The sequence below is a fragment of the Callospermophilus lateralis genome, chromosome 11, assembly GCF_048772815.1.
Source record: "Callospermophilus lateralis isolate mCalLat2 chromosome 11, mCalLat2.hap1, whole genome shotgun sequence".
Taxonomy (NCBI): domain Eukaryota; kingdom Metazoa; phylum Chordata; class Mammalia; order Rodentia; family Sciuridae; genus Callospermophilus; species Callospermophilus lateralis.
The window spans coordinates 94,763,593-94,835,681 of NC_135315.1; the positions used below are offsets into that span (position 1 = coordinate 94,763,593).

Genomic DNA, 72,089 nt, shown 5'->3' on the forward strand with positions numbered 1-72,089 from the left:
AGGCTCAAATGTAACATCAAATTCTAATTTTAGTTTTCTGGTCTTTCCCAGTTTTTCTTCATATTTTTGTTTTTTCAACACAGTTTATTAACTTGTTGGTGTCAGTATTTAAAATGCTGGAACTGTGCAATAAGTTTAAGTATTTACTAAATTTTATCTTCACACATTATTTTCATTCATTTCAGAATGATTCTGCCTATCCTGAATTATTTTTCAATTCATTTTAGAATAAGTTTATTATATTCATAATGTTTTCCCAGTTGTATGTTTGTTTGTCCTTCTTCTTCTCCTCATCCTCCTCATCCTTCATTTTCTTCTTTTTTCTTTATGTATTTATTTGTTTTTGTGGTACTGGGGTTGAACCAGAGGACATACTACCACTGAGCTATATATCTCCAGCACTATTTATTTTTCACTGCAAGACTAAGTTGTCCAGGTGGAGCTCAAACTTGCGATCCTTCTGCCGCAAACTCTTGAATGTGCACTACCAAGCCTGGCTTCTTCTTTTACTGTTATTTCAGTGTTTTCTATTCAGTGTGATTCTGGTTTTGGAGACAAATGATAAAGAGATTGGGGAGATATTATCCCACATTTATAGTTTATTGACTTCTTATAGCAAATAAAAAGTAATAACATTATGATCATTTTGGGCATCTACAAGTGTAATTAGGTTTTTATTCATAATGACTGGAAAATATATGAATCTGGTATATTATGTTTATAAATCATGAGTTTTTCAATGTTTTGAATAGGTAATATTAGTGGTGTTAAGAAATTGGTGCAGAACCGAATCACTCGAACACATTGAAGCTAAGCAGAAGCAAGCTTATTGTCAGGAGAATCTAACAGACTGCCTCTACAGTGAGAACAGAAGCAGATGTCCTCTAAGACAAACAGTTAGAATCTAGGATATGCATTGGGGGTGGGCTTAGTCTTTGCTATTGCAAGTTGAGAGCAAGCTTTTAACCTTTTTGTAGAAAAGTAGTAAAATAATTATTTTTATTTTAAAATTAATTTTTTTTGAAGTTGTAGATGGACACAATAGCTTATTTATTTATTTATTTGTGGTGCTGAGGATAGAACACATTGCCTCACACATGCCAGGCAGGTGCTCTACCACTGAGCTATAACACCCCCTAGTAGAATCTTTTTGTGTTTTACAGTAGTAATGCTTAGATAGATTAAGCTCTCATCAACTTAAACAATACATTTAAATTTATCCCAGTGTAAAAGTAACATGAAATTTTGTAGATTTTATTGATGACAGGTTTAATTTAAGAACATTAAATGGCATAAATAAATTTCCAGTAAAATATTTTATCCTTATAATTTTAAAATTATTTTAAAATTATACATCAATTTTGTATAATGTTTTTTCCTAATCTTTTTCCCTAAAGATTTGTACATCTGGAATATATGAATACATTTAATGTATAAAGAAGAGCAATAGCATTACATTTACATTGATGTACTTATATTAATAAAGTTTAGCTTTTAAAGAAAAATTTAGATCCTGCGACAGTACAAAATTTTTAAATAATAGTCATCATTTGATCATAATCTTAGAAACCTCAAGACTAGTTGCTTTAAAGAATAAAACTTAAAAGCACAATGTTAAGAGTAAAATTAATGTTTTGAGAAATCTTGGTCATTTTACTAATTATATTAAATCCAAGGTCAAAAGGTTAATGTACTAATATAAATAAAGGACATTAATATCTTGACCCTAGGAAGAAACCTCAAATAGCTTTAATTGATTAAAATTATATATATATATATATATATATATATATATATATATATATATATATATATATTTTTTTTTTTTTTTTTTTCCAACTTTTTTTTTCCAACTTGCACATCACCTTGTTGAAATTTGCTCAAAGTGTAGTCCTAGGGGAAAAAAATATATATAGCCATTAATCATTTCAATTTTAATCATTTAAGTTTAGTAACATGAGAGAATCTCCAGTTAACTAATTTGGTTTAGCTATATTTAAGAATGATAAAGAGAGAAAGAGGGGGTGAGTGAGAGGGAGAGGGAGAGGGAGAGAGAATTTTGAAGTTACTATGTTCCCATGCACAGGGAAGTAATTAAATACTTCTGGGCCTGTTGGCGTCTTGTGTCTTTAAAATCTCTTTAGAAGAGGAATGTTTGTCTCATGTTTGGCAATTTATCATTTCTCTAATTTGGGGTCTTTGGGCGTATTAGGAGACATGGGAAACTGGCTGCACTGAGGGGAGGGGTATTTTTTTCAGGGGGCAACCAATCTGCTACTGTCTCCATTTTTTCACATTTGGGACAAGACTTGTTGAGGGTCTTGGGTTAGGGCAGGTTTTGCCCAGTGTCCAGTTCATCCATATTGGAAACAGGGCCCTGTGGGTATTTTGGAGGCTCTATAGCATTGGGTTGAGGCATAAGCCTTAGAAACTTTGTTTTGGTTTTGAATTTTTGAGGCTGGAGCTGAATTTGAATTTTATGATGTTTCACCTATTCATTTTTGGTTTCATCTGTCTGATTGTTAAAAATCTTGAAAGCTTTAGCTAAGAGTAGCTGCTGAGGAGACTCAGGACACATCTCTAACTGTCTGAGTTCTTTGTGGATGTCAGGTGTATACCCACAGACAAAATTAAAAGGTAGAAGGAGACTGCCATTAGGGTTGTTGACATCCAAATTTTTATAGTTGGTGATGTACTCAGTAATTCGGGTCAAAACTTGGTTGGGATTTTCATTAGGTAATTGGATAATTCCTTTTATCTTTTCCCAATTTACCTGATTAGCAATAGTTTTTACTTGATCATTTATTTTTTTGGGGGGCTCTAAAGGACAGATTAAGGGGGAATGTAGGATTTATTTGTATCATGAAAGATGGAGGAATCTGTGTTCCTCCAATAGAAAAACTAGAGGTGGAGCTGTATATAGAGGCCCAGATAATCAATCGCTAGTAATAGTTTTGGGGTAAATATCCAATTATGAGGAGCAGTGATGGCTAGTCCTCCAGCCAGTAGGAGGGTAATGGAAATTTTGAGACTCCAAATTGAGATTAGAAAAGCTAAAATCATGGGGGCTAATGGTTAGAAGAGTAAAGGAAAGAAATAAAGGAGAGTGAAATTATGTAACTTCCTCAGGGGAGAAATCAGAAAGAGTGCCTTGAAGAAAGAGGGACTGGATCCCAAGGAGGACTGACATAAGGGAGCAGGATTGGCATGGAGGGTAAGAAGAATAGAGGGAATGATTAGAGCAGAGAAAAAGGGAAACTTGTATGCATTGATTTCCTTCCATTTATCCAAGTGCTGATAAAAGTTATAAAGATCCCTCAAAATGTTGGGATCGAAGGTGCCATTAGGTGGCAATTTGGATCCATTGTCCAGATGATAAAAAGGCCCTGACTGAGTGGAAATTAGTGGTTGGGCCTTTATATCTGGAGTCAAACAGAGGAAGACTTAGTGGGTGAAGAGGCAATAGAAAATTAAATCAGATGGGATTTTTGGATTGGGAGTTCACTGTGATGAGTTTTCTTTAGCTGGAGTGGCTAGAGGTAGGTATCCCAGGCTCTAGACCAAACCAGGAGGAGGAGGCATTCAGTGAAAAGGGTAAGCTGTACCCAATTCACTGGCCCCTGAACCAAAGCCTTTTTGAGACCCAGAAGGTAGTCAGATCACCCCATTCCCAATCACACAAAGGGATATGAAGCCCAAGGATGGGGCACGGGAAGGCAGTGTCTTGGTGGCTAGGATCAGGCTTCCTCCCCTGAGTAGGCAGCCCAAAACCAGAGGAATAGAAGCTCAGCAATGTCAAGAGTCTTGGTGGTGAGCTGAGACCTAAGTTAATTTGGAGGGTCCTGGATGTCCTTTAATTCATTGTGTACTCTGGATAGGAGATTTGTTTAAGGTGGGTAAGGGGAAAGCAAAGGTAAGTTTGTATCTAGAGGAATTTACCCAGTAATGAACAGGACCTAAGTCAACTCTAAGGGTCCTCATGCTGAGCTGGAACCTTGGGAGGAGGAGAGGGAAAGGGAAGGTCACGCTCCCAAATGAGGCCAGTGTGTGGACATGGGAGAGTGCTAGGTAGACAGAAGGGGTGTGAGGTGATTGTCCTGGGCCCTTGGTTTCAGGATCCCAAAACAGGATCCCAAAACAGCTCAGATACTCTGGAGGGGAGAGCAAGGTCATTGAGAGACAAGTTCCTGGCCAGTGCACCAATGTTAGGAAACTGGCACAGGACTGAATCACTCCAACTCACCAAAGCTAAGTAGAAGCAAATTTATTGTCAGGAGAATCTGACAGACTGCCAGAGACAACAGTAGCAGATTTCCTCTAAGCCAAACTTTCATAAGTCAGAATCTAAGTTATGCATTGGAGGTGGGCTTAGCCCTTACTATTTGAATGTGGAGAGCAAGCTTCGAAACCTCAGGAACCAAAAAGGGGAGGGGGCAGGAGGAGGAGGCACAATTCCACTACTTCTTGGAATTGGCACCCCCTGTACATACTCAGAAAGCAGACTAATGTCTGTGAGCATTGTGGTTAGGGTGCAGGTGGGTGGGGGTGTCAGCTACTACCTGAGTGGAGTCTTGCAGGAAGGGGGAAGTAGGGGAGCAGGGTGAGGTGTCTGGGCAGAATAGGGTCAGCTTGACTTAAGAGTCTTACTGAGGTTGGAGCTCACATAGGGCCCAACCACACCTATTCAATCCAAGTGATATTAGGGTCCATTTGGAGCTGGTATAATAATTTTACTGTACACAATTTTGCCAGGAAAACCAATGTAACCCATGACTTATTTGATATTTGCTAATATTCCAAGATAGTCAACCAAATATTCCATAAAATATCTATATTTTATCGAATAGTTTTTCTAACATCATGTAATATCATTTTGCTTTTTATCAACCATAAATTATTCTTTAAGTGTCAGATAATCCTTATAAGTAATATAAATATTTGAGATGCTCTACAACTCTAATATTTACTTAATATATTTATATATTTCCCCTTTTCTCCATTTTCCTCCCTTATTAGATTAACTACTTGCCTTATCCTTTCTAAAAACAAATTATTTCCTACTTTTTTTGCTTCTTTTTTAACTCTTTAATTTTTTGCTTTTATATTAATTAGATGCTTCTTTCTAATTACCTGGAATAGAAAAAAATTACCTCTGTCTTTTTTTGTTGTTGTTGTTAATGAGCTTCTTAATTAACCTATGACATATATTACAAATTTTTTCAGGCTTTTTCTATGCACCTAATTAACAATAATTTGTAGGTTCAGAAATGCTATTATTTTATTATTTTATTATCTATCTATGTTATAATTTTAGCTCTGAATCCCTTTTTGACAGAAAGTTTAGTGTCAAAAGAACTTCTGTGTGTTGTTTGGTCTCATTTCCAAGTAGAAGAATGTTCCTGTAATTTGTAAAATTGTTATTATATTTAAATAAGGGAAAGTTTTCAATAACACATATACATTTAGAAAAATTTATTGAGGTTTTACTTTGGTCATTATATTTGGAAAATATTTAAGAATGAGTTTTTGTTATGTTAAAAGATTTATTCACTTTATTAGATTTATTCTATTGTATGTATTCAGACTTTTGTAGTATTATATTTTTTCTGTTTACTGAAAGATTATTCATCCTGCAAACAAAATAATATTTTAAAAAAAGCAACAACAATAGAATGTCTAGGTAAAATATAGCATGAATCAAATGTAAGATTTTGATGAATAATAAATATAAAATTAAATAATAAAATATAAATAAAGCTCAAGTATTATGTGGGATATACTCATGGTAAAATTAAAAATTAAAAGAATAATTTAAAAACAGTGATTGTTTGAAATTTGAAATTTACTAGGCATCCTAGTAAATTTATTTATTTATTTATTTTTTATTTATTTATTTTTAATTCAGCAAACCCTAATTTTAAGTTCAGAACATTTTATTCAATTATTTCAGCTCTTCAATATGTTGATTATTATCTTAAAGTTTTGTTAAGTATACTAAATGGATAACCCAGGATATTTTTCTGGTGAAGATAATGATTTTTTAAAGTGGTAAATTAATAAGGAAAAAGAGAAAAACACAGATAGAAAAAATTACTTTTAAATGGCAACTAAAGACAGCATGAATGACTGTGAAGTGACTGTACAAAGATGATTATAACTTATTCTCTCAGACATATTGTGTTGAATGTGTTTTGAAATTTCAAAGTAAAATTTTGTAAAAATTCCTGTCTTTACTCTTTTAAAACTTGAAAATGGGAATCCAGATTTCTACAAAAATTTAGGAATTCATTAGTTTACAGCATAATTAAAGAAATAACTTAAAGAATGACTTCTATTTATTCCAGTCTTAATTTTCTATATACATTTTATTTTAATATGATTTCCTTACTAATCTTTTAAAAATAGAGACAAATACATAAACATATACATGTACGCATATAGAATACATGTCTACCTTGTATTCAATCATCCATTTATTCTCTCTCTTTCTCTCTCTCTCTCTCTCTCTCTCTCTCTCTCTCTCTCTCTCACACACACACACACACACACACACACACACACCTATTATCATGTCTTTTGTCTCAGTCACTAATGGCATTCCAGGGAGGTTTGAAGATTGAGTGATTTCAATAATGCTTGAGTTATATACTAAACAACATGTTACTATAACTGCAGGTCTTGGGCAAGATTAATCTTAGTCAACATTACAACAGGATTATCTCAATAGTCTAACTACTGGTGTTTTTTTCTTATCTTACGTCAATCTAGTAGAAGCTACAATTATTTCAAGATATTTCCTGAGTTAACTTTCTGATAGGATTATTTTAATGATTTTAAATGATTTCTTTTAGAAATTCTGTTTCTTCCCTCATATGTGAGATTATTGTTTTGCTTGATTTCTGTTTTAAAGACAATGTAGGAGCAGGATAAGAAGTCATTTTAAACAGCTAAGTTTGGAATATGTTTCTCTAAATATTTTTCATGTTGTTAGCCATTATTTTGACACTGTTTATCACCTGTTTGTATTATAAACACTTTATACAATTTAATATATTCAAATATTTTATTTTATGTCTTTTTGATTTTCACTCTTGCATAGAAATATCTTATGCACCTGCACTTCACACAAGTGGTACTTATATTTTCTTGCAGTGTTGAGATACTTTTCCTCTATTGTCATTTTCAATAAAACTCAAATGTACCCATGTAAAAAATGTGTGATATCTATGTTGATATATCTCTGCCTAGAACATCCAATACCCCTGAAACATTTACTAAGTAATGCTGTTTCCCACTTAGTAACAATGTTATAGATAATATATGATATTTATCATGATATTATGTAATATAATAATAAATTATAATAATATAATAAGCTACTATATAGTATATATAATACTAAGTTCATTTATATTCTCAGAGATGATTTTGTTCTCTTTGCTTTTTACGAAGCTATTTGTCTATTTTCAAACAAAATATATATTTTCTAAATGTATTAACATTATAAACGCAAATATCTAGTGAGGCTAATCTTCTGACAAGATTATATATATATGCAAATATATATATATATATATATATATATATATGCAAAATATATGTAGAGACACACACCCATGTGCATATTTTTTGCCTGTTTAATTTCAGGTATGTAATAGCATCTTTTATTGATAATTTCACTTTGAGCCTAATAGTTATACGAGTGTTTTAAGGACATAATTTACCAGTTTTTAATTTCTATAATAGTTAAATTGTGAGTAAGTTGGCAGCAGTCTGATGAATTTTTGTTTTCAACATTTTTCTGTTTTGCATTCTTAAAAGGTGGGAACTTTCTCTCCTAACCTAATGACCATTGTTTTTTTCCTGCCTTGGGAATCAGTATCTCTGGGTATCACTGTAAGCTTGTAACTGACAAAGATACATATAGTTGCTTTTTTAACCAAGGCAAATAGACCTTGCCTAGGCACTGTGGAAATCCAGTACACACAATTTCCTGCAGTACTGGGGATTGAACATCCTCACACATGTGAATCAAGCACTCTGCCACTGAGTCACATCCCCAGTTCATACTTCCCTAAAAGTACATCATTATGTACTCTTACTTTTACTCTGAAGTTCTCCATGTTCTTATTAGTTTTAAGTTCCAGTTGCCTCTGGGAAATTATCGAGGAAGGAGTTATGCTGAAACAGAGAACTATCCCATTGAATAGCTCTGTTAAATTACACAATGACTCAATCCTCCTCACTTTCTGCTGGTTCTGCAGTCCCTGTTTACCATTTAATAAGTGCAAGTTCTCTGTTCAGAATCTGCAGTGGCAATACCATTGGATGTTATTCAGACAAAGTAAAAGCTACAGATAAGTGGGAGCAATGTGCTTTATGTATATCACAGGTGAGTTTCTCAGTTATTCTTTTTGTACATAATATGAAGGCTGAGAACCCCCAGAACCACAAGTTCAAGGTCAAACTCCAAATACAGATCTCCAAAAGGTAGCCCTGAACTCCCAGACCCTAGGACGCTGCACCACAGGTGTCCAGAGCAGCCTCGCTTGGCCCTCACCAACACAGGGACATATGAGTTAATTAACATGATGTCCCTAGTGGGTTATACACTGGGACAGAGAGAGGCCTAGGGGTCCAGGTACCTCTCAGGGGATGGTGCTTACTGCAGGGGGCAGACTCTTTGGGGCCACAGTGGCTCTGACGGGCTGGCTGGGGTGCGTGGTAGACACCAGCTTTGGGGGCCCTGGAGCCCTGCCCTTGGTTGGTCAACTGCTGCCTGCCTTCTGGAACAGGGAGTTGGAGAGCCCCATGGTGGTCTTGGGTGCTACCTGCCTGGGGAGGAAGAGAGGAAATAGCAGTCAGTGTCCCGACCAGGGCTCAGGTGTCCTGGCTGTGCCCCCAGCCTAGTTTTTCTGGGGTCCCTCTGCTCTGGCAGACCCCATGCAGGCTGCAATGCACATAGTCACAGCCATAAGACACAAAGAGACCAACTGCATGTCCCTGAAAGGGCAATCCGTGGGGCCCAGTCACATTGGAGAGATGCTCAGAGGTCCCAGGCAAATCTATCCTGCTGCAGCTGGCTTGGAGTCAAGGTACTGGCCCAGGGCACAGCAGGATACTAAAGGGGTGCTCATGGTCCTGGTTTGGAGGTGGGGGCCCCATCTCTGGACTTACCATACCCCACCTCTAGCCCAGACCACCCTTGTCTGAGCCGCTGAAAGGAAGGGCCCCAGCAGAGTTCTGAGGTGGGTGGGTCCCAGCCACCTCCTGGGCTCAAGCCCTGCTACAGACACGCGGGAGCCCAGTCCACAGGACCTCCAACCTGTGTGAGAAGTGGCTTCTTCCTCAAACAGTAGTGGAGGCCCTTTCCCAATAGCTCTAGGCCCGGAAGTATATGTTCCACACACATATCTGTCACAACCAGCGAGTTCTCACCTCCTGGGGACACGGCTCCAGACCTTGTGGTATATGATGACGCCTGCCAGGGTGGCCAACATGGCCATCAGGAGCACTAGGGGCACCAGCACGCTGACCAGGAGACTCCCAGGTGCTAGGGAACACAGGCGACAGCCTGGGTGGGAGGGCCCTCAGCCTCCCCAGCCGGCCATGGCCATGCCCTGGGCTCCAGGGCTCCCAGCTCCCAGCTCCCAGCAAAGGGTCAGAAGGCATGGCAGGTGGGGGGCAGGTTCTCAGTCCACAGTGCTATAGGTGCAGCCTAGCCAGGCCCTTGAGGTCGGGGTGCTGTGTACAGCTACACGCTCAGTGGCCACTGGGTAAGAAGATACTGTGGGGCTGACTGACCCTAGGTTCTCAGCCAGGCTGAAGAAGGGCCGGAGCACTGGGCAGAGGATGGCATATTTTACTCTGAGCTGGACACTACCTTCAATCATCTAGGAGGTGGGACATAGGCTCCCTTCTGGCTGCCATAGGACTGGCTGTTGATTGCAAACCATCCCCTAAATATCACATCGCAAGGACCAGGTGCAGGCTTGAATTCAGATCTGGTCCTAAAGGCGCTACCAGTCTGCATGTCTGTCAGTAACTCTGCATAGTGGGGCGGTGCCCAGCCCGCGTGGCAGTGACACTCCCTCTTGTGGTTGCACACCTGCAGGGACAGAGGGTCTTAGGGAATGTAGCCCATAGTGCAGCAGGCTATTCCTGCAGCATAAGGGCCCTGAGCCAGCTCTGCAAGCAGAGGCCCTCTGCACCCCTGCCCAGGTCAAAACCCTGGGCTTGTAGGGGGGCATGACCACAGACCTGATTCCAGGTCACCCCTTCCAGCCTCAGCCCCAAGAAGGGGGCTGCTGAGATCTCCCATTAATGGACACACTGGGCAAGGCTGAGATCCCATTCCTACATCCAATGCTGTCACCACCAGTGGCTCTGTCAGATGCAGGCAGTGGCAGCAGCTTCTGGGACACCAGGCAGGGGGCAGCTGTCCCTTGAGGCCACATGCACCCCATGGTTGTGGCACTGGGCGGAGCAGTTCTTGGATCTGTAGACCTGGAGGTCTTGGCAGCGCCCTTCCCAGCAAATCTGGAAGGCAGAGGGGGGCCTCCTAAGCAGCTTGTCTGGACCCCTGCCCTGGCCCTATTCTCAAAACCAAAGGGCTAGGTCAGCTGACCATCCCTGGAGGCCTCTGGAGGCCCAGAACCTCTGGAGTCCTGGGTTCTGGGCAATGCTATGGGTTCCAGAATATGAACTGGGAACAGGTGTCTCTGCCTCCCTCTCCCACCTCAATCTCACCTGAAAGTGTACAGAGAACCCCCCCCACACACACACTCTACCAACAGACCTCTGAGTGTGAAAACCCATCTGCAGAGGGGCCTGTGTGGGACTCGTGTCCGGGCTGCCCACATGCCTGCATGGGGCATCTGGGCTACTCAGCTCACCTTCCCCTTATCACACCTGGTGCCCTGGGGCATAGGCTCATAGGCAGAGACGTTGCTGTCCATGTGCAGAGCTTGGTAATTGCTGGAGTAGGAACTGAATGTACAGGAACTGTGCTCTGGGGGCTGCTGGCCCCCTGCACAGTACAGGACCCCACATCTGTCGGCCCTGTAGAGAGAGGGCAGGACATGGTCCCAGCTGCATTGTGCACCACACTCATGGCCCTGCACTCCAGGAAATAGGCAAAACCCTCCTTCCCTCCCTACCCTACTTCCTCCCTTCTACCACGATGCTGATGTCAAGCTGGGATCCTGGAAGGCAGGGTGAACACGTGGAGGGCCACCTTCCCTACAAAGCTAGACTCCTCTCTGGGGACATCCTGTATCCTGGGCCTGTGCAGTCCAGCTCACCTGCCCAAGATGGGGGTGATCCTGCCTCTGCAGCCTGGAGAGATGCTGAAGGAGAATCAGGTGTCTGCAGCAACCTGTGCACCTAGGAGCTAGAGCAGATTAGCCTGGCCAAGGACCACAGCCACCCCCAGAGACTGGCCTGTATCCTGTGCTCACAGGCCTTACCTGGACCCCACAGTTCCTGGCACCGCTGGGCCAGTGTGGGGCAGTGCCCATTAAAGCAGTAGCCCCCAGGACAGGGTGTGCCGTTCTCCTGGAAGACATCCTCTGGGCACACTGGACTCCGGCCATCGCAGAACTCCTCCAGGTCACACTGGTCCCTCTGGGGGTGGCATGGCTCACCAGCTGGCTTCACCTGGCCCGTAGAGAGGTTCAATGTGAAACAGGCCCAGGAGTTGCTGCTATTGGTGTGGCTGCCCTCCTACCCGCTGTCCTGGGCTCACCCTGCACTCGTGGCAGCAGGTTCCATGGGCACACTTGGCCCCCTCAGCCAGCTGGCATGTTGTGGCATTGCAGCAGCGGTTCTGACAGTCCTGGGAGACAGGGGCATGAGCAGCTGCACCCTGGGCAAGAGCCAACTTCAGGGTGGATGGACCCCACCAACCACCAGGGGCAACCAATGACCACTCTCCTTTGGACTCCCTTACAGATTGTTGGGGATCAAAGGAGAACAGAACTGACATGGGACACCCCAAAGCCATGTGTGTTGTGGTGCACAGGGCACCTGGCTTGGGTGGTCATCTCAGCACAACGACAGAGGCCACATCCCTGATGCTGAGGAGCAGAGGGTGGGGGTGGGGCAGGACATACCTGGGGAGTGCCACAGTCACACTGCTCCCCATGCTCCACAAACATGTTCCCACACACAGGGCCTCCCACCAGCCGATCAGGGTCAGGGGCATTGGCCAGGCAGCCCGTCTGGGGTTTCTCCAGGAACCTCTCTAGGTCAGTCCTGCTGCACCAGCTGAACGTCCTGGGGAACTTGTAGCTGAGAGCAGGGGGTATGGCTGTCAGGGGCCATTGTAACACTGCCCCTTCCCACCCACTGTGTCCCACAAGGCTTACCTCATGCTGGCAGCCATGATGCAGCCACCATCCTCCCACGGCAAGGGGAAGTAGCATCCCTGGACATTCTCATCATGGATCATGCCAAGGTTGTGGCCCAGTTCGTGGGCCATGGTGGATGCCACGCCAATGGGGTTCTGGCTGTGGTCCTGTGCAGAGGGCTGAGCTCACTGGGGCAGCGCCTTACCCATCCACCCAGAAGGTGAGGTGCTCCCTCACCTTCAGCACCTGGGGCTTGGTGCCACTTCCTGCTAACCACCCCTTAAGACATAAAAACAGGTGTTGAACCCGTCCCCACGGAGTTGACCTCTCAGGTGTGCTTCAGGGACCTGCGTGACTGCCTCCATGTGTCCAGCTCAGCCTCTGGGCTGGCTGCCAACCCACAGGCCAGTTCCAGTAAACCTGGACAGGGGTTCCCTTTACCTGATTCACAGCCCCGGAGGCCCGAGAGCACAGGGAAGACACCTGAGCCAGTCCCACAGTGGTCCCGGTAAAGTCGGCCACCCTAGAAACACACATGACATTGATGGCCTGAACGTGGCTCCCCTAGGCCCTCCCCATGCCTCATGGCTCTGCCTGGAGAGTTTGTCCTAGAGGCCTGGGCTAACCAGGGCCCTGCCATGGTGGGTTAGGGTGCAGGCCCTCTCACGTGATGAGCTGCACATTGTCATGTGGGTGTCTCCCCATCAGGTCCTGTGCCCACCAGGAAAGGAAGTTCTGCAGGGTGATGTGGGCATGGGGGCTGATGGGGACCTTGTCTCTGCTCCAGATCTCCAGGCCAACCAATACCACACGGAAATTGAGCTCCTGATAAAACTGCAGAAGACAGAAATCCTTGGGTCAGGCCTGGTTGGTGGAAGGTCAATGAGGTAGGAGGCAGGGGGTTCCCTCCCATCTGCTTCTGGGGGACAGGGCACAGATGCAGGCCAGGTCCCAAGCTCAACACACAGAGCCCTGAGTTAGACCTTCTCTTGGTTGTCTTTCCTGCTCCACCCACTGTGGCCACTCCCCCTTCCCCCAGCTACCTGGCTCCCCATGGACCTGTGTTGCTGAGGGGTCCTGAAAATCCTGCAGGAGCTGGAACCCTCACAGAGCCCTACAAAGACTGCAGTCCACCTTGTCCACATGGTTCACCACCTCCAGCACACGCCTGCGCACAGCCTCTCTGCTCCCCAGCTGCTGGAACTGGGACACAGAACCCTCAGGCTGGGCCAACACTATGTCCCAACCTGCCCAGCCCACTTGTCCCCATGCCCTCACCTCCTTGCTGTCTGTGACCACATACAGCTCCACATAGCGGGTATCTTGGGATAGGGGTCAGCTCTGGGGAGAATCATCAATCTTTCCAGCACAGTCTGCCCCAGAGACCACCACTGCCCAGTGTTGGGAGGACCATCAGGCAGCTCCAAGCAGAAAAGAGTCTGCTCCACAGCCACCTTCCAGGGCTTGGGGATGGCTCTGGGGCTTCAGACAGAAATATGCAGGTCCAAGCAAAGGGCCCAGGGCAGGACCAACCAGGTGGGGCAAGATGTTGCTTACCTGGGGCTGAGGCCTGAAGGCTGCTGAGACCCGAGGCCCCAGAAGGTTGTCCAGGCTGGCATCGCTGACCCCACAAGTCCCAGCCTTCTGCTGCAGGTGCCTGGCCTGGTACACTGCATGCTGCCCTTCCTCACCACCTCCATCTAGAGGCTCGATCACATGGATGGCAGAGCCCACCCGGAAGAAGCCCCTGAGAAGCGGAGCCAAGTGAAAAAGTGGGCATCTCCGGCCCATCCCCACCTGCCCATCTGGGAAGACCAGGGGCTCTGATCTGCACCCCAACCAGTAACACAAACTCCCCATGTGTGACACCTGGGCCCAGTAAGCAGGAGAGCAAGCTGGGTGGGCCTACCCCACAGGCTTGTCAGGGCTGGAAACTCCTCACAGAAGTCCAACAAGTGCCTTTGCACGTCTCAAACACGTGCAAGAAGGAAGCGTTTCTCTAAGTCTAATCCCAAGCCCCTTCTTTCTTGGCCTTAGTTTACCTGTCTGTAGAGTGGGACATCCTGCCAGGGTCTGAGTACACACCTGAGGCCATCACATGTACTGAGGCTAGCAGCAGAGCTCTAGTGACCCTCCACGTGACGCTGGTAGAGGCAGTGGTCCTGTAGAAGTGTGAGAAGTCACAGGTCTGACTCCCATGGCCCTGCTGGCCCCAGGAAGTCAGCCCCATGCCTACCTGCCCATGCCCCTGCTCTGTCACCTCAGAGCCATTGGCAGCTGAATAAGTCTCTGTGTAGCCCATGCCCAGCAGGTCCCTGGAAAAGAACCGCAGGAGTTCCCTGAGCTCTAGCATGGGGGATGCAGGTGCTGAAGCCTGCACTGTTGCTGGCCAGGGCACCAACCTGAGGGCCAGCCCCCTGCTTACCTTTTAACCGCAGGTGCAGGGTGAAGGTGTGTCCTCCAGCCCCAAAAACATAGCTCACACTCTCAGGGTACAGGCCCTGAATGGGGGTCAGGATTGAGTAGCCTGCAGCCTTGGGCCTGCACTCCAGGCAGCCCAAGAGCCCCTAGGTGACTCTTGGGCCCATCAGGCTCAGACAGACCAGAAGGTGGAAGGGAAGGGGGAGCCAAAAAAGACATAAGGCTCTTCACGCCTCCTGGCCTGTTTCTCCACCAGCCCCCAGATGGTAAGGACAATGCCACCTTTCCCTGGAGGAAGCAGCGGGATGGGATGGATATCCTGCTGGGCAGCCCTTACTGCCAGGACAGCAGACAAAGTGGGAGAAGGGGTAGGGTGCATAGGCCCCTCCAGTGCCACCCCAGCCAGCCTCCTCCCAGCACCCTGTGACCTTGCTCCCTACACACCCCAGCCCCACACTTAACACGCTAAGCCTGCGACCCTCTGGACAATGTACATCTGCCTCTGGGCAGGTGGGAGCCCAGGGCAGCAGACAGGTCCACGGGTCCATGGCAGGTCCCTGGGGCACAGAGGCAAGGTCAGGGTAGGACAGGCCCCTCACTAGAAACACATCCACACACTCAAGCACAAACCTCACGGATACCCAGAGTCCATAGGTGGGTCCGCACACCCACTGGGCTTCAGGAATCCTCCTGGCAGGCCAGGAGCCCTTCTCAGTTCCCAGCCCGGGGAAATCCCGGCCCAGCCCAGAGCTCCGGAAGGTGTGTCAGACACACGCAAAACCCTGCGGTGAGCCATCATCCCACTTCTCTTCTGGAGCGGAATCTGGCTGATCAGCCCCTGCCAAGTAAAACTGGGGTGTGGTGTGGACCAGCACAAGCACCCCTGCCCTTTTTCTGGGGCCACAGGACCCTCCCCCCAGTCTGGCAGGGCTCCTGGAGGTGAGGCAATAAGCCTGATGCCCACCTGCAGGCCCCAGGCTCTGGCACAGGGTGGGGCAGGAGGAAGGAAGAAGGTGAGCCCTGGAGGGAGGGACCCAGGTCAAGCCTGTCTGCCTGTGAGCCCTGGTGCTGTGCATTACAGTACCCAGATACCCACACAGCACCCCACAGGAAAGGCTCTGAGGGGCTGCCTAGTGGTGACATCAGACTCACCCCATGGGAGGGCAGAGCTCGGCGGGTGCGGGGACCAGGCAGACATTTGGGCCACACCACCTCATACTGCTCCACGGGGGGCAAGGATGGGCTGAGTGCAATTGCTATGGGTAAGAGTGGTTAGCAGACATAAAGGCCTCCTGCGTAAGTGGCCCCCAGGCCTCTCTGAGTGACCACCCAGGTAACCCATTCCCCCAAGAACCAGCCTGAGGAAGGCCAGGTGACCCAGCTGGAGCCCTGAGGCTATCACCAAATGGCCCAGGAACCAGTGACTAGAAGGTCTTACCCCACAGCCCAGGTGAGAGCTTTGTGCCTAAAGATCTCAGGAGGAGGAGTGGGGGGAGGCAGATTGAGTGGCACACCATGTGTGCCAGAGACCCTGGAAGCCCAACCTGGGACAAGTACACATAGGGCCTGGGGACAAGTCTCTTTGTCTCCTACATTCTCAGGATCCCATCTAAGGGCACATAGCAGCCAACAGCAGCCACCCCCACCCCAGGCTGCTTGCTTCCTGATGTCCTGGAAGTTCCTTGATATCCAGCTGCAGACCCAGGACCCAGCACTCTCTGTAACAGAGACCACCTACCTCAGACTTCTGTCCCTGAACACATCACAAACCTCCAGGAGAGGTGACTGAAGCAGCCCTCTAGGAGTCCCAGGCTGAAACCATACCTCATCAGGAAGCTCCCAGGGCAGCCACCCCGCAGCCCCACAGTGGAACCAGGAACCTGGCTCTTCCGGCAGCTGGAGCCGCCCTGCAACCCTCAACCCTGTGGTCTCAACGGTCCTGACAGGGAAACGCCCCACCCCAGGCGCCAGCTTCTCTTACAGTTCACTTCTCAAAGTTCCTCCCTCTGGCCTCTGACATACCCTGGCCTCTCTGAGTGACCACCCAGGTAACCCATTCCCCCAGGAACCAGCCTGAGGAAGGCCAGGTGACCCAGCTGGAGCCCTGGCCATCGATCAGAAGGCCACCCTGCCCCACGTCCTGAGAGGATTCCTGAGAACCATCCTCTTCTCACTCACCCTGGAGCCACAGTGCACAGAGCAGCCAGAGCCCGAGGCCGCCCATGGTGCTGTCCAGGGTCTCCTTGTGGTCTGGAGGGTCTTTGCAGAACTAAACTGAGAGCTCTGCGGGCTCCAGCCTATGCACCCGCCTGGGGACCAGCCTGGCCAATCGCGTGGCAGAGGGGTGGGGCACACGCACCTGGGGAGGGCCTCCAGGGCAGCCGGGCTAGACTGAGTCCACTTCCTGGTGGCTTCCTGGTAACCCTTCATTCTTGCTGGTCCCCCCATAACTGTGGACTAAATTAACAAGGGCATGCCACTCCCTACAACTCCTAGTAACACACCTGTACCTAGGGAGAACGAGGCACCGCCTCTCCCAGGCCTGCCTGAGCTGTGTGTGGGGTCCAGCTACAAGGAGACAACTGAGGGGCAGTGAGTGACTTGTGTGTGTGAATCCTCTGACTTCCAGGGGAAAAGCAACCCCATGCAGGGTAAACAGGTCCAGCCCTATGCCCTGCTCCAGGTCCCCGAGACCTCACTGGGGAGGAGCCAGACACCTGCGGGTCCCAGAACAGATCATGTAGGTGTGGAGGCTGCCTAGGCTGGGGTCCATTCCCAGCTATGGGGTCCTTTTGGATCAAGCTCCCCATGCAGCCCTGTTTTCTGCCCTTCCTGTAGGGCAGGAGTGGCCCCAGAATCAGAGCCTGATCCATGTGGGTCCTCCTTTGTCCTTTGCAGCAACATCCCCCACTTTTGGCCAGGCTTTGGGGTGCAGGTGCAGGCCAACCTCACAGCCTTCCCAGACTCACTCCAGCCAGGGGCAACCTAAGGGTCCTCAGCAGAGCCCAGCAGCTCAGCCTCCCTTGTGATGCAGGGGAGGATCAGGGGCCAGACAGGGAGACATGGAGATGGCTACAGTAGGCTGGAGACGGAAAGGTGACAGATTTCAGGCTAAGTTTAAAGGGGCAGGAGGGAACCTGTCACCTCCTTGCCCCAGCATGATGGCAGAGTCAGAAGCTAGGCAGTGGTAGCACAGATGGAAGCCATCTGCTGTCTGCATCAGTCCCAGGTGCCAGTGCTAGAGGAGTCCACAGGCCACTGTGAGCAGGGGAGGGACTGCTGGGTAAGGCTGGCTTCCGCCTGAGCTCACAAATGACTTATGCACGCCCATCCCAAAGCTGGGAATGGGGCTCAATGCTAGAATGCGTGCCTAGGAGGCATGAGGTACAGTGTTCCACATTAAAAAAAAAAAAAAAAAACAAACCAAAAACCCACACCCAGTTTCACTTCTTCCCCATGTTCCTTGATGGCAAGTCATGTGACAGCAAAAGTTCAAGGTGTCGCATCTCCAGTCACATTAGAGCATAGACAAGACACCACTGCCAGGGCAGCCTCAGCTAACCAAGCAGCACTGCAGATGGCACCAGTAATGAACACTCAACAATCAGGGCCAAGTAGGGCAGCCCAACAACACCCACAGAACCTCATCCCACAGGACAGACCCAATTCCACTTCAACTCAATCCAGCAGGAGGATCTGGGAGCCCAGAGTCCACAGCCCTGAGCTTCGCCCTCCCCCTGCAAACCCTGGAGGAATAGCAGGAAGGGCCAGGACACAGGCCAACAGGTTCCTCTGCTCACGCCTGGCACTTCTCTGTGGCAAAGGGGTGGCATGTGGACGTTGTGTTCTTAGCTGTGCCTCCATATGCTGCAGATGGGAAGCAGCAGTTGATGGCTGAAGCCAAGCAGCCCTGGCTCTGCAGATGCTCCTCTGCAAGGCAGCCACCACAGCTGCCCACCCTGGAACCTGTCTCAGGAAACCTCCTCTGTGAGGCTCCAAGCCTCCAGAAACAGGCCTCTGGTTACCACTCCTCCTGGGCCCCTCCTCACTGCCCACTAGGCAGATGTGTGGAACTGGATTTTTTTTTAAGAAAGAGTGAGAGAGAGGAGAGAGAGGGAGAGAGAATTTTAATATTTATTTTTTAGTATTTGGCGGACACAACATCTTTGTCTGTATGTGGTGCTGAGGATCGAACCCGGGCCGCACGCATGCCAGGCGAGCGGGCTACCGCTTGAGCCACATCCCCAGCCCTCGAACTGGATTTTAAAAATGATATACATGAAATTCATCAGAAGGGCAGCTTGACTTGGGCATGACCAGAACATGCTACCCTGGCCAAGCAGTGCCACAGCTGGGCTGCCCACTGCAGAACGTCAGTCATTTAGTGAGCAATGCCAGCATCTGATGAACAGAGGGAACCCAGCCCTCAGGGGACAGGAGAAGGGTCTCGGCACCACTCCTCAGGAGGTGCACCTCAGGGAGGAGGCAGCTGCCTGGGCACCAGAGGAATGGCTTCACAGCAAGGTCCACTGCTGCACCCTAGTTTCTGAAGCAAGCAGTGCTGAGAACCTGCAGCCCTAGTCCGCAGGCAGCTCTCATCCCCTACACCATGGTTTTTTGGGGGGATAGCAGGGATTGAACTCAAGGGCACTCAACCACTGAGCCACTTCCCCGGCCCTATTTTGTATTTTATTTAGAGATAGGGTCTTAATGAGTTGCTTAGCATCTTACCATTGCTGAGGCTGGCTTTGATCTTGCAATCCTCCTGCCTCAACCACCCGAACTGCTGGGATTACATGCGTGCACCACCACGCCACACACCTATACCACATCTTATAATCAAATGCCTTGTTTTTACTTTGTCTTTATTTGAGACAAAAAACACCAAAAAAGGTGAAGCCTGATTTTAGAAGATAAATCAGGTAAGTCCAGGAGACCTCACCCTGCTCTGGGCAGCTTGCACATCAAGACACCCAGCACCTGGAGAACGAGGAGCCCTGAGCTAGACAGCAATACAGACAGCACTCTACAGCAATGACACACTCCACACACGTGTCTAAGTAGGACAACCGCACAATACGTGCTCAAGGAAGGGGGTGCTCAGACCCAAGCCCATCTGCACTATGGCACACCTGGCCCAGCCCTTCCTCTGAGCTGCAGCCAGGGGCTCACTGTGTGGCGACCGCCACCCTGGGTGTTTGTGCTGGGGGTCCCCGCAGGACGAGCACTTGAGGGGCTGCCTTCTGGCTCCTCTCTGCAGACAGGTGCTCTAGGCGCTCCGTGTAGAAGCCGTTAAAGTCCAGCCTGTGAGGAGGGAAAGAGAGCCAGGGTTCATGGAGAGGTGGGCAAAGCCCCACTGAGACGCATGGCTGTAGGGACCTGCAAGGACGCAGTGCTGGTGGCACCATTTCTCCACACAGGTAGGGGTCAAATTAGACACAACTCAAGGCCCTCTCCTGGCTGAAGGCAAGGGGTGTTTGCGCTACCTGCCTGTGCAAGCCCCCCAGCACAAGCCTCAGCTCTTTATGCAAATCTGAGAAGGGATCTTGAAACACACAGGAACCAAAAGGCAGACAGCAGTGCTGACGGGCATCTTGGCAGCCTTCTCCTAGAGGGTAAGGACACTGGAGCACATAGACTCCTCTCCTGGCCTCTGACACATCACCTAGCCACAGGAGCCTGAGGGGACCCCAGGGATGGGAACTTGGCAGCAAGTCTGAGTGCTGGGCCACCTCAGAAGCCCCCACTCAGGAACTGGGACATGGCTGAATGGCACAGTGCACCAGGTGGTCCCACTGTCCACGCGGGCACATTCCCAAGGGCATGCGGGACATCACCCTCTCCTGGCGAAAGCTGTGAACCCTTTCTCAAGGCCTCCCACTTCCTCCAGCTCAAGAAGCCCTAGATAGATCCTTTTCCTTCCACCATCCTACCAAGGGAGGGGGAGCAAGGGTCCAGGGGAAGGGGCATTGGCAGGTGGCAACAGACCTGGAAATGACACTGGCCATGCCATGCTCACAGTCGCTAGTGCTGTAGACACTCAGACGGGCCAGCAGGTCTAGCAGGTGGGCGGAGAAGTTCTTATCAAAGCTGTTGATGGTGGTCTCAAAGCCAGAGACCAGATGAAGGGCATCCACGTGCTCAGCCAGGCACTAGAAACATAGCCCAGGGTAGTGAGTGCCTGCGGCCCAATTGGCAGTCAGCCTCTGCACTGAGCCCATGGGCATTTGCTTCTTTCTCCTTCCCTGCTCCTTTTTAAATTAAAAGAAAAAAAAGGAGTACTGGAACATTTTCACACAACAAAATACAGGAAATTAGGATGTCAACAAATTCCTGAGGCCGTGGCACACAGTAAGACAGCAAACACCCGGCGGGCTGGGACTTTTGTAGGCCTCACACAATTAAGAGCCAAAGGTGGCACACCCTACATTTTCACTCTAGACTTCCAAGCTCAGCCACTTTCTCCTGGTCACTTCTCAAGAAGCAAGACAAACTGTCTCCCACCCTTCCTGGCCTCAGGCCCCACATGCTGCCCTGCCTCCTCTCTGCTAGCTGCAGTGTGAGGGCCCTGCTCCCACCTCTCACCTTGGGTACCTGACAGGCCACCTACAGTTCCCACCAGTGTCAGGCCCTCATCACATCCATGCAGTTGTTCTACAGGTGACGGTGGCCACACCCCTGAGCCCAGAAGGCTGGATGGGAACTCCTATGGCCCTGTGGAACCCAACTGAGTCTTCTCATCACAGGGGTGACAACCACAAGAGTGGGTATGTGACTCCTTGGGTCTAGAAAAGCCCTCAGGCTATGCACCTTTTTGGCAGTCTCCTTCCGGGGGTGCTCCTCAGCCTGCTCAGACTCTGTGGGTGGCCCCAGCATGGTGCCCTATTCCAGTGCCCGCCAGCCCAGCTCACTATCCAGTTTCATGCTCTGTGTAAATTTCTAGAGCAGGGTCAAGAGAAAATGCTTGTTAGCTCCAACGGTAATGTTCTACAGAAAACACTTGAGTTTCTGCAGGAGCTGAGGGCTGTGCCCATTCTGAAGGTACGGACACTCAGGTGCCTGTAGGAAGGAAGGGTGCAGGTAAGAGGGCATCAGCTAAGCCACAACCTCCTGGGGATCAGCAGCTGATTTTCTGAAAACAAAACCTGTACATGAGTTTCCCTACTCTGGAACTCAAGATGGCTCCTAAGTATCTAAGGATAGGCTCCACATGTATTCTCCTGTAACCTGCCACCATGTATGTCTCCCACCTCCCAGATCTTGACCCCTCCCCACGTGCTGTCTGCAGAGCATGCTCATGCTCCCCAGTCTTCAGCCCCCAGGCTGCCCCTTCTGCCCACTGACACTTGTTTTCTGTACTGTTTGGGGGCAAGTACTTACGACAAGTTCCTGAAGAATACTTAGGCACATCAAAAAATTCAAGGTTTAATAAAAAACACAAAGGGATTCAAAAAGGACCAGGGCAGGACCCCAAGGAAGCCCATGTTCAGGAAGCAATGTACTGGTCGGGAAGACCCAGCGGCTCTGCCAGCACTGGAGATGGCACGGGCAGGGCTGCATGCCACAATGGCCCAAACCATCCACCCCACCTTACCTGCATGCAGTTGGTGAACATGACACACACAGACATGAGCTTGGAAAAGACCTTCAGCAGCTCAGGATTAGTCAGCATGCAGTCCTTCAGGCAGGTGTCCAAGAAGCTCGGTTGGTGGCCAAGGACATCGTCGATGTTGGAGGCCTGTGAAGGGCTGAGGCTCAGCACTGCCACAGTAGCACCCAGCCTGACCCTCAGAAACATTGCTAAATACAGCTCTGGCCTGTGATATATAGGGAAGTACCTGTCGCACAGCCACCTCCTATCTCCCTCGCGTCATTGTGTCAGAGAGATGCTGCTGCCTGCTCTCTGCTTCCTCCCTCCAACAGGACATGCTCACGGCAGCCCCAGCATGTGGCTCCCGAGATGCTGCTGTGCAACACCCCAGGCTAGGAGAGCCTTTCCAGCACCAGGATTCAGGAGCTGAAACTCACGGACTTGAGGTTTTTCTCAAGGATGTGCCAGGTTGGCTCCATCACTTCAAACATCATGTAGTACTGGATGTTCTGAACAAAGTTGAGCATCCGCTGCCACAGAGTGAAGGCTCCCGCGAAACTGAGGGAACAAGGGTTGGTTGCAGGGGAGCCAGCAGAGCTGGGCCTCTACTGTGTCCCACATGCTGCCCACCAGCAGAGTGGACTCTCATGGCCACAGCTCCTGCATGCTGCTGACAGCTCAGACGCCTCAGTGCTGCACCTAGGGACACTGCTCCTACCTCTGGCTGCATCAGGCTATCAGGTAAGCAACACGTCTAGCAGACTTTGCAGGGATGTGTCAAGCAGCCCACCGTGGACACAGAGAACAGCCTCTTTGGTTATCTATGGCAACAGGGCTGGTAGGCGACCAACATGGGAACAACTACTACAAAGACTCCATATTTTGTGTCTTATTGAGGCAAATTCTTAAATATTACATCAACTGTTTCTCCACACAGGACTTGTTGCCACAGACCAGGGCACAGAAGGCCTGTGAGTGGAGCAATTCCCACACACTGCTGCTGTGTGCACTCAGGAGAGGGGACAAAGGCTCCCACCCTCAGGAGGGGCTTGGGTCCTGCAGAGAGACCCAGGTGGGCAGGTACCATGCCATCAAAGGACTGAGGAGAAGGCTGTGGCTGTGAAGGTCTAAAAGCAAAGCCACCGCTCCTGGAGGGAACAGGAAGGACTCTGATGGACGTACCACTTTGCAGAATACAGGGCGCACTGCTTGGCCGTCCTGTTGCTGATCCAAACACTGCACAGCTGCCGCTCCACGTGCTTACAGTAGAACATGTGCCTAAAGAGCATCTGGTAGCGAGTCAGTGCCTTTCTGCAAGAAGGATGCCCAGGCAGGGGTCAGCAGGAGGCCTGTGCCCAGACAGGCATCACCAGAGGTGAGGAGGCCCATGAGGAGGCTCTTGCTTCCTGCAGCCTGAATGGACAGCCAGGTCCTCACCTGTTGATGATCAGTGACAGGGGCCACTTGACGATATAGTTAAAGGAGAAGGCCTCCAGGCCACTCAGTGTGAGCTCAGTGGGATCAGCATGGGTCATTGCCTTTTCCTGCTTGGTCTCGATGGCCAGAACCCGCAAGAGCTGAGTGATGAGGTCATGAGGCATCAGGTCAATCTGGGGGCAAAAGCAGTAAACAAAGCATCCAGTTTTCAGAAGAAAAGACCAGAGACATTCCAGGCCTTCACTCAGTCCTGCCTATCAGGACCTGGAGAAGCAAATTAGGTTCCTAAATCCTGACCCTTGATATTAGGTGCTGGCTTGAAAGGCCACACAATTACCCATCAATCCTAATTCAAAACTCACTAGGGATGCAGCTCAGTGGTGTGAGGTGGCCCTGGTTCCAACCCCAGCACTGCAGAGAAAAACAAAAACTATACCTCCCAATAAGACAGGAAAAGAAAGAAAAAAGCAGATGACTTTCTATATGCCTCCTGCTGCTGGTATAAAGAAGAAACCACAAGGAAGACTGGATAAACAGTTCCTGAAGGTTGACACCTTTCTTCCACAACTTATGTGGTGGGAGACAGGACCATAATCACAGGCTATGGGGCTCAGTGGTAGTGCACTTGCCTCACAGGCAGGCACAAGGCCCAGTGCTCAGTCCCCAGCACTGCAAAAACTCCGTAAGATTTTAAGAATAGAAACTACAGACAAATTGTACTGTCCACAACATTGATTCAGTCAAACGTTTCTTAAGTGCCAACTGCATGCAGAACAGTGTGACAAGAGTTCCCACAAATCATGAAAATGACACAAGAAAAAACAAAGGAAAAGAATAAGTGGGGGCAAAGAATAAAGGAAGAAGAAACACAACCCATGAACAGATTAGTTGCCCACCAGATTTAACACACAAGTGCCCCTCCTGCCCATCAGCAGCACAGAGGGCAGATGGGGATATCCGATGGGCATCCTCAACTCCTCAGACAAGGACTGAGACTCAGTCTCAAAGGGGTCAGCCTAGGTGCACAGGGCACAGGCACTGACCCAGTGAGTCACTACTTAGAATTTATCCCATGAAATCACTCCTAAGTTAAGAAGTGCCAAAACACACAAAGCAAGAAAGGGCAGAATTAGAGGGAAAATGAAGTTCAATCAGAGTAGTGGAGACCCAGTACCCAGGTGAGAGGGTAAGACGGGAGAGGACCCACGTGAACAGTGGGCAGCCTGACACCTACAGAGCAGCAGCAGCACACTGCTCCAGAGGGCATGTGGACCTTCTCCAGGTATCTGTGAGGCCTGGGCAAGTCTTTTTTGTTTTTTGTGGTGCTAGGAATTAAACACAGAGCTTGACATCTGCCAGGTAAGTGGAGTACCACTGAGCTACATACTAACATTCCCCAGAGAAGTCACATTTTTTACAAAACTGGGATCAAAGTATATTCTCCAAGTACAATGGACCAGAATTAAATATAAGTAACGGGGAAAAAGGGAAAGTTTATAATATATGGAAATTTAACACACCAAATCAATGGGTCAAAGAAGAAATCTCAAGAGACGTTAACAACTACCTTAAGAGGAATGGACACACAATACACAGAACTCACAGGAGGCAGTAAAAAAGTGCTCTCACAACATTCACAAAGGAGTGCCTCAAACCAGGCCCTGACCCCATGGCCCGGGACACCAGGAGGGGAGAGGGCTACACCAGTGCCCTCACCCCAGGGCCCTGGATACCAGGAGGAGAGTGAAGTAAACCCCGAGCAGCAGAAAGAAAGGCAAGAAAGCAAACAGCAGAGCACAGCAGAGGAGACTAACAAGCCTAGGTTCTCCTGAAACAGCCATGAAATTGACAACATTTTAGCTACACTGAGAAAGACAAGAGGACTCATCACTAAACTCTGAAATGAGGGCAGAGTCCCCTGCACTGCACACCAGCACACAACTGCCCAGCAGAGACGGGCAGGAGCAGCACGTGGCTTGATGGGGTCTGGAGGGTCTGAAAGGAAACCCCATCCAACCTCAAACAGAGCACACTCCCAAACTCTCCCAAGATCACAAGGAGGCGCACATGACCCTGGCAGGCCAGCACTACCTGATGCTGAACCAAACCAACACACTGCAGGAACCAACTGACAGGCATCCCTGGACATGCAGTGAGGGCTGGCAAACCAGATTGCCACCCAGACATGTGACAACCCTGGCCAACTTGGAAGATGCTGGGCGGGGCTCCGCCCACCCCGCTTCAGGCACCTCAGGAGCAGGCTGCTATGCTGGGAGCCCCACGCACCCACCTTCAGGTCGTCCTTGAAGGGATCAGTGTTGGCAGTGCTCACGCGCAGGGCCAGCTCCAGCAGCACCTCCAGGTGTGTGGGCGTGATGTCCTCTACCGGCTTTCTGAGCTCCTCCTCAGTGAGGTCCGTGAAGTGCACAAAGAAGTCGCCCTGGTCCATCAGGAAGTAGCGCTTGATAGACCTGTGCCAGGGAGGAGGTGAGGAGGTGCTGAGCATGCAGCTCAGGGCTGCCACCCTGGAGCACAGCCATCTCACAGTGGGACCAGGCAAGACAGTTCTGTGGGCACAGTACCCTGGGACTCAAGAGACCTACACTAGACAGGGCCACCTCAGCCCACAGAACAGGTGACACAGGTGCCAGGTCCCAGGCGGCCAGATAGCTCTTACAGGGATAAAGACAACTATTAGGAGGAACATGATACCCTCAGTCCCAGGCCCTGAGCACCCTACTTGCTGTGCTGAAGGGTGAGCAAAGCACAACCTCAGGTGGGCCACCAGCTCTTTCTCCTCCAACAGGAAGTCCAGCAGCACCTTGCTGGCATAGTTGAATGCCTTCTCAATCTGCTCCACATATGCTCGCTCTTTGAGTGTGTAGATGATCTCTTTGGCCACGGGGCAGGTGACGTCGTGACCACACTCTCTGACCACATTGAGGTACTTTCCTGATAAGAGGAAGGTGAAGTTGAGGAGTTGCCACACCGACCTCCGCCCAGAGCCTCATTAGCCCAACAAGCATGGGGCAGAGGGCTGGGCACAGTGCAGACTTTTGTTCACACTCCACTCTAGCTGGAAAGACAACCAACACCAGTGGACAGGGCCAAAAGCCCGCCTGGCCTGCAGAGGCTTCTCACACGTGGGGTTTTCCAATCAAGAGAGTGGAAGTAACTTCACATGGGCCTGAGGAGAACCAGGGTGCTAAATCACCTACTGGGCCCTTTCTGTGCCAGTTCAGCTTTCAGAACCCACACACCACAGTCCTGGGGGCCACTAGCACCTAAATCGGATCCTAACCTCATTCGGACTGACTAAAATGAAGGTCGTGTGTATCCTCAATGGTTTTTCCCATAGTGGTGACATTTTAGAAGTTAAAAAACAAAGATGTAAAGGATTGAGACAGCTTCCTGGTCAGGGCATGGAATAAACAAGGCCACTGCCTGAGTGTTCAGGACCCACCAGAGGCCAGCAGCCTGGTACACAAGAAGACCCCCTGGGCAAAATCACCCCATGGGCACTGGAGCTAGAAGGCTGCAACCATCCCAGTAGGGATGTGCTATAGCAGGAGGCCACAATCTCCCTGGGAAGGCCCCCTGGGTTGAGAGCTCCACACCATGGAGTCACCTGTGCTGAGGATCTTGCCAGCCACCTTCTTCAGGAAGGATGGGATCTGCTGCTGCACCATGGTGTATCGCTGGTCCCAATACTTGTCGTTGTAGTCTTCCTGAATCTTCTCCTTCCGAGGTTCATGCTCTTCCACCATGAACTCACTGGAAGCCACAGACAGATGCTCAGGCCACCATGGAGTGCCACTTCCAGAGAGGTCTTACCAGGGCAAGGTGACTCGCCATAGTTACCTCTCAGCTGTGAGTTAAAATGAACCTCCGACCTCACTTTGGAGTAATCAATGACCCTAGGTCAGAGGCAGGTGGTCCGATACTGCATATCTATCCTTCCCTTAGCACAGGCCACCCAGTGTCACCAAGGGGAACCAGACACCCTCCACAGAGCCTCTAGCATCACTTGCATACAGCGAGGTAGAAGCTGGGTTCCTTGATAGGCCCACCACAACAATAGCAAAGAAAAGGGAATGGGATGTAGCTGCGTAGAAGAGGGAGTGCTCAACATGGAAGGCCCCAGTTTTGAGCATCAAAAGAAAAAGAAACACAATTCTATGTCATAAATATACTTCAAAAAGTTTTGACAAGCACATCTCAACACCACAGAACCCCTAAGGAACTGGCCCATTTTTGTCCTATGAATTTGGAGGCATCATGCTGAGGAGACGCCCCCACATCAAGGTGACTGTGGACTGACTCCAGGTGACCCCAAAAGCTTCACTCAGCAGAAAAAAGGTGCAGAGCAACATCCCATCCCAGATTCTCCCTGGGTGGCAGCAGATTGCACAGGGAGATGCAGGCAGGCATGGCTGCTTTCTGAAGCCCTACCTGTAAGGGTCATGGATGATGCCCCTGTAGATCCACTTTGGTCAGGTACAGGCACAGCTCCTGCGCCTGGCTGTCCCCCGTATAGTTAAAGGTCCTGTCATGCAGAAGGCTCAGTGTAGACCTGCCCATGCACTCCCCTCTATCCACCTAGGTGGCTGCAGAAGGAGAGACGCTCACTGCCTATGAAATGCCTCCTGGTCCACCCTAACCTTGCTGGATAGTGCTTCTCCCTGGGAACGCCCAGATGGTAAAGCTGTAGCTGTTAACTAAAGCTCATCAAAGAAAGCTTATAGGGCCTTCCGCATGCAGACCACTAACATGGCAAGCCACAGGCTTTGCCTCAGGACCATACTCCAGAAAGTCAACCCTGAGTGAGTGTCCTGCCCATCCTGGGCTCCCTCCACATGTGCTATCAGGAGCCTGCCACCTGCTGCCCTCCATCAGGCAGGAACATACAAAGGGAGGCCAAGATGTCCATAGTGCACATGGCTGGCTGGATGTAGAACCAGAGCTTCTGCAGTGACAACAGGCCCTGCCTGTGCAGCTGCTACAGCTGAGTGATTAGAATAAGGTACTCCTTTACCAGGGTTCTCATGGCAGCCGCCAGGGCATGGTTCACCTGCCCATATTCAAAGGAAGATTTTTCTTCAATGAACCTACAGGAAAAATGCATCAAACATCCTTGAAAAGGCAAAACTCACATTTTCAGATCTTCTAAGTCTCTCCTCATCCAGGAAGCAAATGACACTCAAGCCCTCACCCCCAAAGGAACCTGTCCCAAGAGGGAGGAGGCCAAGTGGTGATTATCAGACCCTTGCAACATGCCAGGAGCAAGGGAGGAGGTGTTTCTGCAGCAAACAGGCCTGACCTCCTTCCCATGTCGCAAACTCTCAAGCCCAGCCCACCTGGTCACGGTGGAGTAGCTGGCGGCCACAGGGAGGATTCTGTTCACCAGCTCCCGGATGGACAGGTCCAGGTTGGGGTCCACAAGGAAAGTGCGGTTCTGTCTCCCAGCCAGGGGCTGGGCAGTGATGTACCTACCATCAACACCCACCAGCACGTAGAGCAGGTGCTCTACCACAGCTGACTCCTGGGAGGCCAATGGCAGCGTGCCTGCAGGACACAGACATGCTGGGAGCCCAGCCTCCCCAAAGACCAGTCATTCTTGCCTGTTCCCTTCTTGGTAACCCCCCACACACTGATGGACACAATCAGCAAGCCACTACCCTAGCCTGGACAGGTCCCCCTGTAGCACCACGGGCATTAGCAGGATATATGCCTGGACACTGCAGGGTCCTCCTTAGGCCAAGCAAATGAAAACCTATGCTAGGCCAAGCCCAGTGACATACTCCTTAATCCCAGAAGCTTTGGAGGCTGATGCAGGAGGATCTCAATTTTAAAGACAGCCTCAGCAACTTGGCAAGGCCCTAAGCAACTTAGCAAGACTCTGTCTCAAAATAAAAAAATAAAAAGGGCTGGGGATGTGGCTCAGTGGTAAAATGTTCCTGAGTTCAATCCCTGGTATGAAAAAGAAAAAGAAAATGAAATCCTATGCAGTATTAGCTGCCTGTCACTTAGCAAGGGGAGCTCAGAGACCCTGGGCAGCCAGGTAACCAGCCTCTACAGTCACAACTGAGAAGCCCAGGCTGTGCACAGACAAGAAAGGCCTTTAAAACAATATCTTCTTGAATTCCAAGAAACTATCTGTTTCGAACACAGGACCAAATGGTGCAGGCACAGTGAGGTTTCCCTATGACCATCCAAGGAACCTGTAAGGATAGTCAGAGGACACCTACTGAGGCTACCCTCCAGCATCTCCTGCCATCCCGAGATGCCTGCCGGTGCCTGCAGCACCTGAGGCAGCTCAGGAAGATGTTGAATGACAAACTTTGGTTTGACAAAATTTCTGTTAGCCCTGCACACTGCTGTGCAAGGCAGTGTCCGGTGACCACAAGATAGATACAAAAATCAGGGTGAAAATGTGATCTGTGATCATTCTCCAGCAATGCCAGACACAAGTCAGACCCACGATCTCAAGTCCCACTTCTCTCCGTTGCTCCAGTGACCCTCAGCAGAGGATGGTGGCCCAAGGCCTCGCCAACTCCTTGACATGGAGTGACAAGATTCAAGGCACTGCAAAGATCTGTACACAGGGCACCTGGGGGTGGTGACAGCATGATGTGGCAAGGCCAGTCGGTTCCAGAACAGCCACAAGTGGGGTGTCCTGAGAGTATGGGGACCCAGGTCCCTAAGGCCTGCCCACAGCTGCACAGGCTTCCATCAAACCACTCACCAACATACCCAGGGTCAGTGTGTAGTATTCCTGTCACATAATATCTCCCTCCTTTGTGCAGCCGTTTCCAGAATGGGGAAATACATTTTCTTATAAGATGCCCTACAGGTTCTAAAACCATCTCTCATGCTCCTTGCCAGCACGGACAGCAGACTTCAGGTCTCACGCCTTCTTCTCTGCCTCTCCAGGGCTGCCCAGGATTCCAGTTAGGTTCTTGTGGGGTCTGGAATCTTATTTTTTAATTGCTTCACAATTTTGCAAGAATTGTGCCACTCCAGAGTCTAGGCCACAGCAAGCACTTCCTGACTCTCCAGTGGACAGCTCCTGGTTCTGCCCATGAGTCTGCCTGCCCTGTGTTGAGGCCACTCAATAGGACCCCAGCTGAATTTCAGCTGTGCGTTGTCAGCTTAAGTTACAACTGAAAAGACACACACAGATAGATCATTTTCTATACCTTGTCACTGACTTGCAACAGGATCACATTTGCCTGGGGACAGGAGAAAAGTGCTGGACTTTACCCACCATCCTGTGCAGGCAAGAGCGATTTCCCACTGACACTGCATGGAGCCAGGTGTGCCACTCCACACTTTCTCTTGATCCAACTGCGAGCCAATGAGCAGGATGCTACAGCTATGCTACATTCTTGATTTGTAGCCTCGTTTCTCAGTCCGGAAAAAGGACTTACGAACTGCTGCATACAACCTGTGGTGTGCCAGTACATAGTTCCAGATCCCCAACGGCCTGTCCTGAAACAACCACACCATGTACCAGACACAGGACTTTCAAGGCCTTGGAGAAAACAGTGCTAACTCAAGCACCATTGCAGAACCCAAGGTCATTACAAACCATTCCAGACACCAGGACACACACTTGGGAGGAGCCAGCTGCAGCCTGCCCCACAACTCTAGTGAGAGGGCACAAGATGAGCCAGGTGAAGACCCCAGCAAGTCAGTGTCTGCTGTGGGCAGGGACAGAATGTGGAGCATGGCCAGCCTGCCCACAACAGCATGCTGAGAACAGGCATGTCACCTGTGGTCTCCTTCCCTGCCCAGCATCACCGTGCAAGCAACTCATCGTGAAATCCCCGGGTATCAGACGGTGAAGACATGACATACCTATGGGTAAAGCCACATCTGAGCTCAAGCTGGAGCCAGTTAGGAAATCCCCGACCAGAGTTGGTCTCTCATACACCCAAGCTGGGAAGACAGGGAGCTGCTGGCCTGAATTTTTTTTTTTTGCTTATCTTGAAGCATCTTTCTTGTAAGTTCCAGAGACTAACAAAAATATTTTAAAAACAAAAACAGAAGATACACATCAGTGCAATGAGAACCAAGACATTTGTGGAAATGACCCATCTGTGGCAGAGAAAGAACAAACTTACACACAAAGCTTAATTATGTGGAAACAAGATATATTTCCACCTGCCACTCATGATGCAAAGGCTGGGGAACAAGAGGTGGAAAGACCCAGTCCTCTCCCCAGGCCTTGGCCGAGGCTGAAGTACCAGCAATGTGAGCGTGGGGAGCCTGTGTTTCAGACCAGAACCCTCTGCATGGGAAGAACCCAAGTCACTTTTTCCTGGAAGTGATTAAGTCCAACAGGACTTGCTGGACAAAGAGGCACCAGCAAAGGGCATGCTGGGGAAGGCCCCAGGACAGATCTAGAGGCAGTATCAAGGTCAACCCTCCCAGAGGACTGGACACCAGAGGGTGGCCAGCTCATATTTGGCCAGTCAGCCTGCAGAAGGACCAACTTGGTTTGTTCCAGCAACAGGTACTCATGGGGAGAGTAGTGTGAAGGCTGTATGGTCGAGAACGTAGGCTCCGCACTCGATCGGCAGACATGGCATGCCAACAGCTCAGCTCTGTCCTTAGCACATGTGCTAGGCTATATGACACATGGCAGAATGTGGCTCTAAAGAGTGGTCCAGAGCCACAGAGAAGGGTCTGCATCAGCTATCAAAAACACACCTGAGACTGAGACTCACAAGTACAGACCAGAGCAGGACAATCAAGCCAAGAGCAGCAAGCTCAGGAGAAGAAAATCCAGATGACCTACGAACACAACAGCATCAGAGCCACCACAGGCAGACACATGATGACTGAGAGGTGCAGAGTCAGAACCACTATAGGTTTCAGGAGGGAAATCAGAGTGTGACCCATGTTCCATGAGTCTGTGGCAGGTGGCCCCTACTAGAATCTCACCACCGTTCTTCACTCTTGTGATCCAGAATTCCTGACTGAAGGGCATGATCAGTCTTAGCCTCTCTAAAATTGGATTTGTTCTTAATAGACAATAGAGACAAGCCTGCCCAGCTGGCACCCACTGCTGTTGCTACCGTGGCACCTAGCAGCCATGGTGGACTTGTACCTGCTGTAGTGTGGAGCCTGTGGTCACACTGCCCAGCTGCTTCCTCAGCTCTTCAAACTCCTGCATGGACATCTTGAAGGCCATTGCAGGGCCGCTGAAACTGGTAGTGCTGGAGACCGCAGCAGTGGCTACAAGCTCAGCTCTTTCTTTTGCATTCTGCTGCAAATACTGCAGAGTCTGAAAATATGTAAAATTGTGCATTCACATTGGGCCAGCATGTGCCCCCTTGCCCTGGCAGAGCAAACCCCATCCTTCCTTCCTAACCTACACACCACTTGTGGAGGGCAGGAGACTCCCATGGCCCAACAGCCACATTCTGCTCTCCAGAGGATCATGCTACATGGTATCACTTACCATACCTCCCAAATGTCAGAGGAAGGAATCTCACAGCCTTTTTAAAGAGCCAATACCTTCTTGTGCCACCAAGGAGAAGTTCTTCTCTACGCATCACCTGTGGTTCCTGGGCAGCAGCAACCACCTCCTCTAACCTATCCTGGCACTACTGGTCTATGAGCCCCTGGCACACCCCTCCACACAGCAACCTAGCACACCACTCACTAGCTTTGTCACCTTGATGCACGGTACATGTACTAGGCAGGAGCCCAGCACGACACACGGTAAAAAGCAAAAGCCCACCACTGCAGGGTGCTGTGCCAGTTTCTCAGGTCTATGTCCCTTGTGAGTTACTGTTCATTCTGATTCACCAAGCACACTCCACATGCCCTCAAAGTGTTCCCGGCATGGGATAGGAAAAAGTCAGTAAGAGAAGGGACAGGGTGCACAAGAAGAATACAAGAGGCGTTACCTGCATTGGCACAGGGGTTCCCTGAGTGACCATGGTACATAAGACTCCTCTAGACACTCAAGGGTGCGCCTGACAGACCCTGTCAGGTGGAGCAGAGGATGCACAGGGCATTTACCTCTTTGTCTTCTGTTCTCTTTGACAACAAATACACCAGAGGGTCAAGGTTCCTTGTATTTTTAGACTTCAGCTCATCGTATTTCTTTAGAAAATCTTCAGGAGTACGAGAAAATTCTGCAATTTTGACCTCAAAAACACAAGCATGAGTAATCTGATGGCAATTAAGCAGCTGGAAAATTTTTTAAGAAAATTAAGCACAAGACCAAAAAGAGTTAAATTATATGGGCTAAATAATCACACACCTAAAACTAAGAAAATTGACCTAAACCTTTGATCAAACCTATCCACAATTCCTCTACAGTTTCTCTCACTTTTTGCTTCTTAGACAAGAGCAAATAATAAGCACTTACCTTTTCCTGGTAGCTCACACTTTCATTTCACACTCTGAACTCTAGTCCCCATAGGATTTATTACCATGTATGGCTCTAGGACACATTTAACCCAGTGACTTGTGTATGCTGACGATGACTACAGAAGTTTGCGTGTCTCCCTCCACCCTACCCTATTAGCTTGTCTGACTGTCCTGACTTTTATCCAAAAAAGTGAAACTTCACAGTGTGTTTTAGAAACAGATTTCAAATTTAAAACCATCTTTCACTGAAAATCTTTTTAAATAATGTGTAATGTGACTGAGAAAACACCTTGAAAAAATTCAATGTGTTACAGCGGTAGCTCTTTACCTGTAGGAATGTCCGAGCTTCTGTGAGCCCCTCCCTGGGAAACAGCAGGGTAGCACCTACGTCAGGGTTAAAGCCAGCTCACTTGGGCTTCCAGTGACTCATCTACACAATGTGAAGTTTCAGCAGCTGCTACCAGGAGCCAGGAGAACAGCAGAGTGGAGCATGTCCTTGGCCCATGGGAAGCACTCAACAAGTACTGTGGCTTCCCTCATGGGAGCTGCTGTAACTGCCAGAAACAAGTACCTACCCTGACGTGCATGGCCCTGCAGCAAGGACTAGTGCTCACCTTGGCGTTGTGGGCAGAGACGGTGGTTGTGACATACGGGGTCTGGTTCTTCTGCAGCAGATAGATCTCAGCTCCATCTCCACTGTGGACACGCAACAAGCTGAGCAGCTCATTGACATCATGATGAATCCTAAATTCACTCATGGTTTCAGCTCTGAGGATCAACATCACAAGACACACTCTCCTAAAGGAAAGAATAGAGTTATTCATAAAATTAACCTCTATGTAAAAATTAAAAGATCAAATTTGACTAACTTCATGCTTTGACAAAACAGATCACCTGGCCCAGCCCAGGCCCCCCCACACCACGATGCCCTCCCCCTCCCCTACCCCTGTGCAGTCAGTTCTACTTGTCTCCTTTTCCTCAGGGAGCTGTGGCATGCTAGCTGGCCTCACTGCTTTCACCAGTGCTACACCCTTCTGACAACCCAAAGTGCTGCTCCTTCACAAGTTGGGCTTTTAGCACACTCTACCACTCAGGCAGTGCACGAGGCAGGTTGTGCGAATGGCCCTGTGGGCTCTTCTCTCCTGGGAGACTATGTGCACACTTAGCCCTAGGCCAGCAGGAAGTGGCTGTGCTGCTCCCCTTGGCTAATGCATACACAATAGTGTAAGGCACTGGGTTCAATCCTCTGCACCACATAAAAATAAATAAAACTTTTTAGTTGTTCATTTACAACTAAAAAGAATTAAAAAGATTTCATATGAACAATTCAAAACACCTATGTGTGGGTTCTTAAGTTAGGATCCACAAATAATAAAAGAACCCTTAAAGATAATCATAATCATTTGTCTGTGAATTTTGTGAGGAAATGGTCTTGCAACAAATTTTTAAAGGTTCTGTGACCCAAAAGGTTAAAAAGTACTGCACCAACAGCTCAGACAGAAACAGCTGTTGAGTTAGACTTCAAGAACCGGAGACCCAGCACACACTCCCACAGCATGCTAATTTTGTAGGGTTCATCAACTGGAACTCTAACCTCAGGGTAATGGAAAGCTTGTTAAATGAACCTCCAGCCCTGGACAAGGTAAGTGTCTCCAAGAATGAAGGTGAGAGGAGGAGGCCTGAAGCGGTGTCCAAGTCCCCAGCACCTTACTTTCCAATCAAGAGGCGCTCATGTAACCACAGTAATGGAACAGGGCCTCTATTCCTTGGCACTGCACACAGGTACACAGAAGCCATGCTCAAAGATGAACCATTCCACAAAGTGGGGTGACCCATACCTGCAATCCCAGAGACTCAGGAGGTTGAGGCACGAGGACCGTAAGCTCAAGCCCTGGCTCAAAATCAACGGGGTTGGGGATGGAGCAGGTGGTAAAGCGCTTGTGGGTTCAAGCCCCAGCGCCAAAAAAGTAGAAACCGCGGCGCTGGGAGAGTGAAGGCTCCACGCCGCCGACTAGGTAAGGTTGTCCTCCGACTTTCGTCCCCCTGCACGGCGGTGGGCTCGGGTGGCAGCACCGCCTGGGACCTCCTCGCCCCGTTACCTGTGATGGACGGTGGAGGAGCCGGGAGAGGCAGAGCCCGCAGGACACAGGCAGGGCCGCCGGGCAGAGTTCGGGAAGCCCCCGCAGTTCGGCCGGCGGAGGCAGGTCACAGTGGAACGCCAACTTCCCCGTCCAGTGGCCCAGCTGCAGGGCCGTTCCGGGGCCGGGGAGAGGCGGCCGCATCCTGCCGGTGCAGGCGGGCGGAGAATGCGGCCTGAGGGGCAGGGGCAGAGGGAGGGGCAGGGGCAGAAGCTGCAAGAACCAGCTAAGCGCCGACTCACCTCCGCCGCCACCATAGCCGCTGCGCTCGCGGGCCGCCCCAGGAAGCGCAGCTACGTCACGTCCGGCTCGACGGGCTGCAGCGCCGCCGCGAAGGGTGATGCTGCTGCCCGCCGCACCGCGCGCCCGCCTGGCCCGCACTCCCGGGGCGGCCAGCACCTGCCAGTGGAGAGGGACCCCGCGGCCCTGGCGGCGCCCTTCCGCTTTGTGGCACGTCCAGTGCGCCTCCCGCGGGAGCACGAGCTCTTCGAGGTGCAAGGGCGCAGGGGCGGGCCCCGGCCTTAACCTCAGCGCTTGTCTCCTGTAGGACCGGGACGTGCAGAAGCATCTCTACCGGCAGGATGTGCTCACGCAGGTGGCCGAGGAGCCGGAGAGATCCAGGTGAGCGACACCGCCAGCGCCCGTTCCCCCGCACCACCTTGTGCAGCTGAGGGCTCAGATCCCTCCACAGAGACCCTCCGGTGCAAGCGTTGGCACATCTGGTGACTGGCTTCTACTCCGTCTGTGGCCTGTTAGGGAAATTTCATTTTTTAATAAGTAAGGCTTGGAGTGTGGCGCGGTGGCGCACTCCTCGAATCCCAGCGTTCAAGGCCGGCCTGGGTCATGTAGCAAGACCCTGTCTCACTATAAAAATGAAAAGGGCTAGGGTTGTATGTATCTCAGTGGTAGAGCACCCCTGAGTTCAGTTCCCAGTTCCAAAAGAACTTCAGGAGCTTTATTGGGCCTCTTACTCTGGATGAAAAGTCACACTGGGGTTTCTGCTTCAGCCAAGTGTGCCTCCTCCGTTGAGATTAGCCTCCTTTCCCAGGGTGCCTGAGTTCACCTGTCAGATCCCCGGCTGCTGCCAGGTGTTCGCTGCCCTGGAGGACTACCAGCACCATTACAACATGCTACACGGGAATGCCTACTCCCTCTGCAGCCACGCCTTCCCCTCCGGACACCTGCTGGATGCCCTCATTCTGGAGTGGCATGACTCCCTCTTCCAGATCCTGGCGGAGAGGCAGGACATGGTGGGTAATTAATCAGGCTGGGCACACGTTGTGCTAGGGACTTGGATCAGGGAGGTGACACCCTTTCTTTTGCAGTACCAGTGCTTGATTGAAGGTTGCCCAGAGAAGTTTAAGACCAGCCAAGACCAGAAGGATCACATGGTGAGGTTCCACCTGTACCCCGCGGATTTCCGGTTTGATAAGCCCAAGACAAGCAGAGGGTACGTGAGGAGTAGGGTTGTTGGCCGCCTCTGGTCTTAGGAGATGTGAGAGCAGCTTGAATGGGTGGAGGCTTTTTTTGTTTGTATATACCTGCAGGTAGCTGACATTCTGACCATGGGGGTCAGTACTCAAAGGTGTTACACAAATAGGGTAGCCTCCCCGCAAAGGGAAATCTCAGAGGAGTTCCTGGCCAGGAGTAGCAAAACAGGGATGGAGGAATGGCAGGCACTCCTTTCCCATACTTGCATCTGGGCTGAATCCCACATGCCCTAGTTTTCAGAGTTAGGAAGCTGCCAGCAGGGGCCTATGGAGTTCATCCAAAGCCATGAGCATCCTCCCCCTTGGTAGGCTTATACCATGTGGCACCATAAAAACACTATATTTGAAAGACAGAGTATGATCATATTTAAATATATAAAATACAGGGCATAATATGTGAACTGTGACCTTGCCATAAGCATTCACCCCTTTTTTTTGATAGCCTGGAAATTGCACTGTAAAATTAGACTATGCCAACAGAGTAAGAATATCTTCGCAAGAAAAAAAGAGTCCTTTGCTTGAAAGTTTATTTCTGGGGGAAGCCAGGGCTGTGGGAGTTATGCTGAGCCGTTGCTGACACTCTGTCTTCTGCAACCCAGCCATTCGGGGGTCTGATGCTTACCTGTCAACTGCAGTTCTCAGGGATGAAGGGGATGCAATGGAAGTCTGCTCCGAGCCTGCAGCAGCACCCCCAGCACCTGTTGGTGAGAAGCGGACCTACATCCACAGGTCAGTGTGGACATCTTCTTGAGACAGTAACACTGGGCAAGTGTTGGCCCCATGAGGTTGAAAACCAGAACATTCTGGTGTGTTATGAGATAGGTTAGGTAAATTCAGGGCTAGTCGAACTTGTGTTTCCCATTTTTGCACAGATATCCTTCAGTGATTCACGTCCCTGTGTACAGAGCTGAGCAGGGACCTGATCCAGAGTCTAAGCTGATAAAAGGTAGAGACAAAATGATGGCAGAGATGTCAAGCTTTTCATCCTGCTTTGAGTTACCCATTGGGCATCTGCAGGCCTAATTGGAGGGTCAGTGTTTTAGCAAAAGCAGCTTCTAATTCTCTGTTAAAATTTCTCCCTAGAAAAAAATAAAAATATCATATTACATATTTAAGAATTTCCTTATTGACTAAGAGATCACTCAGTGTAAAAGGTATTTATTACAACTTAAGCAGTTCCAAAGAACAAAACACAGATTGCTAATTGTGCATAGATTGAACACATTTTGAAATTGTGCATATTCTGGAAAATAAAATTTTCTTTGTAAAGGTGACCAAACTTCAATATATTATGCAGAACATTCAAAATTCAGTATTTTGAAATATTTAGTTAGAAATTAATTGAAACATCGAGGCATAACTAAATGTCCATTCATGCTTTTTTTTTACTTCTTAAATACTTTAATGTAGCAAAGTAGTAACATAAAATTTCAATATACAAACAGTTGCATTGGCAAACAGAGTTTTTTAAAAATTTACTTTCTTAAAATTAAAACATTATGTTTGAATTATTTGAGCAAGATAATAAAAATAAGTTGGTAGATATTGATTAAATAATCTGATTTTCAGGGTTCCCTACAGCAGAATGCATTCTTTGGTCTATCAAAATTCAACTGTTTTATCAGAAGAGTACTTATTATTCTTTAAAAAAATGAAATTCACATTGTATTGTGCTTATGGTGTAATAACTTTGCTGTATTTTTTTTAACAAGTTACCATTTGCCTGTGAGCTAAAAACAAATTTAAATGATTTTAAGTAACTCTTTCATTATAAAGTACTTTGTATGAATGGAAAGCTCAATGCAAATAGATTATAAGGAACACACAAAATTCATGGGGAAATGAATGGTAAACATGAGCAAGTCCTAGTGGATTTTGAATATCTGTCTATGCTCACTGTAAACCTTTGTTGACCTTATATAAATGACTCATTTCACAATCCATTGATAAAATATCACTCCTTCTCTGTAGGTTGTTTTAAAAATCTGGATGGTAATACAGTGCAATGACTATGCTTCCTCATTGCTATGCATGCTTTTAAGAAACCCACTAACTGAGAGAGCTAAAGTGCCTGCTAAAATCTTTCCCAAAGATTGTTTGGTTTTAAACTGCATTTAATGCTGAAGAGAAACATATTCCATGTCCAGGGAAATCATTCTGGTGATGAAGCATTTTGAAGCTTAAAAGAGTGCCTGCCTACCTTCCAGAATTAGACTGCATGGAGGTAATTGAGCCCAATGGCAGTTTTATCCCCAGTGAAATTACTTCCACTGCACAGAGTATATGGTATCTGAAGATTTATCTGACACTCTTGATACCTCAGCAGTGACACTGATGTTGAATGACACATTTGGCATAAGGGAAGGATCATTTCTCTCTAGAATGCTCTATATTTGTTAATTAAATGATCACTGCAGGATGCATCCTCTTCATGAATATAAATTACTAGCCCAGCAAAGGGCTCAGGTTTGTACGCCATCTTTTATTATGAAGGATTTTCAAGGATGCAATGAACCCATTTTACATTGCTAGTTGACATATATTTAGGGATTGCTTTATCTGGCACTGAACATTGTCCTTAAGTAACTGTTATATTCAGGATGTAGCTCAGTAAATATAACAGCTCTTATCCTCAGTTGTGGAAGTTTATTTTTTTTCTTAACTAGGCATGTATTGCCAGAAGAATTCTTCACACCCACGCAGTTTGGTAACAGGCTACAATACTTACCTCTATTTCTTTCAATACTCTATTGACAATTGCTGACATGCTATATGCTTAAATTTGGCCACCATTGATTTTTATTTCCACTTTGGCACTATTATTCGAACTCAGTGAGATTTCTAAGTAACAGAATATACGCTGGTAGCTGTGTTTCTCACTGGAATATAAACTCTTTGAGGGCAGAGATTTTTAATCTAATTCACTCATGATATATGGTTCAAATAGTGTCTGGTACATAACAGGTGCTTAGTACATATTTTGGGGTGGACTAAATTGATGATATAGATGAGCAAAAGGAAAGAAGTAAATTTACAATAATATCTTCATTGAAATAACATAAAACGATGGACTCATCCTAAACTATATATTATAAGTGGTGTAACAAATATAGAATAAATTGAACAGAAATACAAATAACTGGGGGAAATGTAATAAATTCCTCACTTTAATGGAGATTTGATTTCCTTTATTCCACTTATTTCTTTGAGCAACTCTCTTAGGTAACCTTCCCACTTGGTAATCATATTTCTGTTTTTATGTAATCTGAATTCTAGACCCCCAACAAGTTGGCCTTTATGTTTTTCTGCTATATTATCAGGGTCACATTTTCTAGGGTTCCGATTTTTTACTATATAATTAATCTAATATATAATACTTAGAATTATTAATTTTTAAAATTGTTCTTATTGATTTTAGATGTAAGAAATTTATATACTGATTATTGTAATTGTTTTTCCAAAACAGGCAATAAAGTGTCTTACTCTAAAAAAAATCAGAATTTTTTGATATTTTATTCCATCGTTTAGAAATTATCATTTCCAAATGGGGTCAATACTTACTGTTCTAACTTCTGACAAGGAATTGTTTAAATAACACTTTGTGATACAATGTGTAAAATAATATTTGCTTAATAATTTTCTAACTGGTGTCTTAAACTGGGAATAGATAAAATTGATGTAATATACTTGCCAAATTTGGAATTTCATGTTGAATTGCATATCATTCAACATTTGCTTGCTGTATCAAGATGGCATTATTATATTCAGTTTTTAAATTTATCAATATTTTAATTACAAAGCCAGATATAAATATAGTAACTAATAAGCTTTTATACAAAATGATACACAAGCCAAAATTTAGTGGTTGTTTTAACATTGAAATCATGGAAGAAACTACAATTATTTTTTAAAAAGTGTTTATAGTGATATCATATTTATGCTAAATGAATTCCAGAGTCTCATGCCAAAACTCATGAGATATTTGCCGTAAAATTTATTGGAAACTTTTCTGGATATATTCATTATTTTTAGACAGTTTTTAACTTTGCCAATATTATTAATATCACTAAAAAGTGAATAACATAATTCCTCATGTTCAAAGTTATTAAAGCCTACTTAAATAATTTCCCACAAAAGAGTTATCTACCTAATGACTGCTTCTATCTGAGATGATATATTGGAGAAAATAAGCACTGAAATTGTCAAAGAATTTTATTTTTATGAAAGCAAGATTTGTACTAATCAAACAACAATAAGTGTTAGCAAGGACATAGGGGAAATGGCACACTCATATATTGTTGGTGGGACTGAAAATTGGTGCAACCAATCTGGAAAGCATTATAGAAATTTCTTAGAAAACTTGGAATGCAACCACTGTTTGATCCAGCTATCCCACTCCTCATTCTATACCCCAGGGACTTAAAAACAGCATACTATAGTAAGCAGCTACATCAATGTTTACAGCAGCACAATTCACAATAGCTAAACTGTGGAACCAACCTAGATGCCCTTCAACAGATGAATGGATTAAAAAAAACTGTGGTATTTATACACAATGGAATATTACTCAGCATTAAGATAGAATAAAATTATGGCATTTACAGGTAAATGGATAGAGTTAGAAAATATTATGCTAATCGAAATAAGCCAATCCCAAAAAACCAAAGGCTAGAGGTTCTCTCTGATTAGTGGATGCTGACCCATAATGGGGAAGGGCATGGGGAGAATGGAGGAATTTTGGGCAAAGGGGAGGGAGGAAAGTGGAGTGGGCATGGTGGTAGGAAAGCTGGTAGAATAAGATGGACATCATTACCCTAGGTTCCTGTATGACTGTAAGCATGGTGCGATGCTACATTGAGTACAACCAGAGAAATGAAAAGTTGTGCTGCAATTGTGTACAATGAATCAAAATGCATTCTTCTGTCATATATACCTAATTAGAATAAATAAATAAATAAGTACACATCTTTTAAAAATGTATTTAATGTATTTAATAAGAACTTTAAATGACTTTTTGAATTCTTGACTATTATGAAGAATATTTCTAATTTATTCTGCTCAAGAATATGGTTTGCATTTATACAGAGTATTATAACAAGAATCATAACTCTTGTAATAGTTATCATTAAGTATGTTCTTTATTAAATATTAATCCATCCATCAATCAAGGAAGATTATTTTTTCTAATTTATACAAAAGCACTGAGTAGACTACAGCCAAATTTTTAGGTTTCCCCATCCAAACAATATTGACCATAGGTTTTTGAAAATACACCTTGTAATTAAGGTAATTTTATTCTATACTTATTTTGATAATGAGAAAACATTAATTGAATTTCATATAATGTGTTTTCCATAGATGTTGATATAACCATGTGATCTTTTATTCCTAAATCCTTAAATTTGGGGGGGGCATTACATATTTTATTTTTATATAATCAATTCATTGTGCTAATATCCTGTTTAGGAATTTTGTACCATGTCAAGATTAAGGTAGGCTTTTAGATATCCTTTTTCAAATTGTCACCATCTGTTTTGGTTATACTAGACTTGCAGATCTGGTTGGAAAGGGCAGCCTCTTCCATTACTTGAAAGATTTTGAATTAATCAATTCTGGAGGGAAAAGATCAAACTAATCTGCAAAATCATCTGACCTTTGATATTTTATTTGGGATAATACTATTTTTAAAAAAATTAAATATCTCAATTTATTAGTTTTAAAATAAGACTTTCTATCTTCTCAGGATCAGTCTTTATATTTTGTAGTTTTCCAGGAATTTGCTTATTTTGTCTGTTTTTATATATATAGGCATTAAGGTGATCAAACTTCCTCCTGTTTTTATATTTTGCTTATAAATTTATTGAGGCATAATTGGTTTGCAGGGAATTTTGTGTATTTTAATGTGCCATTTATTAATTTGGACATATATGTCCACTTGTGAAGCCAATACCATAGTCAAGATAATTAACATTTACCATGCTTTTCAAAGATTCATCCTGCTCCTGGGATGAATGTTAATTTGGAAGAAAAAAAAATTTGGAATTTTGATTGGCATTGCACTGAATTACAGATCTATTTGGGGATAACTGTCATTTTAATCATATTATTTTTCATTCCATGAATATAATATAGCTCTCTATCTAGGTCTTCTTTTCTCAATAAATTTTTATAGTTTTCAGTGTAAAAGTCTTGAAAATATTTTGTCAGATTTATTTCTAAATACTTAATGCTTAGTGATGTCATCATAATGGATTTTTTTTTTTTACATTTTCTAGTTTCTGCTAGTAGAATGTAAGAAAACAACTGATTTTTGCTGAGTTTACTTGTTAATACTTCTGTGGTTTTATAGATTCTTTGACATCTTCTTTGTATACAACTTTATCACCTGAAAATACCCATAGTTTTATTTCTTTTTTCTTAATTTTATGGCTTTTACAATTGTCAGAAAGCATTACCAGAACTGTCCTCAGTATGTTAAAAAGACATTGCACAAGTGCACATTTTTTTCTTGTCCCCAGGTTCAGAGGGAAAGTGTTTGGTTATTTATCATTACATGTAATGTTAACTGTAGGCTTATCATCTTGAGTTAGATTTTTACCATTCCCAATTTGCTGAGTGCTTTTTTCTTTTATCATAAATGGGTGTTGAATTTGTCAAATGCTTTTTCTGTATCTATTGAAATATTCATATGCATTTTCTCTTATTCTGTTGGTACGATGATTTACACTGGTAGCTTTTTAAGTTTGTCAGTTTTGCATTGTCTGGTAATTCATCCTAGTCCTAATATACTATCCACTATAAACAGACTATTGCATTTAATTTGTAACATTTTAAAAGGGTTTTTGCATCTATATTTATGAGGAATATTTGTCTCCAATTTTTTGGCAATGCTTTAGACAAGTTCTAATATTTAGGTTATGTCCCTTCCTCTTTTTAAAACTTTAAAAAATAGTTTGTGTCAAAATATTTCTTGAATGTTTGATGGAATTGGTGACTAAGAATTCTGGGCCTGGAGCTTTCTGTTTAGGTCTGAATTGGTAAATATACTATGGGCACTTGAAAAGAATGAATATTCTGCAGTTATAGATGAAACATTCAATAAGAGTCTGTTAGATCAAGGTAGATGATGATATTGTTTAGATATATATTTACTGATGTCTCATCTAATTGTCCTGTCAATTGCTGGGAGAGCAGTGCTAAGCTTCTGCTGGTGGCTCTAGAAATGTCTGTTTCTCGATTTTTAATTTTGATCCTTATAATTTGGAGCTCTTATATTTAGCACACACATTTATAAATGTTCTCTTTTCCCAATAAATTGCAGATTCTGTGATCATAAAGTATTTTTAATCACTTGTATTACCCTTTATATTAATTTAATTTAATGTTCATACACTTACTCTAGCCTTCTTGTGTCTATAGGTATACTTGTTATGTATCTTAATATATATTTACTTTCAACTTATTCACATTTGTATGTTAAGACATCTCTTTCATAGGTAGTGTACAGCTGATTTTTTTCTATCCTTGCTGTGAATCTCTTCCTTTTAAGTAAAGTGGTTAGACTAATAATTTTTAGTGCAACTTTTGACATAATTGGATTTAGGTTTATCATTTTATTTTTTTATTTGTCCCTTCTGTTTTTTCCCATGTTTCACTGTTCCAAATTTCTGTTGAATTATTTTAACATTTTAACTCTTTGATGTTAATAAATTGGTGGCCTCATTATTTTGCTAAGTCTTCTTTTTTGTATTAGATTAAAATCTGCATATCTAACTTTGTAATATACATTTTTTAGGCAATGTGATGCCTCCAATGTAATGCCTTCTCAAAATTACCTTTTTCTTTGGGGTCATTTGTGGTTCTATATAAATTTTTGGATTTTTTTATATTTATGTAAAAAATGCCATTAGAAATTTGATAGGGATTGCTTTGAATCTATAGATCTCTTTGGGTGGTATGAATATGAAAAATGAAGTTTGGCCTTATTTTTTAGTTGTGTCTTCATTTTCTGTCTCTTTAATTTCTGGTTGTATATCCATTATTTGTTCCTTTCATTGTATTTATTGTATCTTTCTAAATTTTAAAACTTTCTAAATCGAGAAAGGTAGCTAATTAATTTTAAAGTCTGCTTAGGTTAAAATGTAAGCATTTAAGCTATAAAATCCTCTTTAAGTACTATTTGTGTTGTATGCTATTTTAAAAATATATAGTTGTAATTTTTTATTGCATGAAATATTTGGAAGTATGTTTTGAAATTTGCCAAATTCATGTTTTGTATGTTTTGTCTTTGTCTCTTTCTATGGCACTATGTTTCCTTCCTTTTGAATCATTTTTAATGAGTCAATGAAACTCTCCAAATGGTAAAATCAAAACAGTCTGTCACCTCATTCAGCATCAACCAGTATCTTGAGAAATCAAATGAAACTACAAAGAAATAATAAAAAAAAAATATGAGTGCAGGCTTATCCTGTCGTCTCAGCATATTAAAAAATGTGTATATTTGTGGTTGGTGTGTTTTTAGGTGGAATTTAAGTATAAAAAGTTAAAATACAATAGTGAATTATGAAGATATCTGTCTTTGGCTTCTCTAAGCCAGAGAAAGCAAAACAACACTCAAATTAAATATTATGAAAAATTTCAGAATAAAAACTTGTAGACTTTTAAAACTTATTTGCATGGGAGATTGTGTGAGATAACAAAGATGACTTGTTTCAAAGAAATATAATTAATAGGATAAAAAACTACCTTTTGAGGTTGATTTTTGTTTGGTACTTGTCAGTAGAAGGGCCATCATCTGAAATATCATACTTTTTTTTTAAATGTCTTAAGAAGGGAGAGTCAGTGGTCCTGTGAAGTTTTACTCTCACATTGATGTCTATGCACCCACAGATTCAGCTAAGGAATAAGTAATAATAGTCTTGGGAGGAAGAAAACCTCCTGTAAACATTTTGGTGGCTGTATTAGTCAGCTTTTGTCACTGTGATCAAAGTCCCTGATATAATTTTAAAAGGAAAAATTTAGTTTGGCTTATGTTTTCAGAAATTTCAGTCCATTGTCATCCAGTTCCAATGCTTTGGGACTGAGATGAGGCGGAATCATGGAAGAAGGGTGTAGCAGAGGAAAGCTGATTAGTTCATGTCAGCTAGGAAGGGAGAGAGACAGACAAAAGGACCAGGGACAGGATGTAGTCCAAGGGCACAACTCTAACCATTTTCCAACCATTCCCCAAACGCCTACAGTTTCCACCTCTTTCCTGAAGTCCATTCAAAGTATTAATCTATCAGAGGATTAATCCACTGATGAGGTTAAAGCCCTCATGATCCAATCACTTCCCAAAAGCCCGCCTCAGGACATTGCTGCACTGGACACCATGTTTTCAGGACAAGAACTTTTGGGGGATATTTTACATCTAACCCCTAATAGTTGATTTCTTCATATACATAAAGATTATAAGTTTCTTGAGACTTCTGACTATGGTCCTTTTCATATTAATAGAAAAAGTTTTTTTCTTGAATTCATATTAAAGTAGGGCTCCTGGCATTGAGTATCATGGACCAGAACTGCATATGGAGGGATGGAATTGAGAAGAGGGAGAATGTTTTCCCAACATTGCTCTCCTATAGTTGGGAGGACAGACTTCCTAAGCTCTGTACCAACTATTTGTAATATTTATCCCCAATAACACTCTGTGAATAGTCTCCAGCTTCATGTAGTTGCTGTGCCCCAGTAATCTGGGCTCCCTGCCAGCACTAGCTTGGTTTAAATGAACAGGTTAGCCTCGACACTCAGGGGACAGTGTAGCACTGAGCATATGTGCCGTCGGTCAGTAAAGCATGTTACTCAGTAAACCAGCAGCACCTGAAGGTGGAGAGCTTGCGGTAACACAGAACTAAACAGTGAGTAGAGAGAAAGATGCCAGGAGTCACTGACATGTAAATGTGTGCTTCTATATCTATAGATCTCCTGCAATACCTACATATATTTGGGAGATAAAAGAAAGATGTTTTCTCTCCTTTTCCCTTGAAGACAAGGAAATGGGCTCAGATGAATGGATTCATCTCTAATGTGAATGAAAGATGTGAATATATTTTTAGGGAAGAAGCATGTTTTATCTCAAAGACGATTATGCTATCATTCATACAATGATACTAGAGAAGATGAATCAAATTTCCACTTAACATTCATTATATGTGGTAGGAATTACAGATTTGATCATCATCAGATTTTCCTGAAAATTGTAAATCTTTCAATGGATTGACACATGCAGTATGTGGTTATTTTAGATACCATCTCTTCTTTCTCCTCTCGTGCTCCTCCTCCACCTCTCTTTCAATAAAAGGAAAAGGACTTGTGGAAACAAATCTTATTGAGTCACTTATACTCAGTAAGTGTGCCTGCTGGATACTTTATTATGAACACATCTTCCATAAGGTCACATTGTGGGATATAGACTAAACTTCTACAGGCAAAAATTTCTGTGACCTAGAATGTGAATATTTTCAAAAGTTCTGATTATGTAAAATTGTCTCTTATTTAAGGTCAGTTCATGTGTGATCACTGACAGCTTTGACAACGGTCCAAGTGACAAAGAAACTGTGTTGCTTTTGCTGTCTAGGACAGAGCTAAGCACACAGTAAGTGTTCACAATCAATTTAAATGAAAGAGATTCTTATGTGAAAATATTTTCACCAAGGATGAGTTGTATAATAACGAAAACACCTAAATTGTATAAAAATATTGTATAAACAGTTATACAAAAAGTATATGGATCAAATGAAAATCTTTTTCTGTGAATTTAAGAAAGATCCAATTTTTATCAGCTTATCAGTCCATCAGCATTTATTTAGCACTGACTGTACAAACAAAAACATAAGATGTTGTTTTGTCCCAAGGATCTTTCAGTTTTGTTAACCGAAGCAAACATGTATTCTAACTTTTCATGTCTTTGTTTAATATATGTTACTCTTGAGTAGGAGCATATTTAACATGTTAAAAACTAACAAAATTTATGTTCTAATTTGGAGGGTAACTTAGGTGACATAACCAGAGGAAAAAATTGAATAAAAATAAAACATAAGGACCAATTGCAAAATTCTTGTGAAGTGAGAACAGAAGTTTGAAGAATTTCACTCAACACATACAGCCTGTATCTATAAAGAGATGGTGTTTGTGTGTATATCAACAATTTCTTGCCTAGTAGTTTGTAGCATGTAAAACACTTTTTCACTGTCAATTAAAACAGTCTTGTAGACTAATAAGTGATCACACTAAAATTACAGATGAAGGAACTGATGCTTATCCTTGAGATGAGTCTGAGGTCCAAATCTGTTTCCTCCCGAACACACCTGCAGAATATTTAGAAGGGCGCTGAGATGCATTACGTTAGACTGCACATTATGGTTTGTAATTCACAGCCGGGGCTCTTCCTTTTGGTTCATCCCCATCCATTAAGATAATAAGGTATCATCATCTGTTGTAAAGTATAACATGCACATCCCCATTATTCTAATAAGTATGATTTCATTTTTGGTTTTCCTAATGGGTCTAAATGGAAAAAAAAAAATGTTTACGTACAGGACAAAAGGGGCTGAAAATCTATCTGACCCAGAGTTTCTTGTCCTGGATTCGTTAAAATAATAAAATAGTGGTTAAGCACTAAAATCTTCTCTAAAATCATCTTTTGATGTTCTTTACATCATTAAAGTTCTTATTGGGATTAGCTTAGAGTCTTCATCTATCATTGTCTCTTTGGTTCAATGAAAAAATATTATAGATACTTACAGGCCATTCTTTCTCATTAAACCTCTTGTCTAAATATTTTAAACAAATAATTTAGTTGTTGATCGAATTATTTGGAGATTATTTATAATGGAGTCATTCAACTTTGCCTTAATGAGTGATTTATGAAGATACTTTTCTTTAATTATACTTCCAGGCCTAAAGAGATGGTGCAGATTCTGATTCTTCTTGTTCTTTGTCAAAAGCATTCCAGTTACTTACAGATGTAGTTTCAAAAGGATGAAGGCTGCACCCTCATGCACATGGTGTTTTGTGAGTGATATTTACTTACTATTTCATTAAATAAATATTTATTAAACATCAAACAATGGGATAGATTCTAGAGACATGATGGAAGAGACATGTTATTCATTTTAATTGCTTATTATTAATGGGTTTTACACCCATTAGAATGTGAACTTCATGAGATCAGGGTCTTTTTGCATTGTTCATTGCTGCCTCTAGCACCTAGGATAATGCGTGGCACATAGTTGCTGCTCATTATATAGCAAATGGATGAACAAATTGAGTAATACAAGCTACATGAGTAGGGAAGATGATCAAAAAGAAACATTAACAAATAATATGAGACTATTTTCAAGTTGCACAATTTCTAAGAGGAAAAGAATCCCTCATTGCTGACCAAGAATGATGGAGAAAGAAATTTTTAAAAATAGGATGGTCAGGAAATACCACCTCCAAGAAGGTGGTATTTCAGTGAAAGATGAAGGTCTCAGCAGAGAAGGAATGGGAATGAGCCAGCCCTGGAAGCCTAGAGAAGGGAGTCCTCTGGCAGGAAACAGCCTGCCCAGAGCCCTGAAGAGAAGAGCTTGGCCTGCCGACAGAACTGAAAGGGTCTGAGTAGCTGGGACACAGGGGCAAAGTGACATGGTATGTGGCAGGTTATTCAGGGCTTGAGCCTGTGGGTCACTTGAGGACAGTGGCTTCTCTGCACAAGAGTGCAGAGACGATTGCTGGCTGCCAGCCCACTATGAGTTCTTTTTGCTTCCTTACTGAAAAAAAAAAATTCTGATTTTGTTGAGGACAGTGATGTTATTAAAAAATGAGCCAACAAGCAGAACTCAAGGTGGTCCCCTGCCTCCTTGCATGCAGGAGAGCTCTGTGGTTTATTTCAATCCAGTAGCAGGGGAAAGATATTTGAGTGAAGCCTGCAATAGGTACAACGGTGACTGTTCCTATGCCTTTGGCCCTTTTCTCCTGCCTTGGATGCAAAGAACTGCAGAGAAGCCTGTCTTGTCACCCTTGAGTGCTGAGTCAATGGATGCACCCCTCTGATGTTCAGCTTTCCATCGCTAAAACCAAGTGCATCGTTTCCAGGTTTTTAGTCACTGCTATGACAAATCTTCCCAGTCTGGTGTATTGTTTCAGAGGTGTCAGCCCATAGTCAGGTGGACTCATCGCTATGGCCTCGGGTGAGGCAGAGCAACCTGGCAGCAGTGTGTGGGGGAGGAAAGCCGCTCAGCTCATGTAGCTAGGACCTAGCAAGAGGTGGAAGAAGGGACTGGAGACAGATACAGTCCCCTAGAACATGCCCCCAAAGACCCTCTCCCTTTAGCTAGGTTCCACCTCCTAGTTTCCACCACCTCCCGATGGTCCATTCAACTATGAATTCCTCAGTGGATTATTAATTCACTCATGGGTCAGAGCCCCCGTGATCTACTCAACTCCCTACCCAAATTTCCATCTCTGAACATTACTGTGGAGTGGGGACCAAACATTGAACACATGAGCCCTTGGGTGACATTTCAGATCCAAATTATAACACCCCTAACTTCAGGTTGTCCTGTAATATAAGAAAATATACCATATGTTTTAAAGCAACTACAAGTCAGATTTTTATCTTGCTTATAGTTTAATGTACTCCTGATTGATACAGTGACATATGAAATAAGAAAATTGCCAATTCAAAGGAATACACTGACTCTACATTAAAGAAAGGAAAGGCTAGAACTAAATCACAGCTCTTTTTTTCTTTATTTAGGAAAAGAATGAGTTAAATGACTGAATAGACATCTTGGTTCTTTGAGTTTCCTGACTACTGCTTCATCAGGGTTAAAAATGAAAGGCTTTGACTACGTGACCTCCAACATTCCCTTCAGTTCTCCAAGTCTATGCATTCCACAGTAATAGTTCTATCTTTCCCTGAGTCTGGAAGTTAGAGAAAAGGTGGGGACATTGATTCCTGGATGTGAAGAGGGGAGAGTACATGAACTCAGTTTTCTCCATAAAATCAATGCAAGTTGAATAGAAGAATCACCCAGAGCCAGTGAGGGTCAGGTTGAAGTTGTGTGGCATGAATTATTCATGGGTTCTGGTGTGGTGGTCTGGCTTTTCTTTCAGAAGTGCTCTTTAAGGAAGATTGAAAGTGGAGGGGTGAATAGTGTAGGGACCCTCCAACAAACATGGATAAAAAGTGAAAGTGCAGAGTGGAAGTGTGTACCTACCACAAAAATGAGGAAGAGGTACCCATGTATCTGAGGAGCATCTAAAGTTTTCTAAAAATAAGTAGACTCTTTTGTGAGTTTCTAGTTTTAATGGGTTTCTCCATTTATTCAAGTTGTTTTACTTGTCAATACATACTTGGGTATAAGTTCTTGTTGGCTATTTGTCTTATAAAATCTTCTCCTATTCCATAATTATTTTTATATTGTTTAGCTAATGACTTTTCATGAGAATAAATCCTTAATATAATTTGGTTTATGAAACCTTTTCTTTCTAGTTAATACTTTTTTGTTTTAAGAACTTGCCTACACTTTTAGAATAAAGATATGTTTCATTTAGATGACAGGTTATGGAAATTTTATCACTTTATCTTTTGAAATTATATCTATAAATTTGACCTGGAATTTATTTCTGTGTATGGAAATGTCCTTCTTTCTGAAGTTGACTAAGAGTTTACTTTTGTTTCTGTTTAAAAAGAATGGAAGGTGAAATTTATCAAATATTTTTTCAGCATCTTTTGAGATGGTAATATTTTCTTCTGGTTTGTTTTTGTTTTTGGTACTGGGCTTTTGGGTTCTACCAATGAATTTTATCCCCATCCCTTTTCCATTTTTGGTTTTGAGACAGGGTCTCACTATGATGCTGAGGAGCCTGGAATTGTGATCCTCTTGCCTCAGTCTCTTGAGTTGCTGAGATTACAGGCATGTACCATCATGCCCAGCAACATTTCTTTTTTTTATCATAATATGGCGAATCATGCTACACTTTTGGAAAATGAAAACATTACTCCTGGAGCAAAGCCAATCTTTGACATACTCATAATTTTTATGTGGAAGGATTTGGTGTTTTGTTTAACATTTCTAATATGTTCATGCTACTTTTGGTGTTCAGATTGTGCTGAATCTTTTAAATATTCCCATCTTTGTTCTTCTGGAAAAACACTTGTGCAAGAGCTGAATTTATTCTTCTGAAAGGCTGGTAGAATTCTGTGGTTAAAACCATTTTGGACTTCAGTTTTCTTTGTGGAAGTTTTATAATTATAGATTCAATGTCTCCTATAGATATTGAATTTTCATATTTTTCTATTCGTTTTATTCTAGATTTTGTAAAATATGTTTTCTTAGAATTTTCCCATTTTTTGAAATTTTCAAGTTTATTGGTATACTTAGTATCTTATTATCTTCTTAATATCAAAGACTGGTGATATTTATCTTCCTATGTTCTATTTTTTTTTTCTTTTTTGGGATGCTGGAGATTGAACCCGGGACTTTGCACATGCTGGGTGAGTGCTGTATTATAAATCCAGTGCAAGATAGTTTTTTTAGTACAGTAAGCATCTGTAAACATGCTTCAAAATTTTTGGTTGAATATTTTTAGAGTAGGTGAAGTATATGAGGAAATTTGGGTTATCCTAAATGTAATGGTTATGTTTCAAATTGAGTGATCATTCCATGTCAGTATGATGAACACACCAATGCTTCATAAAATAATAAGATTTGTACCTAGTATCCAGAGTTGAAGGCAGGCAGATAGCCCAGTAGTATGGACAAAAACACACATCCTTGTTTTCTTCTGCAACCAACACATCAATGAACAAGCAAATGATGTTCTCAGCATTGTGTGGAAGGAGGTGGGAGCTGTTCTGAGTTCTAAGCTGAGAGTTGGCATCTATGGCATATCATTCCTGTATCCACTCCCATGAACCTTGCTCTTGCCATTTGTCCCTCCCTGCCTCAGGACACCCTCACTCTGGAAGTGTCCAGTTCAGTGTGGGTAGGAAGTAAACCCATCTTCTGACCATCTGCCTCTGTCCTGCAACTCTGCTGGGTTTCCTGCAATCATTCCTACCTAATGTCTCCTATACTGGCAGGTAAAACTGCTCTCAGCTTTCTATATGATCTCTGAAGATATTTTGAAAAGAACCATTTCTATGTGCTTAAAAAAATCAAATTGTGTAATTATTTTTCCTCCTAATAAGTGAAATATTCACTTTCAACTTCCATTTAAATGAGTGTCCTCTTCCTTTGTGGAAAGATAATCTTAGACCCATTCTCCTTCCAAATAACTACACATTTTCAATTAATGTATTTGAAGTTAGGCATCCTCCTTCCTGGAGTAATGAGCTCAGACGGTGGACAACCCACAGTCTGAAACTCCCATAAATCACATTTACTTGTTGAATGAAGTACTGAGTTCAACAATTGTTTTTCTATAATTAAATTGTGAATAGAATCATTATGTAAAATAAAGAATAAAATAAAATAAAACTTTAAAAATATCCCAGCAAATTACTGAAGATTCCTGTTGAACCTTAAGTGACATGGTTGAAGGGACAACATTGTGGCCATCACCCACAACACATTTTGGAACTCATCTGGTCCTGAGTACATTATGGCCATTGTCTATTTTTTAATATTTCCTAATTATATACTTGGATGCATCTGTAATTTTCAATATGTTTCTTTAGCAGCTCAGAGAACTTTTTTTATATTTTGAGGATTTGTGAGCACACATATTTTAAATAGGCAATTGTACATCTTTATCATCTTCTCCCCACCATAAATATCAGTTGCTATAATTAAAGAAAGGCATGAAACAAGGGTACAAAATAGATGGTATGTCTCCCAAAAGTACAACTTTGAAAGAAAAAAAAATCCTTGTAAAGCAACGGGAATGTGCTCTGTGATTATGTGCTCTGGGGTGGTTACGCAGCAAGCATCATGGGATTACAAATTTGCTAGCTCTGTAGGAAAGATATGCCTATTAACAGAAACCAGCTGTTCGGAAAAAATGCTATGCCCGGAGAAGTGAAAGGATGTCTTAATTTAGCTCTGGGCCACATTTATTACAGCTAAAAAAATTTTTTTTCAAAACTGTAATCTCTGTTCAATTAATAACATTTCTGTGAAATTATGCAATTTACCAAGGAAATATTAAGAATAGTTCATCTAAAGTCAATCGATTTCTATGACTTAACACCTTTCTTTCCCCACATGATATCTATATGCTTTCTAACTTGCTATTTTTCACTCAGGTCTATGAAAGGAAGAAGTATAGTCATGGTGGTAGGAAATGTTTGTGCTTACCTCTTTGGGATGACCAATTGACTGGAAATATCACTAAAAGAGTCCTTCCTCATTGAGCATGGAGGAGAGAGGAACTAACTGCCTTTAGCATTCATTGAGCATCCAATCTCTACTTTTCCTAATTGGTAACTGACATAGTTTAGATATGAGGTGTCCCCCAAAAGTTCATGTAAGACAAGATACAAGAAAGTTTAGAGGTGATGATTGAGTTAGGAGAGAGCTTTAACCTAATCAGTGGATTAATCCACTAATAGGGATTAACTGGCTGGTAACTTTAGGCAGGTAGGATGTGGCTGGAGCAAGAATGTTACTGGGGGTGTGCCTTTGGGGTATATATTTTGTTGCTGATGAGCTGAGGTCACTCTCTCTGCTTCCTGGTGCCATGTTCTGAGCTGCTTTTTCTCTGCCATGTTTTTCTGCCCTGATGTTCTGCTCACCTTGGGTCCAGGGCAATGGAGTTGGCCATCTGTGGACTGAGGCGTCTGAAACTGTAAGCCACAGATAAACATTTCCTCCTCTAATTCTGTTTGAGTCAACTTTTTTTTTTTTTGGTTGCTGTGACCAAAAGACCTGACAAGAACCAAAACCTTTATGTAAATATTTGGTGTCTTCCTGAATTTAAGTAAAATTGTATTACATCTTATGGATTATGGAGATAATAAACTCCAAAAATTTAAAATGCACAAAGGTCTAACCAGAATATTAGGTTGCAAAATAAAGCATAATTATTTGAAGCTCTGAAATATCTTCATTTCCAGAATGATCTCTATCATCTATTATAATAAGGGTACTTTTGCTTAAGAGCTATTAATGGACAGACAAAATGGTACACACCTTTCACACAGCATCACACAAGAGAGAGATTTCCTCTTGAAATTTGAGGCAAAACAATTAGTGATTTCCAAAGCTATGTGGTATGTATCATGGAGATACTCACAATATCACAGGAGTCCAGAGAATGAGCATTGAAAACAGGCAACTGACTCAGCCTTGGGTGTGGCTCATGTGTGTGCCTGTGTGTGCATGCACATATATACTCTTCCTAGGGAAGGAGACACTAAGATGAAGAATTGACATACTGGTTGGATTTATTGAACATAGTATGTTGGATAACACCAGGAATGGCATTCCAGACGAAGGGGTCATCATGGACAAGGGCTTTTGAGGAATTACTAAGTTGTGCAGCCTTTTCAAAGAGTGTCAGAGGACTGAGGTAGAGCTAGCTGAGGTCAGAAACACGCGGAGCACTAGTTGAGAAAGGCTTTGTGAGCAATGCCAAGAAGTTTGAACTTTATCTTAACAAAGCAACAAAAAAACCTTGAAGAAGTCTAAGGAAAAGAATAACACTAGATTGAAGCTTTAGAGATTTTGATACCCAACTCTTTCAAGATATCCATTAGCTCAGGTGGTGTGAACATAGGTTTTTACCTGAAAAGATCCTGAAAGTCAAGAATAGCCTGTTGAATGCTATTAAATATCAGAATTCAGATTATTTTCTGGAAAAGTGAATGAATTTGATAAGTTTTTTAAAATATTGAATAAATGAATAAAAGAATCTCTGAGGGTACCTTAACTAATTATCTCTCTTCTACAGACTTAATCTGGATTTAGAGATATGGCCTGATTCTAGCTTACATAATGCATTCCATGTCTCATTAGTATTGTCCCTGGAAAAACCCTAAAATAACCCAGTTGTTTTTATTAGTCACATATTTGATTTGTCATAACACACATTTATTGAAAATTTGTGAATATGTCTGTCCTCGGTGTTAGGACAACAAAGCTGAAACTTTATCCTTAAGCAGCTCTCTCTCTTCACCCATGATTTCCTGCTATCTAGAACCTTAATTTTTATCATTGAAAGGCATAGTCATCACATCAGGGTATTTCAGGAACTCTAATGCTCATTATATATCTCACTGTATCAATTTTTAACTACTCCAAGGACTTGATATTATTTTCATGAGAATTTATCAATCTCTGTTTTAATTAATAAATATTTCCCTTTAAGTTTACTTTATCAATCATTTAAAACTTGATCATATTTTGCTCTCCATAGCATATCACTGCACATTCAACATTAGTTTCATTATCTTTACCATATCAAAATTTTATCTCTTTATTAGTGCATTACAGTTAAACATAACAGTGGGGGTCATTTTGATGTATTCATAAAGGCATAAAACAATTGTCTTCATTTTAACAAATGGAAATTTACAACTCTGCACATCAGTGGGTAAAAGCTTGTGGAATTTGGGTTTCCCATTTTAATATACACAGACTAGCCTTGGTTTGCTTTTTATACACGAATCTCATTATTTTGGATTCCTTTTCCTCATAAAATTTTCATAACTGCTCTACAGCCTCTTATGCTGGAAAATGACTGGGATCCTTATAACAGTCCTTTTTTTTGTCCACAGGCTAATTGTACTGGTTAAAATTAAAAATGCTGTTAAATGAATAGACATGAAAAATGTCGAGAAATCAATCAAATGTCAGAACAAAAGAATGCCTACTGTTGTTTTGACTCTTCTGTTGCAGATGCATGAGGTCAATTTGAATTTGTAGTTTCAAATTTACTCTAAAAGATAACACTTTTAAAGCATGATACTGAAAAAAAATTATAATTCCAAATTTTTAGATTGGTATAAGTTATCTTTATTTTGAAATACTTTTAATATGATTAGAGTGTATATCATAAGATTACTGCCCCATTATTGTACATTTTTGAATGTTGAATGCTTAAATTTTGCACATTTCAGTAATTCTTTGGCACTCATCTTCTTTTCAAGTAAGAAAAGAGGAGAGAAACATTTAAATCTGTAAGAAGATTACATGGTACATTCTTAGTTTTCAATATCTGGGTCAATTTGAAGTGTTGTTTAGTTATGCCATTAAAGAAGCGTTAAATACATTTTGCGAATTGAATGAAAGAGTTCAAAGCTTTGAATACTTTAATGATATCCTGGATATTTTTTCTGGTGGCATATCCTGCTGGTGTACTTATGGACAAAGAGAGGAGCTGAGCACATAAGCCTCTGGGGTCACTATGCTTCCTAATCTGAGCTGGCCTACAGGCTCATAGCCACTTCTCTAAACATGAGTTTCTTGGAAGACTACCATATGGGGAGGGCTCAGGAATAATGAAAAGGAAACTGCCCTTTCACTAGAGCTACATCATGCATCTCTGGTAAATGACTCTTTTTTCCCCTAACAATAACAATAATGAGGACAATTAGCATTAGCTAAGAGCTGGCTAAACCCCAGCCTTTGCTCACAACTTTATAAGAGGTCACTTTTTCAACTATGTGAAGGAGGCTTAGTGTCCACATTGGAGAGGTGAGGAAATGGGTTTATAAGGACTGGGCAACTTACCAAAAGCCACAAAAGGCATTGGTAGGCAGGATTGTGGGTTTAAGCTCATAGCCCATGCCTTCAGGCATTTCTTGGGCTCATTGACAGCCTCTCTCTTGACCCCACTGTGCTAGTCTACACCCCACAATTTGGAAGAAGATCTGGGCTTTCCACACTGATCCCTTTCTCTTCCTTAGGTTTCCATTCTGGTACCTAAGGTCCTCATGGACTTTCCAATTCTATCATAATCTACTTTTAGGGCATTGTATATCATCATTATTAAACATCTCTGTTTAGAGACTAGGACTTGACACACTTCTCTTTAAGGGAATGGTTACCTCAACTCCTGGACAGTAACACCACATTCTTTCCCTACCCCAGCTTTGTACATGATAGACAAATAAAAATAGATATTTAGGCTATACATTATTTGTTTATATTTTATATAAAATGCTTTTTCAAAAATTTATTTTAATTAGGTATATATGACAGCAGAATGCATTTTGATGCATAGATCACAATTGAAGCACAACTTTTCATTGCTCTGGTTGTACACAGTATAGCATCACACCCTGTGCAATCTTACATGTACCTAGGGTAATGATGTCCATCTCATTCCACCATCTCTCCTGTCCCTCTGTACTCTCCCCACCTTACCTCCCCTTTGTCAATCAAAGTTTCTCCATTTTCCCCATGCCTCCCAGCTCTGTGTTTTGGATCAGCATCCACTTATCACAGAGAACATTAGGCCTTTGGTTTTTTGGAATTGGCTTACTTCGTTTAGCATTATATTCTCCAGCTCCATCCAGTTTCCTGCACATGCCATGATTTTATTCTTTTTTAATGCTGAATAATATTCCATTGTATACACATACCATAATTTCTTTATCCATTCATCTATTGAAGGGCATCTAGTTTGCTTCCACAGTTCAGCTATTGTGAATTGAGCTGCTATGAACATTGATGTGACTGCATTACTATAGTGTGCTGATTTTAAATCTTTTGGGTATAGACTGAGGAGTGGGATAGCTAGGTCAAATGGTGGTTTCATTCCAAGTTTTCTAAGGCATCTCCATACTTCTTTCCAGATTTGTTGCACTGATTAGCAGTCCCACCAGCAGTGTATGAGTGTACCTTTCTCTCTACATCCTCACCAACGTTTATTGTGGTCTGTATTCTTGATAACTGCCATTCTGGCTGGCATGAGATGAAATCTTAGTGTAGTTTTGATTTGCATTTCTCTAATTACTAGAAATGTTGAACATTCTTTCATATATTTGTCGATCAAATGTACATCTTCTTATGAGAAGTGTCTTTCCAGCTCCTTAGCCCATTTATTGATTGTTTTTTTTTTTTTTTGATGTTAAGATTTTTGAATTCTTTATATGTCCTGGAGATTAGTGCTCTATCTGATGTGTGTGGCAAAAACGTGTGTGTGGCTCCCAAAATGTAGGCTCTCTGTTCATTTCATTGGTTGTTTCTTTTGCTGAGAAGAATTTTTTTAGCTTGAGTCCATCCCACTTATTGATTCTTGATTTTATTTCTTGTGCTTTAGGAGTCTTGTTAAGGAAGTCGGGGCCTAATTGACATGATGAAGATTTGGGCTTACTTTTTCCTCTATTAAGCACAGGGTTTCTGTATTAATTCTTAAGTCCCTGATTCACTTTGAGTTGAATTTTGTGCATGCTGAGAGATAGGGGTTTATTTTCATTTTGCTGCATATGAATTTCCAATTCTCCTGCACCACTTATTGAAGAGGCTATCTTTTCTCCAATGTATGTTTTTGGCACCTTTGTCTGATATGAGATAACTCTATTTATGTGGGGTTGTCTCTGTGTTTTATTAAAGGAATACAAATAGGAAAAGGAGAACTCAAACTATCATTATTTGCTGACAACGTGATTCTATACTTAGAGGATCAAAAAAATTCCACCAGAAAATTTCTAGAAATTAATTAATAATTCAGCAAAGTAGCAGGGTATAAAATCAATACCTATAAATCAAATGCATTTATATACATCAGTGATGAACCCTCTGAAAGAGAAATTAGGAAAACTACCCCATTCACTCAAAAAAAATGAATACTAGGAATCAACTTAGCAAAAGAGGTGAAAGACCTCTACAATGAAAACTACAGAACATTAAAGAAAGAAATTTAAGAAGACATTAGAAGATAGAAAGATCTCCCAGGCTCATGGATAGGCAGAATTAATATTGTCAAAATGGCCATATTACCCAAAACACTACATATATTCAATGTGATATCAATTAAAATTCCAATGTCGTTTCTTAGAGAAATATAAAAAGCAATAATAAAATTTATTTGGAAAAATAAGAGACCCAGAATAGCCAAAGCAGTCCTTAACAAGAAAAGTGAAGCAGGAGGCATCACAATACCAGACCTTAAAGTATACTACAAAGCTATGGTAACAAAAATGCCATGGTATTGGCATCAAAATAGATATGTAGACCAATGGTACAGAGTAGGGTATTAATTATTTGATCTCTTTATATATTTACCAAAATTGTCTTAGTCCATTCTATACCGCTATAATAAAACACCACACACTGGGGATAGATAATGAACAGAAATGTATTTGACTCATGTTCTGGAGGCTGGGAAGATCAAGATAAAGGGGCCACATCTTTCTTTGTCATTTCATGATAGCAGGGGCAGTGATGGGGGACAGAATAAAACAAGGGTCCAGGGAGAGAGTTGGGTGGCAGAGAGTGGAAGCAAATCTCCATTTATTAAGAAGCTACTCCTGTAGTAAAGGCCTTAATTCCTTCAGGACTTGCACACCTCTTCAGGGTCCCATGTCCTAATACATTTGCACTAAGGATCAGGTTTATATCACATCAACCTTGGGAGGACACTCAAGCACAGCAATAGTCAAGCTAAGTAGCTTATCCACCACCTCACATAGTTAACCATTTCATGTGGTGAAAACACTTGATCTACTTTCTTGGCAAATTTCAGACAAGTAATAAATTATTCTGAGTAGTCTCCATGTGGTACATTATGCCTCTGGCACATATTCACCTTGTACCTGAAGGTTTGCATCCTTTGACAGTATCTTGCCTTTCTCCTACTCCAAGCCCTAACCCCTTGTAACCACCCTTTTGCTCTCTGTGATAATGGCTATGACAGTTTTTTTAGATTCCTTACATTGATGAGATCATATAGTATTTGTCTTTCTGAGTCTGGTTTATGTCCAGGTTTGTTCATGCTGTAACAATTGGCAAGATTTCCTCCTTTTTTAAGGGAGAATAATTTTTATAAGTATATGTGATATGCATGCATTTTTTTAATTCATGCATCTGTTGATAAACTTAAGTTACTTTCATAACTTGACTATTGTGAATAACTCTCCAATAAACATGGGGGTGTGGGTGTTGTATGTTATAAGGTAGTGATTTATAACTCAGAGGTGGGATCGGTCTATCATGTGGCACTTCCCTCCCTGAGACTTCTGGTATAACTTCGTGGGACTGTCAATAGACTGTGGCATATTGTTCCTACTTCACTGGTCCATAAAGTTTGGGGTGTTTTTCTATGTTCTATCTCTATCTCCTTTCTAAATTCTGATGTGATCCTCCATGGAAGGAAGGAAGCCTTTCACTACACAGAACACGGAGGAGTCACTGATCCTGTGTGTGTTGTATCTCCCTCAGGTCTAGTCAAGCTGAAGGACTTAAAAAGAACTGTCATAAGCACATTTTTCCCACATGGAAGTGTTTGACTACTGGACAATGATTCTTAAGAATTAATCATCAGGAATGACTCATCATACCCTTCCCTCACATCAGTCAGGGAGCTGCTTACATAGGATATAATTCCTGAGCAGCTGCAGCCTTTAAATGATTGACCTTCTCACTCAGGCATTGCTCAATTCATCCCAAGGGCTGAGATGTAAAACTTTGCCATGTTTTCTTCTCTGTTTATGCTTCTCCTGTGGAAGCCAAATATTATGAGTCCCTTCTTGGATGCAGGAAAATATAAAATCAAAAATATGTTTCTTCCTTTAAAAAAGAATCTATTTTAATTAAAGGAAAGCTAAGCAATTTCCTGGAGGGAAAAAAATACTTGTCTATTCAGTTTCTGTCTTATAAATCCCTTCAGTGTGCTTATAGGAAAGCTAGACTCTCGGGGCGGGGGTTGGGCTCAGTGGTAGAACAGTTGCCCAGTACGTGTGAGGCACTGGGTTAATCCTCAGTACCACAAAAAATAAAATAAATATACTGTGTCCATCTATAACTAAAAAAATAGATAAATAATAAAAAAATACAAGAAAGCTAGACTTTCAACCCAGTAAAATAGACAAAAAACCCTCAACCTTGACTGTGTTCTGCCTTTGTGATGTTGATTTCTCTGTTGTGTTGAGTCTAAAGAGAAAAGGGCACACCTATTATCTCTATGCAGCAGCAATGAAACATCTTAAATGTAATTCTTGGCATTTGTCTTTTGAGCTTAGGAAATAAACTTCAGATGATTGAGGAAAGTTCTAGAACATGACAAGTGGGAAGAAGCAACAGTTTGCTATTAACTACATTTATGGTTAAAATACACAAAGAATCAACTGAAATGAACTTAGTGTCTTTTATCCTTGGCCTACTCTGAAATAAAGATCTTTATTTGGAATATACATAAAAGCATTAGTAAAATTTCTAATATTTGGAATCAGCCTGAGCTTTAGTCTCTCTAGTCTTTCAAGCTTTAGAATAAGCTTGAAATATACTTCCACAACTCAAATCCAAATAATATTCTATAAGTTTGTCCATATTTTAACACAGACCTCCCAGTTCCAATAGTGTTTCACTTTGTAAAAGTCCTTAAGTTTCTGTTTCCTCCCAAATCCAGGTACCTTCCCTCATGTACATAGCTCCCAATTCCCCAGGATAAGTTGCTGCCCACAGGTAATCTTAGATTTGGGTACTTTGTTAAAGACTCAAGTAAAGGGAATAAGAGTGAACACTCTTTATGGGTCTTGCTGAGACTCCTGCAATCATATTATATAAGTAGCTAACTTAAAAAAAAAACTGCAAGAAAATGTTAGTAATGCTGCTGCTGAAACCTACACCAAACAAAAATGAAACTGCAAACATAACATGCAAATATTGTGTGCCAGGAACTCTGGGAAGAGTTTTCTACTTGTGTTGGCATTTGAGAGTTACAAAGGGCATACTTGACTAGATTAGCAGGTCCTGGAGCAGGAGGCTTCTCTGTTTATGGGCTGTCATATCTCCAGACACCACACAGACCTCTGCTCAATACTTAGGTAGTTAATTATTGAAGAGCTACCATCACTCCTGCCTTATGCTGTGGAGATGGAGAATCCGAGAGGTTGCAAGTTTCCCCAGAGGCATATGGTGTGCAGGGCAACGGTCTAATTTGCCTTCTTGCACTAATAGGTAAAAGTAATTCTGGTTGTGTGGTAGAAACATGTAAAATCAAAGGGGAGGAGGCCCTAGGGTTTTTGTAATATAAAGACACCAAAAGCTGACCTCAAGCACAGAGCTGACACACAGCTTTCTTACACAGTAGTCTCAATAGTTTGAGCTCCTGCTCAGAGGACAAGAAACATCACATCACAAGAGTTTGAGGCTGATCATCAGGCCTGAATTCAGTGGCAAGAGGACTTACTCCCTCTGCTGCTCCTAAAACTCCCAATCAGAGAGTGACTATGGTTTATTTGTCATCCAAGGTCTCAACTACGGAAAACTTGAATCTACCCATAGAACGAAAACATTTTCTCAGCTACAAATTTCAAAATGTCTTCTCTTGTGGATCCCCCAGACTGCATCAATAAGTGTAAAATTTTATTCCAGTGCAGTAGTTTGCTGGGTTTATTTTCTCTACACCTTAGATTGTGCTCTTGCCTGTGAGAAGTCAAGCTCCTAATAGCCTGAGAGTCTCCAATGTCCCCCTGGTGCCTCCCCAACCCACACTACAGAGAGACAATAAACAGCTTGCTTTCAAGTCTTTTGCCTTCTATGGAACACAACAACACTCTGGGAAAATACTTTTTGAAATTCATATGCTTTTGGCAGAGATCCAGGTTGATTCTGGAACCAAGACTTCCCCATGTAGAATTTGGCCTCAATGAGAGATTCTTCACAGGTGTCCATGGGGAGTCTTGCTATGGCTATATTCTGACCAATCTATGCTTCAGACGTTTGAGGGAGAACAGAAAATTTACAAGTGTCCTTCTTTGACTTAAACTCCTTTTTATTTAAAGGAGAACTACTTCTCTCGTATATTCTATGGTTAGAAGATTAAAATGTGGAAATTTGTGACTTTGCATGAAACAGATATCCAAGATATTAAGCAAAACAAAACCAACCAACCAAACAAACAAAAAACAAAAAGACTCTAAGCCTCTGGCAACATTTATAAAATAAGAAAGACCAACTCTTCTTTGAATGTAGGAGGGGATGGAATTGAACAGAGGGGATCCTTGGTTACTAAAAGATGGAGCTGGCAGAGAAGCAAATCATGCTTCCAGCAAGTCTTCGAGGAGGTTGTCTCGATCACCTAAGAGGAAAGCCAGATTGGGACTGGAGTTGGCACTGTCACAGAACACTCTTTTCTACCTGCTCAGCTTGTGTCTTTTAAGCTGTTCTCTTCTCTAGACCGTCAAGCTACATGTACAGTCTTCCTGAACTGTAATTCATCCAGCTGATTGGGATGGGTGGGCTCACATCAGCCTCACTAAGTTCAGCTGTCTGATTCACTTTCTCCAGCACCAATCGAGGAGGGGTTAGTTGATAAGTCACCAGGTCTGCAGAATTCATGAAGGATAGTGTACAGTAGGGCATAGAGAGATGATAGGAGCTCAAGAATTCCGAGACTTTCCTCATTAAAAAACAAACAAACAAACAAAAAACCCACAACAGATTAAAGATAGAAAATTCACCCTAGAGCATTGTCTATTTCAAAATGAATATTTATAAAATTTTAGGTAAATCATACAGAAGTTTAGTGTTAGACTGAAGGGAGAAATGAATGCAGATCAATAAAAAAACTTTCAATATGGTAATTATTATAATTTTGAAGAATATTTTTATTACTCCTCACATTCTAAAATAATTTCAGCTATGTTTTTTTTTTTATTTTGGAAAAAATAAACTATGAAGAGAATCTAATTTAATTCAGTTTCTTAAATGTATATGGCCCCAAATCTGTATTGTCACCTGTTTCAGTGTCCCCATTTTCTGTTTCAAAAGAGAATAGCAAAGATTTGGCTGGAAATATGGTTGATTAGAGACAACAAAGAAGATAACAGCCACATGTAGTCCCAGAAAGATCCTAAATGACCTCATGAAGCACTAATTTTTATTTTCTTTTGTTAAATTATCAGCTTACGCTTTGATATGGTTTTGGAGTACCATTTATCTAGGAATTTATTTTATGTTGTTTATCTTTGATTCTTAGATTTTAATTCCTTCTGGTGTAATTCAACTCAGTATTTAGTGAGATGACTACAGGCTTCCACGTGTATCCAAGAGGGAGTAATAGAGACTAAATTCACCCTCCCTCACACAACAACCAGGAAAAGCAAGCACAATGCAGAAAATAATGTTTTTTGAGGCAATGCCAAGCAGTGTTCCCTGAGAGGTGGAACAAGTAAGATGAGCCTGCACCTGTCCAGGCTTACTGTGGGGGCAAACTCCAGGTGCTGGTGGAGGGGAAGCCCAGGAAACCTGGAGACCTTCTGGTGTGAGAAGATGGATGTGGTGGGGCAGAGAGGGAGAGGGAGCACTTGAAATTTACAGAGGTCTCCTCATTTGTTCTGGCTAAGAAGACACTACCCCAGGCCAGGGAACAACCATCCAATGGGTTAGAGACAGTGCATGCTCTCACTGAGGAGGAACCTGGAGCATACAGTGACTGTTCCCACCAGTCAAAACAGAAAGCTTTATGAGGCATCAGGAGCTGTACCGGGTACTCGGGAGTGTCTGGCAGCAGTGGAGGGGTGTTTTGATCCTTGAGTGAACGCTGCTCTTGTCCCACCCAACAAATCTTGAAGGTATGATCTGAAAGGATCAACCTGCTTCCAGGTAAAATAATCCTGTTCCAATGAAACTCAAGAATAACATGTCAGAATACAATAAGACCCAACACCCAACAAAGGAACGTTCACAATGACTGGCATCCAGTCAAAAATTAGTATCTGTGCAAAGATACAGGGACACACGATCTATAAGAAGGGGAAGAAGGGGCTAGGGGTGTAGCTCAGTGGTAGAGCACTTGCCTTGCACAAGTGGGGCCCTGGGTTCGATCCTCAGCACCATCTATAAATAAATAAAAATAAAGATATTGTGTCCACCTTCAACTGATATATATATTAAAGAAAAGAAGGGGAAGAATCAACTGGAACTGATGTAAAGGTTAGGAAAGATAAATGTTACAATTAGCAGAGGAGGACATTAAAACAACTGTTACAAATTATTTCATCTGTTAAAATAGTTAGGTAAAGACATAAAGGACATTAAAAAGATTCCATGTTTAGTCAGTTGATTGAATTAGCATGTGGGCTGGCAAGAAGGCAAAAGGTGTGAGGAATAAAATGGGAAGGCGGTTTACCTAGGGCGACCAGGGGCGGCAGAGGTAGAAGCTGCGTTTTAATGGAGGGGAAACAGAGATTCTGGATTTGAAGTCATGAGACTCCCAACAGAGCCTGTTTTTGGACTCTTCTCTATTTCTTTATAAGTATACCGATCTATTATTTGTGTCATTGTACTTGGATGACATAAAGTCAGCTCTGCATCTGTGACCGCTTCATCTTCTAGGAATTGTCTGGTCAGAGCTGTAACTGCAAATCAGCATTTCTCAGCTAGGGTCTGGATATTCTGTCGTGCTTTCAGATGCATTTTGGACATTTTCAAGTTCTCTGCTTCAAAATCAGTGGTCTAGAATGTTTTTGCTGATCATTCTTTGTTGAATGAGTGAATTGTGTGAGTTGTGGGGAAACACTGTTTACGGTCCATGCATTTAAAACATTTTAAAAGATGGTACATTTTATTATGTTTGTGATGTTAGGAGAATTTTGATGATTTTGTACAGTTTCTGAAAAATATACATAGAAGTTCTAATTTTCAGTTTCACAACTGGGATGGAAAAATTCAGAAAGAAATTACAAGGACATACTGGGAATTTTGATTTTTCGTAGCAGTAGAGAACAGTTAAAATTAGATTACTAGAGTTGCAAAATAGCACTTATTTCAGTACAAAATAAAAGCAACTTTGTTGCTCAAAATGTAAATGGGATAAAGCAAATATTTCATCCTTAAGACAAAAGAGAAAGAAATCAAATTTGATTTAGTTCAGACAATTGAATTTAGAGGAAACGGGTCCTCTAGCTTATTTCATATGATTTCTATTTATGCTGGGCAGGTATATAGTTAAGAGAGAAATTTGTTGCCACCATTTTCAAGGTATTTCTCTTTTGAACAGCAGTTATTTGTGGTCTGGGTCACACATTATAATTGGGATCTTGGTTCTCTGTGCACAGAGATACTTAATTCTTGGTCTGATTTGTCAGAGCTGTTAGCAGTCACTAATTCCTCTTGATAATTGTAGGAACTGAACACAGAGCTAGATAGAAATAATTAACATTTCTAGACTGTATTTAGTAAAACAAATTTAAAGGCACGAAGTTCCAAATTGAAACACCCACGAGGCCATAATTCTGTTTAACACAAAGAAAATATTGGGCTTCAGTGAATTATTTTTCTTGTATGAAATAAGCCAGTGATATTCAAGTTATTCATACGTGGAGAAACTCTCAGGATCAATTCAGCGTGTTCAATCATTAAAGCTATGGAAGAAATGACATATCACAAGTATTTGATCTAATATTCAGTTTTCATTTGTATACCCCAATCCAACTCAGTTCTTAATTTACTACGGTTTTGGAGATTTCTGGCTATATTTGCCTTTTTAAAAATCTATCTTTTCTCAGTGTCTAGTACTTTCACAGAAGAGCAGAATTGAACATTTTTATAGCTTTGTTACATTCCCTTAGAAAATATTTTAAAAGTGACAATGTATTTCCTCCAAATAGTTTATTTGGTATGGTTCTGTCCAACTGTATGATATAAACAAAAGTTCAACAAGAAATAAGTTATTGTTGGGAAAGAAGAACAATGGTGTTTTGAAGAGACCACTGGCTCAGGAAGTGAGTGGATTGGGGATGAGGATGAAAAAAAATAGCATTTTAAGCATTGAGAGCTTCCTCTGCAGAGGACTACAGCTGCTGATGTGGGTGGTGTGTGCTGAGATGCTGCTCCAGAGGGAGGAGTTTGGCGCTTATGTTGAGGTGCGGTGGGAATTTGTGGGAGGTAAGGCCAAATAACTGAGAGCTGGGAATGACAGGGTATCTAGACTGTAATTTCAGACACAGGGAGTCACTAACCCCATCTGAGAATTTGAAATTAGCATTTGAAAAAGATAAACCTGAAAGACGGAAATAACATATAATTTGGATATGATAGAAAAATTAATCATTATGGTAAAAAACACATAAAACGACACTGTATTTCAGTAGTATTAAGTACATGCATATCGTGGTGAAACACATCACCAGAACTTTTTCATCTTGCAAATCTGAAACTAAAACTCTCCACCCATTACATAGCTCCCATTTCACCAGTGTTAGAGATATGATGTCAGCGTCCTCCCCAAATCCACATGTTGAAAGATTTACCTCCAATGCATTGATGTTGGGACCTGGCCCTTGGGAACTAATTTGGCCAAGAGAGTGGAACCTCATGAATGGGATTAGTGCTGTCTTGAAGAAGACCCCAGAGAGCTCCCTCCCCTCTCTGTCACAGGAAATCACAGCTGTGTATGAACCAGGAAGTAGTCCTCACAAGATGTAGAATCAGAGCCTTCACCCTGGACTTGCTTCTGGAAGGATGTGAAATAAGGGATTATTTTATGTGACACCAAGCTTATTGTATTTTTATTACAGCAACCTAAATGAACCAAGGCACCATGGCTGAACCAGTAAAGATTTGATCACACCCACACACCCACACACACACTGACACTGTTAAAACGAGCAGCAGCAATGACTGTATGGTACAGGGAATGGGGAGGGTGAAATGTTGGCTTAAACAGCAGGACACAGCTCAATGACAATGTAATAATCAAATGGGTGGAGTTGAAGCTTATCCACATAGTTTGTGAAGATACTAACACTTTTGTTGTATCTTCAGGCTAGGTAGATATTGATGTGAGTTTGAATTAGGATTTCCGAAGTTAGGAATCAGGAGCTGGGATGGATATTACAATCATTTTGAATGTTATCAATTTCCATTGTGATATTAATCAATTGCCTTTTTAATATTTTATCTCAATTTAATGTTTGATGGAATGTGTATAATCCTAATAGCATTATTCAATTTTTAAATATAACACTCCAGTGCTTTTATGTGTTGAAATCTGTTAGAAGTTTTCAAAACTAAAGCATGATCATGAATGGCAATATTTCAAAAATATATAGTATAATAGTGGTGTGATAGCTATTCTAAATATTTCAACAAATACACCTATTTTTAATGAATATTAGTCAACAGTATTTCTAGTTGCATTACAAATATTTAGTTCAATCTGTGATCAATTAGCTGATTGTCATTGAATTTTTTTTATAATGTTATACTTCTTTAAGAAATTCTTCCTACTTTGCTATATACTTGATAGTTGTTCAATAAAGGTCTAGTTTGATACTATTAGGGAAATGTAGTAAACAAAACTTTCCCAAACCAGAAACCTCTCCACATGGGTAGAAAAATAAAATACTTTTTATTATTAAATAAGCATTAAAAAATATGATGAGTATCTCATGTAATTCACTAAAGGGATTGCACATGTAGAGTTAAATTAGACTCTTTTATATAGCCATGCACATACATGGAAGTGTGGAAAGCCAAGTGGTAGCCTCTCTCCAAACTGCAAAACCATCTCCCATCATAAAGATATGAAAAGTTGATTTTACCTTAGATAAAGTCAACTAACACAGGTGGATATTTTGATTGCCAGATAGATTTAAAATGATACCATCAAGTTTTCTTATTGGAGAAATATTTATCTTGAGAAAATGTATGCAGTGATGTATGGGCACTTTCTTCCTTGATGAGTACATTTCAAGAAATGTCTCTGGATGTTGAACAAGACATTCCTATGCTGTAACATAGCCTATAATATAATATAATATAATATAATATTATATATATATATATATATATATATATATATATATATATATATATATATATCTTTAAAAAGGTTTCTATATATTTGAGATGAGAAAGTTATGGATATGGGGAAAAAGATATATACATGGCTGATAGGACTGCAAATTGGTACAGCCCATATGAAAAGTAGTATGGAGATTCCTTGAAAAATTGTAAATGGAACCACCATTAACCCAGCTACCCCTTTCTTCGGTCTAATGATGGTGGAATGTGATGATCATTACTGTCCAATGTACATGTATGAAGACACGAATTGGTGTGAATATAATATGTATACAACCAGAGATATGAAAAATTGTGCCCTATATATGTAATAAGAATTGTAATGCATTCTTCTGTCATATATAAATTTAAAAAAATACATAAAAAAGAAAATACTACAGGAAAAAGGGAAAAAGGAGAGGGACTCTTCCACTATTTTTAATAGAAATAATTAAATTAATGTTAAATTTATTATTTTAAAATTTTTATTTCCCCTTATGGTACCTAGAAGTTATGATTCTGTTTTACAGCAAATTTTGCAGTAGTTTCTGTTGAGTATCATACCAGAAAAAATATAATCTTTTGGTGAAACATTAGTTACAATGTAGAACAAAAAAACTTATGCTAGCTCTATGATTAAGAATGCTGATTTAAAAGTAATGTAACTGCTATCCTAAATTGCTTCACAGTGGGGTTATTATCATTCAAGTGAAAAAAAGTATATTTAAAGTAGAATGAAAAAGATACTTAGATGTAGGTCAGAATGTCTTTAAACATATATCAACAATAGCTACAGTCTTGTCAAAATACAGATTTTATGATCAAGGGAGGTTCCAGTTTTTGGTAATGAAAGTTGAGGTTACTTGGATCAAGCTTTCCACTAAAATCAATAAAAATTGTTTTAGAAGAATGTGTTTTTGAAACCACTAAGGAATCAGAAAAACAGTAGGAGACTCCAGTGCTCAATATTTGAATAAAATCACACTGGCAGAGAGGTGAGCTCTAATCTTCCTTTATTTTGGGGCATGTGCTGATAAAGTTCTCTTGGGCTTTGATTTGACAATATTACACAGGCAGAAGTGAAGTTCTAGGATTGGGTAAAAGTGAAGGCATGGAGTTCCATAGGATTCCTTTTTCTCATTACAAATGGAACCTCAGATGGCTTGGGAGGCTGAGGCAGGAGGATCGTGAGTTCAAAGCCAGCCTCAACTAAAAGAGAGGCGCTAAGCAACTCAGTAAGACCCTGTCTCTAAATAAAATACAAAATAGGGCTGGGGATATTGCTCCGTAGCTGAGTGCCCTTGAGCTAAATCCCTAGTACCAAAATAAATAAATAAATAAATAAAATT

At 43.0% G+C, this 72,089-nt stretch overlaps 1 protein-coding gene and 2 pseudogenes across 1 annotated transcript; 1 reads left to right on the top strand and 2 right to left on the bottom strand.

The window, feature by feature from the left end:
• Positions 1-8,648: 8,648 nt before the first annotated feature.
• LOC143409859 (disintegrin and metalloproteinase domain-containing protein 8-like) lies at positions 8,649-16,995 on the bottom strand. Its single transcript, XM_077110653.1, is given in 20 exon segments — positions 8,649-8,835; positions 9,439-9,553; positions 10,024-10,108; positions 10,462-10,539; positions 10,896-11,074; positions 11,329-11,385; positions 11,469-11,658; positions 11,747-11,836; positions 12,114-12,291; positions 12,369-12,517; positions 12,792-12,873; positions 13,018-13,184; positions 13,485-13,553; positions 13,629-13,691; positions 13,908-14,097; positions 14,436-14,512; positions 14,587-14,689; positions 14,784-14,851; positions 15,924-16,027; positions 16,950-16,995. Coding segments are annotated over 20 exon segments (2,277 nt in total).
• A 2,944-nt stretch (positions 16,996-19,939) lies between these two features.
• LOC143410702 (gamma-tubulin complex component 2-like) lies at positions 19,940-34,946 on the bottom strand (annotated as a pseudogene).
• A 1,720-nt stretch (positions 34,947-36,666) lies between these two features.
• On the top strand, positions 36,667-38,839 carry LOC143410703 (zinc finger protein 511-like; annotated as a pseudogene).
• The last annotated feature ends 33,250 nt before the right edge of the window (positions 38,840-72,089 follow it).